General features: G+C 39.3%; 5 protein-coding genes across 8 annotated transcripts; 2 read left to right on the forward strand and 3 right to left on the reverse strand.

The window, feature by feature from the left end:
- The first annotated feature begins 275 nt into the window (after nt 1–275).
- On the forward strand, nt 276–5224 carry LOC146570800 (uncharacterized). Its single transcript, XM_085279471.1, has 2 exons — nt 276–419; nt 930–5224. Exon 2 carries the CDS (start codon nt 934–936, stop codon nt 2302–2304), a length of 1371 nt encoding a protein of 456 aa, XP_085135597.1. The 5' UTR covers nt 276–419; nt 930–933; the 3' UTR covers nt 2305–5224.
- Nucleotides 5225–5422: 198 nt separating this feature from the next.
- On the reverse strand, nt 5423–6589 carry LOC146570801 (uncharacterized). The gene is made up of 2 exons (XM_085279473.1): nt 6457–6589; nt 5423–5946 (listed from the first exon to the last, which is right to left on the reverse strand). Exon 2 carries the CDS (start codon nt 5934–5936, stop codon nt 5478–5480), a length of 459 nt encoding a protein of 152 aa, XP_085135599.1. The 5' UTR covers nt 5937–5946; nt 6457–6589; the 3' UTR covers nt 5423–5477.
- Nucleotides 6590–8054: 1465 nt separating this feature from the next.
- Nucleotides 8055–26396, reverse strand: LOC146570802 (calsenilin-like). 2 transcript variants are annotated; one of them, XM_085279475.1, is made up of 9 exons: nt 26129–26396; nt 22036–22210; nt 14237–14361; nt 10169–10238; nt 9837–9907; nt 9646–9753; nt 9467–9571; nt 8673–8735; nt 8055–8579 (listed from the first exon to the last, which is right to left on the reverse strand). In XM_085279475.1, exons 1-9 carry the CDS (start codon nt 26132–26134, stop codon nt 8532–8534), a joined length of 771 nt encoding a protein of 256 aa, XP_085135601.1. In that variant the 5' UTR covers nt 26135–26396; the 3' UTR covers nt 8055–8531. The 2 variants fall into 2 exon arrangements, with proteins under 2 accessions (XP_085135601.1, XP_085135600.1); XM_085279474.1 differs by having other exon boundaries at nt 22036–22234.
- Nucleotides 26397–34845: 8449 nt separating this feature from the next.
- Nucleotides 34846–38858, forward strand: trim69 (tripartite motif containing 69). The gene is made up of 6 exons (XM_085279481.1): nt 34846–35614; nt 36250–36345; nt 36549–36782; nt 37468–37490; nt 37582–37697; nt 37825–38858. The coding sequence occupies exons 1-6, from the start codon at nt 34979–34981 to the stop codon at nt 38367–38369; spliced, it is 1650 nt and encodes a 549-aa protein (XP_085135607.1). The 5' UTR covers nt 34846–34978; the 3' UTR covers nt 38370–38858.
- A 51-nt stretch (nt 38859–38909) lies between these two features.
- On the reverse strand, nt 38910–60131 carry LOC146570804 (bone morphogenetic protein 1-like). 3 transcript variants are annotated; one of them, XM_085279478.1, is made up of 20 exons: nt 59686–60131; nt 55442–55543; nt 55180–55329; nt 54738–54855; nt 54210–54388; nt 53992–54097; nt 52976–53100; nt 51133–51248; nt 48465–48567; nt 48269–48385; nt 48004–48149; nt 47422–47617; nt 47194–47319; nt 44851–45011; nt 44486–44666; nt 42778–42903; nt 42273–42400; nt 41983–42196; nt 40956–41206; nt 38910–40865 (listed from the first exon to the last, which is right to left on the reverse strand). In XM_085279478.1, exons 1-20 carry the CDS (start codon nt 59810–59812, stop codon nt 40731–40733), a joined length of 2907 nt encoding a protein of 968 aa, XP_085135604.1. In that variant the 5' UTR covers nt 59813–60131; the 3' UTR covers nt 38910–40730. The 3 variants fall into 3 exon arrangements, with proteins under 3 accessions (XP_085135604.1, XP_085135603.1, XP_085135605.1); XM_085279477.1 differs by having other exon boundaries at nt 44851–45014; XM_085279479.1 differs by lacking the exons at nt 55442–55543; nt 59686–60131 and having other exon boundaries at nt 44851–45014; nt 54738–54851; nt 55180–55236.
- Between the last annotated feature and the right edge of the window lie 817 nt (nt 60132–60948).

A 60948-nucleotide genomic window follows, 5' to 3' on the forward strand; every position in this document is an offset into this window, starting at 1 on the left:
ACTGTTATCAGGCTGTTGGTAAAGAGGCCTGACCGGAAATACATTCTATGTAGGGTACATATGTGCGCTTGTCGTGAATAACGGGACGTAGCTGACAGTCGTAACGGACGGTGCGGATATATAATTAATACTGTTTAGCCTCCCTTATAGGACACTTTCTGATATGGTCGCCATTAGTTTTACACTAAAAACTGGTATTCTAAGTAAGAATACCAGTTCTGCAGTTAAAAATAGTTTTAGTATACATGCTGTTGTTTCGCATCGTTGGAACATTTAATCCGGTGCTTCGTATGATAGAAACGAGCGCACCGCATTTGGAAGAAACCACCCTGGTCCCTTTAGGGAGCGGAGAGAAGACGGAGAGAGAACAACAAACGCACTCTAATTATCGACGCTTACACACAAAACACCAATTCCTGGTAAGATATTAGCCTTCATCACATTTCATTTAATTGTGATGCTATTATAAAACGCTTTGCTGATTGGTTCGGCGAGATAAAAAGACGACACACACATCCGTTATAATATGGCTCCGTTATGTTTTTCTAATGGAAGGGGAAGGATGATGCAGTGATAACAGCCTCACGTTTATGAGCCCTAAATTTGTTCATTAATTATTATTATCATTATCATTATTATTGTTATCATCAAATGATAAGATAATAATGCGATTGACACCATTTCTAAATTTTAAATAGGACAAGGATTCAATGAGGGTGTTCTAGCTATACGCGTTATATAAATATATAAATAGATGTAGCCAGAATGATACATTGTTTCTTATTGATCGTTATCGAAAAAAAGTGCAGCTGACTCTTTTTAATCTTATGCCTATACAACACACTTAAAATGAAGAGATGTTTGTTTATTATATATATATATATATGTATATATATACGGGTGTTTACAACCATGACTTTTCCTTTTAGGGCCATGATGGGGAGGTTGTGTGAGATGGTTCTTGTGTCTCTTCTTATCATGTCGCTTTTGACCACTGAGCTGGCATGTGCTAAAAGAGGTGGCAGCAGCAGCAGCAGGGGAAAATCTTCATCCAGCAGCAACAAGGGTTGGACCAATTCAAAGACATCCAACTCTCAACCAGGAAACTACCCACGTCAGCCACAGAGTCCTAATCGAAACACCAATCCTTATCCTCCTGGTGGAAGTTACCCTTATCCCAAACAGAACCAGCCAAGTTATCCAGGTGCCGGTAACAACCCAAATCAGTACCCTGGCAGAGGCAATCCTGCAGGTTATCCGAACCAGAACCCTGCAGGTGGATACCCAGCAGGAGGGTATCCTAATCAAAACCCAGCTCGAGGAAATTATCCAAATCAAAATCCAGCTGCCGGAGGCTACCCCAACCAATATCCAGGCAGAGCTGGTAGCAACCCCGGAGGTTATCCTAATCAGTACCCTGCTGGAGGTTATCCAAACCAGAATTATCCTAATCAGCATCCAGGTGGGGGTTTCCCAGCAGCGGGTGGTTATCCACAAAACCCAGGAAGGTATCCTTACCAGTATCCAGGTGGTTACCCCGTCCAAACTGGAAACACACGACCAGGTTGGAATGTGCCTGGTTCAAATCCAGGAGGTTATCCAGGAGGTTACCCTGGTGGAGCAGTTGGTGGCTACTCCAACTGGAACCCAAATAATAAGATTCTGAGTCCCCGCTTTGGTGGAGGAGGCTATGGCTATGGGATGGCAGGGTCACCTTTTTCTCGTTCTGTGCAGAACATGGGGTATGCGCCCAAGTCACCAAGTTTTGCCAAAAAAGCCATGGTGGCTGCAGGCGTCGGTGCTTTGGCTGGAATGGCAGTTGGATATGGATTAGGACGCTTCCCCCGACCACATTTCACTTTCCGTAACCCTGAAGAAGAGTACTACTACAATAATTACATGCAGCGTCGTTATGGCACCCAGTCAACAGATCAAAAAGACTATGGTCGTGATTACGTCTACAGCCCTCCTCCACGTGCTGAGACCTACGAAAGCTTCATGAGTCGCTGCATGAATTCGACTGATATGTTTAAGGATCAAGGCTCTTCCACATCCAAGAGTGCAGCTGAGGACGCAGATGACGACACCGTCAGCATTGAGGAGATTGGATACCCAGCCCTGATTGAGCAAGTGAAGTCGCGGCAGTGTGTAGAGAAGTACATGAAGTACTCTGAGCAATTTCTGAAGGAACGTAAAACTGAACAACAATATCAGCTAAGTCGCTCTAGCCCTCTGAGCCAAGGGCTCATTCATCTTCTCACTTCCTCCGTGATGCTATTGTCCAGCATGCTCCTGCTCCAGTGAGAAAACACCTTCCACTTCACTTCAAATGGCTTTCTACTGCCTCCATCATATGCACACATTCATTTCCTGCTTATATTATAGTAGCTCCACATTGCAAACCACAGCTGCATACTTCCAGAGAGTAGTCTTTTAATATCTATTATATAAAAATATTGACATGTACATACTGACTAAAAATGTCTATTTCAAGTGTGGCACTCAGTTTCAAGTGTTACAGTTAGATCTGTCTTAGATGTTCACTATACTTTATATTAATTTATTTTGGATCCATATTTTGCACTTTTTATCTCCAGATTGTTGGACACTGAATGCAGAGATTCATGATTAAAGAAAGAAAACAGGACAGGACAATTACTTTAGCATTTTTTTCTTAGGAAGACTATCAGGGCAGTTTCTTTCATAGTTTGGATAAGAATGAAAAAATAATGAAAGCTCATAGTCCACATTATGGCTTATGGGGTACAAGTGGGATTTGGCAAGTGGGGTAACTCAGAGATTTGTTTGTATTGGTGCAGCATGGGGACAAGAATTACGTAGAAATAAGTCACATGATGACTTGCAGGCCAGATTTGTGCATACAGGCTGTGATCAGCTGAGCTGTGCTGCTTCTCCTGTATTCAGTATTCACTGCTTTTTTGTGGATTTAACCACGCTGAATTCAACAAGTTATAAGCAGGTCTATCCAAAGCTGCATGGCTGATGCATTGTATAAAAGATAGAATTAGCTTAGTGAATGTAATAATATTTGCTACTCTTGATCTAATCTAACATTGACCATGAACAGCCTGCTCCATACCCCTCCAGCAGAGTGAATCACTGTGAACTTCACCACAGTACTGCAAACATAACCAGTGCAGCCTGCACTAACTTGCCTGGTATTTTCATGCAACCTTTGAAGAATGCAAAATTAATATGCTTCCATTTATTTTGGGATAATTTGGCAACACATCACGTGTAGATCCATTTAAGAGCTCTAAAACGAATGAGGATATTGGAAGTTTTACATTTTCAGCTTATCAAACCTTGCGTGTTGCCATCCTTACCCTTGAAAATAATCTTCTTCTTTGGTTTCCTGTCTTTCATACATCTTTTTCTACATCTCTGATAGTGTTGCACGTCAATGCTTCTTTTCCCCTCTCCCTTCGGCTGGCAGACACATTTGTCAGATGTTTTCTGTTGATTGACAGACTGCACAGACACAGTTTGTGTATTTGGTGATATTTTAATGTCCTCGAGAAGTTGCATTTGAAATTACCGCCACTTAGAAAAAAACTTTGCTGCCTTGATGCTCACTCTTCCTCTGTTATGTTCTAGATGCTGAAGTACAGTAACCAGGATTATTTACCTTTACACCATGAACACATCACAGGGATGAGAAGGAAAAAGTTCACTTCAGGTTATAAGTGGGCTGTGGGATGTCATTTTTTTTTTGGCTTATTACCGGGCAAATATTTGCATGTAATAACTGGCAGCAGGATTGTGGCACATGAAAAATAAAGGCATTCAGCGATAATACTGATCAGTAATAATAAATCCAGCTCACTTTAACCCCTGTTTATTATCTGGGGTAATGTTAGGAGAAATCTCTTTGGAGGATTTAAGTTTTATGTGTGTGTTTTGGATTCCACTCAGTCTCACTCCACAGAGCACATGCACAGACTGAAGCAAACCCTGGTCACTAATAGTTTTTACAGATTGCTTGATGGTGATAAAGGATTCCTTGTAAATAATTCAGCCAAACTTCCCACATGAACTTTAAGCCATCGAGGTTTGCTGAACAGCAGAGACGGAAATAAAAATAAAAGTAGAAAGAATCGCCCTGGTTCATATTTAATAATTGCTACTTATGTTATTGCATGTAATAGCTTTTCACAGAGAGTAGACAGTAATCATGATGGGTTCATAAATGAGCAGTGAAGTTGCACAAATAGCACTTGTTGCTTTAATCTGTGCAGTCTGTTGAACGGATGCGGTCTTTTATCTGTATTTCCTTGTAGTATGTAAACTGTCCTTAGTTAAAATGGGTGTGGTAGCACTCAAACTGCATTCCTTTATCCCGTTGAACTCTGCCATTATGTGTGTGAGTCATTAGAACATTTATTCCCATAAAAGCCTTGGTTTTACATCCATATCCCCAGGCACATTTTAACTTTCCATAGCCACTTATTTTCCAGTCGTCTGCCCTGAAGTTGGTCATCGTTTCCGTGCGTCTTCCTCTAATCTCCTACATGTTATTGTAGCGTGGGGAAACAGTCTCATAGGACAGTTTTTCTCAGATATGTAAATACTACTGTTTATTTTCTTGCGCCGGTTGTCATGGTACAGTCTCTGCGATTATGACTACTAAAATCTGTTCTCCTCTTTTTTTCTTCAAGAGTAGGTGTTGTTATTATTTTTATTTTTGTGGGTGTTTCATGTGATCATTTCACTTTTCTTTTTACCGTACTTTTTATGATCCTGTTTTATTTTTTCTCCATGCCTGAGTTTTGTAAAGGATTCTGGAAAAATGCTGTGTAAGTTAGGTGTGAAAATCTCAAAGTGATGGAATTCTCCTTCCCATACTGATGTTGTTCTTTGTGACCAGGCTTTCAAATTTCTTTTATTCTCTCCTGTTAATAAGCTTTTATATTCGACTGTTCCTGTTTTGCTTTTTTGGTTGATTCTGGCAAAACGACTTAATTTGATGGGAAATTCCACCTAAATCAAGGATGTGGAATATCTGTAAAGTGCACTTATTTCTCCTCAGTTGTGGATATTCTGTAACTTTGTAATTGAGGTCATGTTACCATTAGAGACATCGCTTGTTTTTGACTCAGAATTGCAAACATTTCGTGATACTCCTCAGATGTTATGACTAACACGGTGTAATATAGTTTGTCTTGGATGTTCATGTGTTAAATAAAATAAATCATGAAATCTTTTCTGTGGCCTGTGACATCTTCACGTCTAAAATGTTGCTGTATCTCTTCAAGGGATATCAAGAGAGGGGTTATTAGAAAAATGCACAAGTGCACAACTTGTGTATTTTTTTAACCAAACTCTCAGAAAAATCCTCCATGAGGATGACATGATGACATTTAATTCCAATAAAATGACACAGTAGAGATCATTTGTTCAAAAAAGCTTTAATTTACTTTGATAAATGACAGCTTTTTCATTAATTAGATGGTGGATCACACGTCTCTTATCCAAGCTGCTGTAAGAAAAGGCACCACATGTCCCAGCCTGAGAAAGAGGTGAGTCGCAGGAGCAGGGGCAGCGCCTTTAACGAAGGCTCTCCAGAGAGACTGGTTGCAGCATCTTTGGTCTTGCTGGTAGTAAAGCTGTCGATCTTGCTCAGAGGCGACTGCTTTGTGGCCATAGTTATTTCCGGACCCATGCTTTGGCTTTCCAAGGAACCCCAGCCCGTACCCGGTGCCTGTGCCTCCCAGCATCCCCGCTGCTGCTGCACCTGCCCACTTTACACCCTGCTTGGAGAGGCCTCGATTCTGAGAGGGAGGCGCTTTGTTACCAGTACCGCGACCTCTGAAGCTGCCTGCTCGCTTGCTGTATGCATACTGTGCACCTGGGCACAAAGCTGCAATAAGCAGCATCCAAACCCACAGTGAGGGAAGCTTTTGCTGGCCCGCCATCAGAGCAGAGCTGCAAAAACAGATTAGGTTGAGTTGAACTTTAGAAAGAAAAAAATGTTATTAAAATGATACTGCGCTTCATTAATTGTCATTTAGGACACGTGCAGAGGAGTTTTTTGAAAGTCTGTCAGCAGTCAGTTCAGCTGGCGATAAAGCTTTTGATTTCCTGCGGCTCAGTAACAAAAGCTACATGCTCCCTAACCCTGACACAACAGACATCTAGAATGACCGATATGCTCTGTAAACACGAGGATTAGCTGGGCATTATGTGGCACATTTGTTCTTCCATTCACTAGGCATTTGCTTCTTTTATCTCTCATAAACAGTGCATATCATATCAATTGTTAAAAAACATATCAGTGATGTATTTGGAACAGTAACCACATGTACATTATTGCAAAATATTTGGTAAGGGGCCTTTTAAAAAAAAAGTTAGAAAGTTGTTAAATAAAACTGATTAAATGTGTACATTATCTATAAAAAATAAATTTTTTAAGGAAACAAAATGGAATTTATTTACCTTTCTTAGGAGTTACTTAAAGAGGCTGTGATCCTGGAGCGGTTGTTTATCAAACCACAACACAGCAGGGCTGCGAGGTGGTTTTCATCTTCATTTACAGACTATCAACCCAACCAACACAGTCAGCACCAAGACCCCTCCCCCCCCCACCCCAACACACATGCCCACCCACCCACAAAAAAAAAAAAAAAAAAAAAATCCTGCTTTGCTATTGGTTCTACATCAATAATACAGAACAGGTTCAATGTTTTTGCTGACAGTGGATTTTCACACATGCAGTGTGAGTTTCTCTCATTACTCAGCAAATGGACATGAGTGCAAACAAATCAAAACATTACTGTCTCAACTAACATTTCATTTAGTATTTATTTATGTTTATGTCTACATAAAGTGTCTGACCACTAAAAAATGTTCTGGGCTTATAACATTTTTCAGAATCCTGAGAAAAAAAATGTTCAGAAATAAAATTGTAGTCAAATTCTAGGAAAAAGTTTGTAATGAATATTGTAATTAAAATCAGAAAAAACAAACAAACAAACAAAAAAAACACCAACAAAAACAAAAAGTAAGAAAAGAGTCAGATTTCAATTTAAGAAGTCATACCTTCTGAGTTGAAAAGTCAGAATTTGGAAATGAGAATTTTGAGAATAAAATCTGAATGTTTGTATGTGGAATAAGAAATCTAAATTAAATTCAGACTTCTGCCCCAAAAAAGTAAAATTTAAAAAGTCAGAATTCATTAAGTAATATAAGAACTGTGCAAAATACTTTTTTCAGTAACTCCAATCGTCTTTCATGGCGATTCTAATGTTCAGCCAATGTTTGTGCACAGACATGGCGCATGCGCACAACACCAATGCTAAATTAACTTCTTTTTCTCTCACCCATCCGGAATATTTCTTAAGGTTATGGTTATGGTTAGGTTTAGTCGCAAGTCACCGTCAAATTATAATACGGTTAGGACGTTTTGTCAGAGTAGGATGGTTTCTCAGAACACCGGCCCTTTGGATGGAAGCATGGCCTGCAGAATAAGGGGGCAGTCGAGCCAGTGACTGATTGTGTATGCATTTTTCTTTTTTAGTATTATTTTTTTAAGATTATAATTTAATGTCAGAACTCGAAAATGAAATTTCATTGTCAGACTTAGAGAATAAAACTATTTTTGCATGGAACAAAGAACAAACCAGTAATGGAGAGGATAAAGAGAACTCTGAGGATGTAGAGCATGAGAGATGACTGTCTGCCAAAGGCTAAAAGATCAGGAATAATCCCTCTTGGGACCATGACCATGAAGCACTGGTTTGGATCAGGAATTTAAAGAAGCCCCCCGAGGCTTCATCTTGCACAACTGCAGTATTGTTTGTCTGACCTTATACAGTGACTTAAGACTGTGAATGACTTGTTTTATAGCATTTTAAGAGCTTTACTATTACAAAATGCCAGATTCAGTGCAACAAATTTGATACAATCACTTACTCTATACTCTATTTTCTATAAGGACTGTTAAACATATGGAAACTGATAAAATGCACATGTGGAATTTCTTTTGCCTGTTGCATTTTTTTTTTTTTTTATAAAAAGAAGGGATTCAGCAGGAGTATCAGTATGTGAGAGCAAATATTTATTTCAACTGGATTCTGGTAAGCACAACAATGTCTGGGTTTCATTTCTGCACAGTTGAATATAGTAACAGAGAATTCTCATTTGCACGTTTGTGGCAAAAAAATACAATAAAATGAATCATTTGTGTTTGAGGTGGTTTGCAGTACATGCTCTCTAATGTCAGGCGAACACTCATGCTCGTCTGGTAATCACAGCACGTTGTTTCATGTGCAGAAATGAAAGTTGAAATATCATGCAAAGAAACATTGTTTTCTCAGGTGATTTTGGTGAATCCTGTACATTTCTCTGCATGAAACAGCTTGACTGGAAACTCAATAGTGTCCATCAGTTAGCAGTAGAAAGTGTCAAAACACCCAGTTTTTCCTTTTTAGGATAAATGAAATTGTTCAGGGACAGACGTTTGTAGTGGGAAGCTCTATACAGCATTATTGGTCCACCTTTCTCTGCAGAAACTAGATGACGTTCTCAAACAGCTGCATAGAAGCCATTATATTTTCATCCTGTTATGGAAACAATAGTTATACAAGTAATATAGTGTATAAATTTGGCCAATCATCATGTGGCAAAATCTTTAGATTTACATAAGGATTTACCTTTTGGCAGGTTTCTATGAATTCATCTATTGTCACCACTCCATCTCTGTTACGGTCCATTTTCTGATCCATATTAAAGAAACAAAGTGGATAACATGAGGTAAAATAACAGGTTCTTTCTTTCTTTCAGTTTATTTATCATTCATTTCTTTCATGAATGAGTAACTGAAAAAAAGTGTACACCCCTGTAGCCTGTCACAGTAACAAATAAAATGTGGCACTGGGTAGTAATTGGTAAATGGACTGGTTCTTATAGTACTTTTCTACTCTACTTGAGCACTCAGTGCTTCAATACAATATCTGGATGTACTAATGTACATTCACCGCATACTTTATTAGGTCCTCTGTTAAACTGCACACTAACACAAGGATCTGATCAGCCAGTTAAATGTCACAAACTCAATATAATTAAGTGACTTTGAGCATGGCAACTTTGTCGGTGCCAAATTTTAAAAACGGCTGATCAAACTGGGATTTTGCCCACACACTGATTTTTAGGGTTTACAGATAATGGTTGAAAAAAGTGAAACTATCCAGTGAGCAGCAGTTCTCTGGGAAAAAAGGACTTGTTGCTTTCAGAGGTCAGAAGAGAGTGGTTAGATACAAGGAAACAGCAACTGAAATAACTACTTATTACAACCAAGGTATGCAGAACAGCATCTCTGAATGGGCTGATGAGGCCTGATTTCTTCTCTAGGGTGAAAATTGACTGAAGTAAACAACATGAGAGCATGGATCCCCCATCCTCCTGTGAGCAGTGGCGGTGGGAGTGTGGGGGTTTCTGGATTAAGTACCTGGAAGAACTTCTCCACATGTTCACCTGGGGAATCGTCTCGTACGCTGGGTAAAGTATACCTGCCCATCATGTCATAAATGGAGGTCATGATAGCCATCATTTCCTGCAGGAAAAAAGACAGACATCATAAAAGTGCAACAGATTTGGATTTTATTTATTTATTTTTTATCATTGTACCTCTTTTGTAATGTAGCCATCCTTGTTGATGTCATATAGATTAAATGCCCAGCGAAGTTTCTCCGTAACTGAGCCTCGAAGTAACACAGACAGACCTAGAACAAAGTCCTGTAAATGCAATCCATTGTTTAATTTCTTTTAAGCTTTTTATAAATGAAAACCTTTAAAATTGCAGCCCCTGCTGTACTCACCTCAAACCGGATGGAGCCATTTCTGTCCATGTCAAAAGCATTAAACAAGAAATGTGCATATGTAGTTGCATCTGAGAGAAAATAATGAAAAGCAAGAAATGACCATTGTTAATTGCAATGCATGTTTAGCACGGAATATTAACTGTAATCAACTGTGGTCTTTTTAAAAAAATGAATCTAGAGGGAGTGAGAAAAATTTACTTAATTACTTAATGTTGCTATGGCAACTTTACAAAGAAACAGCATCTAGCAAATATAAACTGCACCTTTAAAATATCCAGTATCAAGTATCATGCTTATTATAATTTTTATTATCAAGTTGCATAATGTACCTCCTTGAGGGAAGAACTGTGAGTAAATGCTCTTGAATGTTTCTTCATCCACTAGCCCACTGGGACACTCCTATTGAAAGGTAAACAATAGAAAAACAAGTCAGTGAAAGAAAAGAGTGTTTAACTCTGCTAATGAACAGTTAGGAGTCATTAACACATATGGACTTAGTGTATACCAGTTAAGAAGTACAGAATATTAACAACATTAAAGGTGAGACACTAAAAGTGAATCAGGAAATTGCTGGGACATCCAATCCTGGAAAGATTGGGACTTGTCTTGAATACTTCCCACTTATAGAAAATAGTTCTTACAGCTGAATAATCGACTTCAAATTGACTGTAATTAGTGATACAAGCCTTCACAGATTGATGGGCAGCAACACGGTTGTTGTAGAGACCCACCCTTTGGCACATCCCAGCACACCCACTCACTTCACCAGATGCACCTTGTTTAGTTCTCTCACCTTTGATTGGGTGTGGTGCTTGTCCTCGATTGCAATCACCTGTCACACATTATATGTCACACATTATATAAGGACTGCATTCACTTTTGGCTCACTCTTTCTTCACTTCCACACGGGGCGGCAGCTGAGGTGAGGTTCTATTTGGGTTTTATTTTTATGTATTGTTTAAGGGAATGAGTAACTTAAATCTGTTTCCCTGTTTTCTTTCAGCTGTGGCAGTCCATGTGTGTCTTTGTTTCCTTCCTTCTTTGCCTTATTTATTTGAGAATAAAAGGAGAACCCTGAGAATAATTCTGAATTAGATGGCTGCTTTTTCTTATTCTAACCGGATGAGCCCATGATGCTGATTGCTTCAGCCCTGAACCTTCCTTCCTTCAAAACAATGGTCCTTGGTCTAAGGAGCTTGGAAAGAACTGAAGAAACTTCTTCACTTCTAGAACTGAAGAAGTTTCTTGGTGAAACGTCTTTAAGCAACTTAAAGAAGTCCAGACGCTTTTTTTCCAAGCTCCTTAGACTATGATGACCTGGATAACAGAAAAACCTTCACAGACAACATGGCCCTTGCTTCTCTAAGATGATGATGTCGCTTCTCTAAGATGATGATGTCATTCCTCATCGGCTTTGTGTCCCCTGTTGCATTGTCTTAAGGAAAAAACTTAAGGAAATCTTATTTGAGACCTTATAAGATCATCGTTTACTCAAAGAATTGATTTGTCATAAAACAACGCAACAATTGTAGTAACACTGATACATGTGTGGAGAATACCTTGCTTGTGCTGGGAAAAGAGAGTGCAATAAACTACACAGGAATGAAGCAAAAACTTTGATTTCATTTGGCAAAAAAAGTGTGGAAACCGGTTTTAGTGCGAAATGTAATAAAGCTGCAAAAACAACTAAAAAACTCAGATCGAACGATTAACTTTGGTGATTGCTCTGCTCGTTTAGTGTTACCTGGAATTCCAAAGCAAAGTGGAATACAGCACCGGGTATCAACTAATACTCTTGTACTTAATACTACTGTACTTATCCTGCTATGACAAGTCAGAACGTCTGCTGTGAAAACAAATCTGCTTGGTTAGTTAAAATCATCTTCTTGATATCATCATTAAAGATTTGTTTATGCTGGACATTTCTCTGCGCAACTCTTTATGTATCATTAATGCCTCTGAAGACTCTTAAAACATTTTCAGGCTTCTTTTTTTTCTAAGTTTAAAGCTTCTTTGTTTACATCAGCTTGTGGTCTTCTCCTTCCCCTCTTTAATGGAGCTTTGCTTCCTATTACAACCACTTACTGTCGATATCTATTACCCCGTCCTGCAGTGGGTAAAAATATGTGTTAAGTCACTCCCAAGTTTATGTGTGCATGCCGTGGTTGACCAATACGATTTGAGCAATACATGCAGCGGCTCATAAAAAGAAAGAAATTTGCCATCAAAATAAAGATTTCTGCCCTTAGGCACTTGCATGCACACTTATTGTTTACACACACACACACTCATTTTCAATAATCTTCTTGTTCAATTGTACATTTGGAGAGAAACTATTTTACATGATTACACATTTTTTTGTTTGAAAAAAGGGGAAAAATGGTAGTATCTGACTAGGATGCTTCCTGCATTCCTCATAGGTGAGTTGCTTTATAGCTGTCCTGCAGAGAGGAAACCCTACGCACACCCAGGAATCACTGGAGAGATTATGTTACTGGGCTGGGTTTCCCCCGTGAAGAGCCTGGGCGAGGGAGGTCTGAGCTTCTCTGCTTAGACAACCCAATAAGATGCAACAAATAGAATTAGGGCTGCCACGATTTGTCGACTAGTCACGATTACGTCGACTATCAAAATCGTCGACGACTGATTTAATAGTCGACGCGTCGTTTGAAGCTTTGTAAGATCACAAAAGACGCAGGAATAAGTGGCAGGATTTAAGAGTGTAATAACGGACTGAAACAGAAGATGGCAGCACTGCATGTACAAGGATGCCAGCTACCGCTAAACCCCGAAGAAGAAGAAGAAGAAGCAGCTGTGTCCCAGAATTCATAGCGCGGCCCAGCGCAGTTGTCAACAATGGCGGCAGCTAGTTAGTTTTAATGTTACTCTTATTATTCTTTCTGGGTCACAAAATAAACGTTTAACATATTTTCAGGCGAGAATGTAGCTGTGTAAACCTCAAATATCGGCTCAGTTTATCAGGACACCACATATTTTCAAAAGCGCTCCGACGTTTTCGGAGACATCTGTTACCCACTAGCTCGTTAGCGAGCCGGGGGCAAGGTCACTAGCGCTGTGAGAACACCGGACTCCCCGCAAATCGTTTTCAAACCCACCGCCGTCTTTCGCTACTCAGGTTAAATATATATGAGTCACTTAGATAACTTAAAATGTTATTGTTTGGCTTTTTTTTTAGTATTTTATTTGTTCCTGAGTAAATCAGTTTGTCTGAGATTAAAGTTATAGTTTTTACACAGCTGAATAAACGTCAAGCAGACAGCTGATTATCAGAAGTGTGAGATGCTCCAGAATATACTCCAGTGTCCTGTTATATTTTAGATAGCAAGGAGTTTATTAAACTTCACCGAAACAATCTGCAAATTTCATTAAAACTTAATAAACTATCATCTTGTCTTTATTTTTAGTTAGCACAGACCTTAAACACTTAAAGCTGTAAGCTAATGATAGTTATATAAGAGCAGATGCTGCTGGTGCAATAAGCTGTAGTTTTACGTCCAATGGATGATGATCTGATTAGTCGACTAATCGCAAAAATAATCGGTGACTAGTCGACTATCAAAATAATCGTTTGTGGCAGCCCTAGATAGAATATAAAAGTAATTTCCTGTAAGCCTGGGATTTTTAAAGTATCAAATGCGCACATAAAACACTATAATTCCAATCATATGTTTACAGTAGGCTACCTGAAAAGTGGCCTGAGCAACACAGGAGAACTTCTTAAATCACAACTTCTTAAAATGACGCAGTAGTCCCATAACGTGTTAAAAATAGATTCAGTATTCAGTCAGTCTGTGAAGTTTTATGGTTTTATTTGGTTTATTAGTGATTGTCATATCTCTGTTTAAAAGATGCCGGTTTATATTGTAACGGTCATTTTTGTGCCAGTTTCGAGTGCTCTTGTGGTCCAATCCTTGAAGCCAGGATTCAAAACTTTCTGGAAGTCCATGTTGTTGACATTTGATGATTAATAATTACACACAGTTTAGACATAAAAACCTGGTTGTCTATATATGTTTACATGAACTTTTCTTGTACTTTTCATTGTATTGAATATTTTTTTGTAGCATTTATATTCATTTTAATAGAAGGAATGGTTAGAGAGTGCTCCACAGGAAATTAAGTTAAATGGTGTCACTGATGCTTCTTTTTATACAAAGTACATTGAGTTTATGTGTAATGAAGTGTGCTTATATTTTATAATTAAGTAATTACTCTATAATTAATCAATCAAACTGCAACTCGCAATGTCACAAATACATAAAGGATAATAGCAAAACACGTGGTTAGGGAAAGATGCTCCTTTGTGCTAAAATACTGCCAAATAATAAAGAGTAAAACTGATGAATTGCTTCTAAGTATGCTGAGTGTTTTCTTACATTCTTAAAGCCTCTGTAAAGCGACTGCAGCTCCTTCCTGGTGAACTGCGTCTGGGCTTGGAGCTGTTCGAGACCCTCAGGTTGGTGACGCACCATGGAGAGTTCAAGGTCACTGTCACTGCTGTCTGTCACACGAAAAGAGACAAAAAGGGGAAACGAGAGGGTGGAAGGAAAGGGGGAAGAAACAGCAGTAAGACTAGAAAGACAGAAAAAGGAAATCATAGAGGCAAAACATTTACATTTACATCCTATAACTCAAAATGCTCACCATCTTCACAGAAACAGCACAAACATGGAGAGGTTTAAGAGGGAGAGGGACGACAAATAAATGGGTGGAAGCAACGGCGTAAGAAGAATGTTCAACATCGTACAAGTAAAAAAATAAGAAGATGAAACAGAAAGAAAGACGTGGGAGTTGTTTTGAGAGAAAGAGAGAAACTTGTAGCATTGAAGTATTATGCTAAAGTAACACAGCGAGCTCTTCCAGTTCTAGTTGAGCTATTTGGTGCAGTGCTACATTTTTATGAACATTGCATGAAGGAATATTTTTTGCTAAAGGCGTAACAGAAATAATCTTGATAGAAAAAGCTTTTTCTTCTTCATAATTTTGTTTATGAAGAATAACCAGGCAGAAAGTACATGCTGCCATGCTTTTTTTGGGGCATTTTCAAGGTCGCTGTTGGCATCCTGACGCTTAAATGAAAAGATATTAGACAAGGGTGATTTAAAGCACATTTTTAGGGTTGCAAAAGCAAAAGGAGTTGCACATTTTTAGACAGCCACTGGCATTTAATGCAGTTACACCTGTGTTTGACAAGCTTAAATGCCAACTGTGAGAAAAAAAGCTTGCTTCGTCAGCCTTAAGGACCAAAAAATGTACATACTGCGATTACCAAAAACCAAGAATTTCCAAGAACAGCTGGAATGCAATTACAGTCACATGTAATAATGTGCAGAGGAATACCATTGTAGGTACTCACCATCTTCATGAGAATGCCACAGATATAGCAAGTTGAAGAGGTTGAGAAACAGGGAAGGAGAAATTGATATGACTGTTAAAAAATATTTAGATAGACCAAAATTTTTACCGATACAGAAAATTAAAAGGTAGGTTCAGGGTCGCTGTAAAAACAACACTGTAAGAATTTGTTCATGAAGAGGCCTCATGGTGTCTTTCAAAGTTACTCTTTTTTCATGGATGGACTTCGAGTTTTGTTCAAAAGTCCATGAATTTGTCCCAATAAACACAACAAGTTTTGTCATGAAAAGAGTTACAAGGGGATTAATTAACTGTCAGTACAGGAAAATTCAACTTACTGCATGTGCATGACTATTGTTAACTTTTCCATTTCTATTACGTATATAAAGAAAACCCTGTGAGATATTAAAGGCTATCCTACAAAGATCAATGTTTAATTTCTCTCTTTCTCTGTCTTACCTTCCAGTGACAAAGGGTCGCAAATCCCAAACTGTTTGAGGACAACAATACATAGTCCAATAACAACAATGATAGCAATTATTTCCATGCCCTCCAAAGCCATCGTTGCAATTCATTAGATATAGCTTCTGCAAAAGCCCTTTAAAAAAAAACCCTTTAAAATAACAACTGACATATAACACTTGCTATGGTGCAAGCTCCGCTAGTTGTTAGTTTTCATATGCAAATGGCCAGTGAATGGGGGAAAGAAATAAAAGTGACTGCAGAGCCTTCTTCATTAAAGAAACGGGTTCAAAGTCCATTTTTGCTCCTGCAGGTAGATAAAAAATTCACTGAATCTGAGTTCCCCCAAATTATCCAAAGTTATCCCCAGTTGCAGATGATTCAGTTCTGCTGCGGCTCAGCAGCGTTTCGCATCCTGCTGGATCTTTCCAACTGTCCCATCAACTCAGGGCTCCACCTCCACTTACACTGTCTTGAGCTGTGTGTTTGAGGTTGTGGGCGGATGGGTGGATCACTGTTACTGAAGGGATTCCTCTGCTAATAGTTTCTGATTGGCAATCTGCAATGTCTAAATATGCCCGGTCATGATAAAGATGCAAAATGATATACCAAGCATTGATTCACATCTTCTGATGTTTGGGATATTAACAGCACTCATAAAGAAAACTATTGTGTCCTGTGTGGTGCTGCCTGTGTCTACAGGACTGCTCAGCGATGCACGCACTCAATAATACAGATGAATTCACTCTGATCTCAAAAGCAGTTAGACCACTGTGATTGTAAAAACTGTCTTTTATGACATTGCAAAAAACAAAACAAAAGCTGAAATGAACTATTGCTATCCTGCAAAGCTAAACTGACAACACAGATATATATATTTTATAAATAATGTATGTAACAGTATTTATATATACTTTTTGAGTTTTTTATGATTATGCTCTATTGTAAAGATCATTGGGATAGTTCACAACTGATGAGTCTGCACAACATAATGGACTCAATGTAAGTAGGAAAGAGGGGTGGAAAGCAAATCAATTGTGCAGAGGAACAATATTGGTCTGTGAGCAGGCAGAGGATGTATGCCAGATATGCATTTCGATGGTCAGGGAGGGTTTATGTAAGTTAGAGAGTTTAAATGGACCTAATGAACGGGGATAGTTCCCTGCCAAAAATACAAGAAATATCAATAGTAGAGCTGCCGAGCTCCTCAAATGTACATTTGGAGGATGTAATTTAGACTGAGACCTGATGTCGTTGTGCATTATGAAAATGTATGGGTTTTTTGTAAAAAGGTGTCTATCAGCTCATTTTCTGAAAAAAAAGGCTTCTGTTTATTTGATTAGGACATTATATATGGCATAATCAAATACATTGTATTCATTTATTTTAGTAAATTTAGACCTACTTCATAATATGTGTCTACACTGAAACAAATTGCTGTAAAAATACAATATATTTTGTACAGCAATACACCACTTTTTGTAAATACAGCCATATACTGCAAATGCTGATGTAGAAAATATTAACAGCAGTCATTTCTATTATTGTAGCAGCTCAAGAAGATGGTCTATGAAGGCAAACTTTTATGAGTTCAAACTCTGATTCCAAATTGAGTTCACACATGATGATTCCTATATTGGTCACCAGCATGACCTGTATTTTTTCCATAATTTTTTGGCTTTTTGCAGTGAAGAGTAACTAGGAAAGTGGGTAAACATGCCCATCAAAGGGCCTCAGGTCAGAGTCAAACCTGCGCTGTTGCATTTAGCTTTGAAGCATATGGTTGCCTGCTTAAACTATTAGCTAGGTTTTGCATCTTTTTTTGTTTACATTATTATCATCAAAAATAATATCTATGTTTAGCACAACAGCTCATTAAAACTTTAATTCTGATTGCCAATTGGGGTCTGTGTGATCCTTGCTGTTATTATTTTTTATTTCATAATAAAAGTCTCATGGTTGTGACACCCTGACATTTGAGAAGATACAAATTTCTGGACATTGACAAAAAAATAGTACTTTAAAATACTCTGCAGTATACTAAAAAGTGTATATTTTATACATTATAGCACTGTTATAGTTACTGTTACTGTTTTTCACAGTAAGAAACTGTTATTGTAGAGTACAGATGTAAAATGACCGTTTAATCCTGTAAAATCTCAGTGATTGTAGTTTCCTGTCATTTAACAATGAAATTTACTACATTGTGAGCTCAACTTGGGCTTTTAGTCAGCACTGTAAACTGTAACGTAGAGCAGATGTACTGCCCAGCTAACAAAATGCAGGAACTTGTTATTTCTTTCATGTGGATTTTTTGCAACCTGTCTTTTTTGTGAGATGGACTCAGCCATTATATAAAACATGCAAGATGCATGAGCTCATGAGGGAACCTTCCATAAAAATAATGCATCATTACATTGTTTAATGCACCTTAAGTGCTGATGTATTCCTGTTCTTCTATTAAATACAGACAAGAGTGAGGTGGCTTAAGCTCGCAGAGATGCCGACAGTGCAGCCATCAGTCCCATCATCAGGCTTTAATGACTACACTGAAAGCTACATTACAGCCTGGAGTCTAAGCCATCAATCAAAACTTCTTGTCAAACAATTAAATTAGCTAGCTAGGACATTTTTCCTTGATGCAGGCATGGAGGTCTGGTTTAAGGCACAGGTCTTAATATCTACGCATTCAAATGGTACATTTGGGCTTTCCATTCAGGTTACAGTTGTGTTGCTTTTGAAACTTGAGAGGTCACTTCTATGAATCAGCGGTTCCCAACCCCCGGGCCATGGGCCGGTACCGGTCCGTGAGTCGTTTGGTACTGGGCCGTGAGAGTTGAGGCTTGGGTGTGAAATTGATGGTTTTCAGGGTTTTAATCGGTTGTTAACGTTAATTTTTTTAAAATCGTTTTTAGCGTTAACTCGGTTTCCCTGGGTCTTTTCTAGCGTGTTATGAATGAATCTTCTTTTTCTGGTACCGGTACTGGTTTTATTTTGTTGTATTTATCCATGACACCTTAAAGGCCAGTCTGTGAAAATATTGTGGGACATAAACCGGTCTGTGGTGCAAAAAAGGTTGGAGACCGCTGCTATGAATCACCAAAGAAAACATGAACTATAAAGCTATCATTGTTAGTTCTGTATTTCCATAGTAGGGTATTTTAAGATGTCCTTACCTCATCCTTTTAGAGATGCTATGATTTGGAAAAAGAATAAATGCGTTCACTATTTATCGAGTTATAATGAAATTTGCTAGTTGCCCAATTTAGTTATTAAGCAGAAACAGGGCCAGCAACAGCAACAACGTGAACTATTTTAACTGTATTTTAAGAGTTTCTTCAGATCTTGTGTTTTCATTTTCTTTATTAACATCAAATACAGCAACAAGGAAAGAAAACTCTATACAGATACAGAATATCTGTATTATAAAGTAATGATTTCCAAGATATAATTGAGGGCATTTTTTATTTTAGACTAACAGATTTGTCCCCTCTGGATGGGTGTGATGTACAAGCTGGCCAAGAGCAGGAACAGTGAGCTTGCTGTAGAGTCTTTTCTAAAGGAACTTTCAGCTACTCCCTTATTCTGCAAGTGGATCTACGTGTTTGATTTGGCACAGATCCGCTTCCTGACACAATCCTCCCATTTATCAGGGATTTACACCACTACTAGGCGTACACTAGCTTGGCTGTCGTTTGTATTTCCTCCCAGAATTGAACTGAGGATCTTTCACATGTTGGGGCAGGTGTGTAAAGCTTTATACCATGGAGCCACTAAACTGAGCCTTGTCTAAATGTGACAAGTTATGATTTCATATAGATTTTACCCTGAGCATCATCAAAGTGGAAGACCTTCCAAGTCAGTGTTGCATTTGAAGTGCTCCCACTATAGCACAACAACAACAACAAGACAAACAAAGTCACAATCTCCAGGTTTTTAGTTGCTTTGGAGTTTTTTTTGAATTCTTATTTTGAGTTTTCTTTTCATTTCCAATGTTATCCTAACACATTGAACCCTTAAGTGTATCATTTTTGATTTATTTTGACATTTTTTCTGGCTGTTATTTCATTGTTTAGGCTTTAAAGAGTTAAGTCTTTAATTACTGTTGAGATTTTGAGTCCTGTTTAGAGTTGATTATCATATATAGTAATTACTGGTTTTTATATACCTTCAGTTTCTATTGTGAGTTTCTTTCTAATGTGTTTAGTTCCCAAAGGCTTTCCTAGTTGTTCCTTTGTCTGTCTCGCCTTCTGTGTTTTCCCTTGAGTAAGCTAATTTGTGTTTCATTGTTTTCAGTACATTCCCCGTTTTATTCCTATAGTTAGCTTCGTGAGGTGGGTTTTACTTCCTGAATGTCTGCACTGATGTCTCATTCCAACTTTTGTCTAATCAGCCCTTTAATATGTGCAAAAACAGTCCAGTCTTCCCTGTGTCCTTTGTTAAGAGGTCTGCTATCCTCTGTACTTGTCCTCTTTCCTTGTATCCATTTAGATTTTGTTTTTGTTTTTTTCCTTCTGTTGATGTTTCACTATTTGTTTTATCATCAACCTAAAGAAAGTGTCTCCCCTTTTGTAAGTCAGCTTGCCTCCCGTGTTTGGGTCCTAACTTTACACAATATGACAAACAGACAAATTATAGATAATGCAAACATTAATTAAACATTAATTTAATGAAATACTTAATGACAGAATGATATCGATAAGTCTGTTAACTCACAGTTTGCATTTTTTCCAGCTTTCTTTCCGGTCTTCAAATAGGCTCAGTTTCATTAATATAGCAGCTCTGTTCCAGTCTTACAGGAAAATGTTTAAAGTGGACACACTTTATACTAAAAGGGTTGTTGAAGTGTGCACACTGCTTTTCCTCTCACACATGCTGCTTTGTCAGCAGTAGCTGTATTGCTTTCAGTCTGTATAATGTTTTCAACCGCTTCATATTTTCCCGGTGCTCAGTTCTATTATCTTTTGTGAAATCAACCACACTGCTGCCAGTTCACTTATCCTTAACTGTGATTCATTGGATGCTGCCAGGGACACTCCTTTCATGTAAGCATGCAGGGAAAACCCTGGAATAGGCTGATAACCAGTGTCCTGTTACTGCTTATCCTGATCGTCAGTCTTAAGGTAAGTGAGTCCAGATTACAGAAAGATTCCCTGGGTGGTGAATTGGCTGTGTAGTACAGACCTACATCGCATCTGTTTTTTAGTTCATTTTAATGCATTTCATTTGATGCAGATGAATCTCCTCGTTCATAGACTCTTCCATTCACTGTACAACCGCACAGTATGAATGTCAGTGCAGCCCATCAGCTACTGTAGACAGAGAGTGGTGTGTGTGAAATTCAGGTGCTGTAATCTCCACACGCCAGTAGATGGTGATAGTGTTGTAATAAAGTGCAGAGATTGTGGAGGAGCTTTAACAAACCTTTAAATTTCTCTGTATAACCGTTCAAAAAGCTAAAAATAATCTAATTCTAATTTTTGCTGTTCTCTGCTTTAGGTGCAAAATAGTGCTACCAGAAATATACTGGATGAGTTAAGATTAGCACACACATTCCCTTTCTGGTGTTAAACATGAGATGGAATGCATTATTATAGATAAAAACAATGTTTACACAATAATGGTACTCTTATAAGTGCAAAATATTGTGTTTGCCAAAAAGTATTTGCCCTCTTGTCTTCCTGTCCAAGACATATTGCCATCTGTCTGCTGGCAGAGAGACAAGTCAGCAGAAAATGAGTCTGGATGACAGGAGCGGGTCGTTTCTAGAAACGCAGAGGACAATTTCCATTAACCTCATTCTATATTTCTTCCGCTAAAACAAGTGAAATGTGAGAAATGGAAAGAAAATCAAGACAGAATGTGAAATTGTTCGGATGGATTGGGAAAAAAAATGTCTGCACTGAAGGTATATGTCAATAATTTACATAAACCAAGAAAAGAGGGCAGATGCTGGAAGACTCTGTGGCATTCATTTTTAAAAACGTGCCACTTTTCACTTCTCAGGGAGTCAGACAAAGAATGGCAACAGTCTGTCTGTGTGTGTTTGAGAGAGAACGAATGACAAAGGAGGGTAAAAATATAAAAACTCAAGAGTGAAAGCCTCCACAATGCACTCATTGACTGGTTTTTAGCTGAAAAAAGGTTTACATAATAAAGAATGTAATACTTATAAGGTAAATCTATACTGCACATATGAATATGTTTAAAATCAATGTATTGTGTAATACATGACAGCGGACATGCACTCTTCCTATATTAATCCTGCGTTTCTCTTCCTCCACCCTGCTGTCACAGACAATCAACAATTTCCACTGAGGGTATTAGCGTGGTGCTGCAGCCTTCTTTGTGCTTCTACCTGGGCCCTGCTGTGTGGTGCTGGCAATTATCCACTTCACAAGGCAGCACTTCATCAGAGATTTACGCGAGAGCCGTGGTCTCTGCCACTTTGAGCCCTCCGTCTGACCACCCGGGTTTGGCTCTTTCCCATTGGCATCCGGCAGCAGACCGCCATCGACCGCCTTCTCATCTGCCTGAAGACAGAAAGAAACTGTCCTCTGAGAGAGAAAAGAGAAGCAGACACACCTGATTTTAAAGAACTAGCCACGCTTTAAATCAGGGGAATAAAACAAAAGCCCCTCTCTGTAAGTGGATGTAAATATACCAGGTGTAATTATTTCAGGCTGTAAAACAGAGTCACTGCTAACTGTGGCGTGTCTCTTTACACTGAATTAATTCTTTAATATTTTGGTATTTTAGTCACAAATTAGATTTTAGAGAAGGCATTTCTCATTGTTAATAAAATTACAGTTCTGCAGATCTTTTTTTTTTTTTGATGTTGCATGGTTTAGCTCAGTAAGGCTGATTTAGTTCTCTTCAATGCCATTAACAGCTGAAAATGACTAAATCCATACAAACACAGTCAGCAATTAGCCAGTGAGAAATAGCTGAACATTTACCAGCTAACAAACCAGATTTTCCCCGTGGAGATGAACACCAAAGATTTTAAACAAAAATCAATATCTGACCCACATTTATCAAGTGGACACAAATGAATGTTAATGTGTTGCTTAAAGCAGGTTTAATGATTTTATCCACTTCACCAGAGCCTAAAAAAACCTCACCAATATACTCAGAGCTCTTCTCTTTTGGAGTGTATTGTCTCGATGTCTAGGATGTTGTCTACAATGGTTAATATAGAAGCTGTAACCTAGAGAAATAACAAGCTGGGACTGGCACGTGGCTGAACAGACTTTGGCACACATAAGCAAAGAACTGCGCTGCAGAGAGTGAACAGTGTTAACGAGGAGTAGAACTGATGTGGATGTTTAATAGAATAATGGTGTAGAAATCACAAGCTGCATCCATATTTATATTGTGAAATGAGTCAAAGCAACATTTAGACATTGATTTAATTTGTAATTGATGATCATTTAGTCATTTTAGTCATCAATTAAAAAGACTATTAAAAAGTATTTCTTTATTTATCTGTCCTGTTGTGTGACCCATTTTCGGCCAAGCTTTAGCTATCAGACAGATTACCTCATTTGACTCTACAATGCTTTGGTATACAAAGGAGTTAATGGTCCACTCAATGTCTGCAAGGCGCCGAAATTCTTGTGGGTGCAAAGCAAGCCTGAATCATCATCCCTCCACCATCGTGCTTATAGCTGGTACGAGGTGTTTGTGCTGATGTGCATTATGGCCAAACATCGCCACTTGTTTCAGAAGTCTGGGGATTTGTTTTCAACTTCTCCTGGGAACCCTCTCAAACAAGCAAGACTTGTTCAGTCTTTTCCAAACTGTCAAGGTTAATATAGTAAGCAAAACTAAAACTAAATGTGAAAAAAAAAAACTTTTGGTTAACTAAAATAAAAACTAGACTTTGAAAAAAAAACTATTTTGTGAACTTGGAAAACCAACTAAAATAAAAATAGAGTGGAAATGCCCTCACTTTTAGTACCTGCTAATTTGACCAAAATGTTATTATAACTTGCCTGATGAGGCTTTAATGGACGTGGTTATTGAGATTTTGGTTATTGAGATGTCTTTAAAAGTGTTTTTATTCTAATACCTGCACTGATTTTTCCTAAATCTGACCTCTGACATGTGCCCGCCATACAATAATAATTAAAATGTAACACAGAAACCAATAAAAACTGAACTGAACTGAAAACAAAAAGTCAAAAAGAAATAAAAAAAGAACAATTATATAGAAATTATAACATTATAATAACTCTGTTATCTGCACTCTCATGAACTTTTCACATGCTAAGTCCTGTAGAATCTGGGCGTCATGTCCAGATTTGATTCTTTTTTGCAGTTTCTTTGAGCATTGCACAGTCTGACCTGTCATCTTGAATGTTTTTCACTTGTGAATAATCTTTTTCACTGTATAAAGTTGGAATTCTGTGTTAATGGCCCCATAAGTCTTCCCAGATTGATGAGCAGTGACAGTTGCTTCTCCAAGGTCATAGCTGATGCACTGACATTAACACACCTGAATGCTTCAGGCCAGCAAACTGCAGACAATTTCTATGTTTTTAGAAGTGACCTTAACTTTTTTTCACATGATGGATTTAGAAATGTGCTTTCTGAAAGAAATGAAAAAGGTCTCCGGTGACAGGAGCGCTTCTGGGAACAATAGCACAAAAGCTCTCATGTTACCACCACATTATATCATCACGACTCACATATTCAGTGTTTCTGTATCAGCAATGTAATTCACATCTCTGATTTTAAGCAGCACAAATGATGTACTGTGAAACAATATAAGAGTAGTGCTTTTTTTTGGCTTTGTCTCTTTTGTTGCTTTTTATTCTGAATGAGGTCTTTGGGCACAATCTCCCAACCTATCAGTGCTACTGTACCACGTGATGTTTAGAAGTTTCTTCTCCTTTCCTTTTAACTCTCTGCACACTGCATGAATAATGCAGCCATTAGATCTTATTGTTTAGAGGATATTTAGATGAAAGTATTAAGAGTGTTGTAGGAAACAACTGTCTGGGAAGTTCCTCTGTCCCCTATTTGAATATGGAAGGATGCTAAATCATCTTAGCATCAATGCTGTTGCTCAATAATTCACACTGCTTAAAACTTCATCAATAAAAGATCAGAGTGGACAGCCGTGGTGAGGTGAAGGATGACTAAGAATATAAGGAGTGATAGTAGAATACACACATAGCCTACATACACACAGACATGTTGTATGCATCTGTGCCAGTCACACGCTCACATTTAAAAATGCATGACTACACATTTAGCAGTCTCATACATAAATGCAGCGTATAGCCTTCAGGCGCGTCGAAAACGGTCTCCTCTGACCTGAAATCTGATTTTACTTCACCCGAATCAAAATAAATTCAACAATCAAATAGATGTCATTGGAATTTATACATTTATTTACCTTTAAAGGGTAAATAAAACAAAATTAGACAAAATGATGTGTAAAGAACTCACATGCTGCTCTAGCAGATCCAAAAGGAGGTTATTTTGGGTCTTCACATGCGGGGAGCTGCATTATTAAAAGAGAGATGCTCCGTGCGATCTACCTCGTCGTGAACTCTCTGGGCACCCGACCCCCACTGAGCGTCACATATGTTACCTTTTTGCATGCACACACACCTGCATGCAGGCATGAGCTCACACATAGTGTTGTGTCGTGTTTTTGGTATCTTCAAGACTGCCTTGCAGTTCTGCTGCATGCATATGTTTTTGCCCTGTGTTTGAGCTCAGTCATGAACAACAAAGGAGTATTCCTGTTAGCATTCTCCTTGAGGGCAGGATAGTAAGCTTCTAAGTTTTAAATAGCCAGTTGGTGGAAGGAAACAAATCTCATTTAGAATGTACTTAAATAATGAAAGGTACTCTTTTCTAGTAAATTTACAATTCTAGGTGAACTACTTCGGGTTTTGCTCCACCAGAGTACTCCAAATCTCTAGATATAAAAATGATTAATAAATAAACAATAAGGAGCAAAAAAATAACATATAATCAGCTGCAACATGTTTGAGGAAACATAAAACATCTATAACTGAAGAAAAAACTTACATCTGCATAGTCTTATAATGCAGATGTGTTATAAGTTATGGTCGGTTACAGTTTCAAAGGGCTTATTTCACCTTTAATACTTCATGTGTGGTTTTCAGATAATACCAAGGTATTAGTTACTCCATAAGTTGGAATATTGATTTTGGAGTACTGTAAAAGGAGCATTGATGGATCTCTGTATCATTAAAATATCACAAAATCATATGGTCCAGTCCTCTTTCTTTCAAATGTTCAGTTGTGAGACTTTTTAGCGCTGATAAATAACCAGAAGGTCAGAGCATGTGCGCTAGGGCAGGTAAGACACTGCAGGAGCGTTATTGTGATTAATCGTCTGTATTCTGGGTAAATCGTATTCAGCAATGACAGAAAGTAACAGTCAAAGTGATAAATGCTCATCCTACCTGCATTGCGTCTGGATTTCACTTGCTGTTTTGAGGAAAAAAAATCGCTGCAACCTTCGTCTGCGCTCCTCAGATGAGACCCCGGGCGAGCTGCAGCCGCTTGCAGACACAGACAGACATCAGCTATTTAGAGGAGGAGGAGCAGAGCTGCTCAGAGTCCTGCGCTCACAAGCTGAACATAAACACTATACAGTTGTGATCATCACATCCAGCGTCGCAGGACAACACCTCTGAAGAAAAATGACAGAGTCATTGATCTAAGGGAAGAGTCGTGATCTTCAGCAGATACTGAAAAGTGCCAGTGCTCGTCTCAACAAGTGAACAATTTATAGAGCTGCAGAGGCAGGGAGGTGTGGATGAGCTGTTTACATTGTGACAAATGTTATTAGAAGTACCAGACACATTATAACCTGCAGCACCGGCGTGCGAGTCCCGGCCCAGTCTGCGTGCCTCTCTGAGGAAATTAAAAAAATATTGCTGTGTTGTCTGTAAGCTCCTGCTCAGATATCATAATGAAAAGATTATTATATACAGACATTCATCTATAAGGGCTTCTAAGGATTTCTCACTTGTAATTAGAGTTTGGTTTTGGGGGAAATGTCTGCTGTATGAGGAAAAATATTTCACATTCAGTTTCAGAGGATGAAAGGAATCATAATGCACTATGTAGAAAAGAGCATCTACATCTGACATTGAATAATTATAATTTTAGTTACTTGGAGGGATCATTTTGATCATTCTAGACCTGTAAATAGAAATATTATGATATTTGAGTGCTCATTGATTACATTTCTTCTTGTCAAATGATGTCAGGTCATAGAAAAAAAGGCTGCAGACATTAATGCTCAGTGTGCAGGTTTCTAGCTGAAAACACATTATGGTAAAACATTCCTTAATTTTGACATTGAAATGTAAAATGATAGCTCCGTTCCCTGCACGAGTTTCTATCTATGGCATGGTATGAACTTGAAAGGTAAATGAATACAAGTACAGGAAGCTTCCTAAAATATACTCTGATACCGCATCTGTTAAAGTACTTCATCTGAAATTCTCTGAAAGTCAGACTGATGAACACACACACACACACACACACACACACACACACACACACACACACACACACACACACACACGCACGCACACATCTGCTGTTGTTTTTGGGGATTGCCTTATGCGCACCACCTTAAATTTTAAACTGAACAATTATTATGTGATTTAACTATGCGTGGAAATATATCATTGTCAAGGTCTACTATCAAGAAATGCCTTACATTTGCACAATGACGGGAACTAGCCCACTGAATCAATGAGCTTTGATTAGTGATTGTTGATCAGTGGTCATGACAATTTGCATGTTAATGATCAAGGAACTGACCTCCCAGCCCATTGTTCACTGGGCTTCATTGGACACATATGGCTGCCAGTGGAACTCGGTCACTAGTGTTTATTGATGACACAATTGCTGATAGAAGTAACAGGATGAAGTCTGAAGTGTACTCTGCTATAAGCGGCTCAGATTCAACCAAATGTTGCAACAGCGACCCAAAGCAACCCAAGAGTTTCTCAAGGCAATGATCAGGTGGCAACCACCTGATCTCAACATGGTTTAACCTACCTTTTAGTTACTGAAGACAAAACTGAGGGCAGCAAGACCCGCAAAGAAGCAGCGACTGAAAGTGGCCTGGCAGAAGGTGACAAGGCCAGAAACACGGCAGTTGGTGATGTCCATGAGTTCTGGGTAGAATTCTGGTATTCCCTACACCCTGGAGATAAAGGAAGGGAAAGGCGGAGAGAGCAAGAGCAAAAAAGAGAAGACAATGACAGATTAGCCGGTTAGCTTTACAAATAACTGTTCATTCAGAACTGGAAGGTATGTTGATTTTAATGACACATGTCTTTGTTGTTGCAATTGAAGATAGAGCTGGTCAGTAATATTACAAACTGGAAACCACTAGCATTTAGTGGCGAGTGGGCAGGCGGGTGAGGGAAGGGCCTTTTGTCTTACAGGAAAACATCCCAGCCTGCATCCACACAGTTCATCACTCTGCAGGTAAGGAAAGGGGGAGAGACAGTGAGAGTGGAGAGAGACAGAAAGACAAGGCTAAAAGACAAGGCGTCTGGCAGCACCATAACATTTTTATACAGAGAATTAATGTTTTTAGAAGTCGGAGATTGTTCTCATGGTATCCAAAAACAATAAAAAAGTAAGTATACACCATGCGTCAAAGAAACACAGTTTATCAACGCACAGTGGGAAAACTATCTCATAAATCGTTTTGAACGCAGTGATTCTGTGGCTGCTGTTTCACGTTTTACATGCACACGTAGTGATACGTCCAGTGAAGTAAACCCTGCAAAGAAAAACCCAGGTCGCATATGCTGCATGTGCTGCATTAGTTATGATGTTCAATGGCTGGAAAGAGAAGAAAGCCAGTATGATATGAAACTTTTATCTGCTCTATTCCACATTCATGATGAGGCTTTGGTGGAAAAAATAATAAAATGATGGCACTGAGTGTAATTAACCTTCAGGAGTCACTAATAAAAAAAATGTCCATGACAACATCTTTCAAGCTGCTCGGGGATGCCGGCACATAATTAGCACAGGGGAGGGGTTAAGGGTTGTTGAGTTAATTAAGATGTTGAAATGCCTCAACGTTACGGTTCCTGGAAGACTCGTGGGTCAAAAAATTTGAGTGGGGTGAATGAAGAAGTTCTATACGGTGGCCCCTAGAGACAAAGCACGTACAAACTCCAAAACACTTGCAAACTCCAAAACACATGCAAATTCCAAAACACATGCAAACTCCAAAACACTTGCAAACTAAAGAACACATGCAAACTCCAAAACACTTGCAAACTAAAAAACACATGCAAATTCCAAAACACGTACAAACTGCAAAACACGTACAAAACCCAAAACACTTGCAAACTAAAAAACACATGCAAATTCCAAAACACGTACAAATTCCAAAACACTTGCAAACTTGAAAACACATGCAAATTCCAAAACACAACGGACGCTAGGGGCAGTGTTGAGCTCGATTTGCAAAATAAACGGCAAGTTTGTCTGTATGGGACGGTCTAGTCTCCGTCGCCCTTCCCAGGTTGCCTAGCAACCATGATACTAACCGCTGGAAACGTGTCATACAACTTGGTTTGACAGAAATGAGGGAGAACATATTTTGTTCATTTGTTTGTTTGTTTCTACAAGAGCTTTGTGTGATTTGATAAGTATCTGAGGCTGAGACCACAGGACAGTAAAACATGATTTTTGGGCTTCATTTCTGTACTGAACAGTCATTTAAGATTAGTTAGTAAATAAGAATTAGCTGATGTTGTTCATGAGACTAAAGTCATATCACTTTGGTAATGTAAATATAATATGGCCAATATTATAGTTATTATATTAATCATTATTAGCTATTACAGCAGTGAACATGAACTCTGTGTCAAATACTGAGCTTCAGTACAGATTCAGTTATTTATATGTCTTATCACCTTAAATCTTCACTCAAAGACAAGTATCTTTGACAGTGCATATATAGGTGTATCATATATAAGAGACAAATGTTGTTCCTTCAGTATGTTGGCATTACTAAATTTGGCTCATTGCTTACATATATTTATAAAAAGAAAATGTACAAGCTGTGATAACTGTTTCTGATAAAATGAAGAGTAGACTGATATATGAAATATTCCTTTATTGGGTGAGAAAATCAGACCATGTCATAACTGCTTTCAGTCATACAGAATAGATATCAGAGCCTTAAACAGGCTGGCTTCTGCTAAATGGGTCAAACTGGGCAGAAAGTATACAAACACATAACATCCTTATAGAATATGATGTAACACTATAGATCAACTTACCTCAGAATATATAAAGCATATAAACAATTACAGCAATATGATGCAACAAACACAGCAGTGCTACTGATCCAAAATACTCAAAGCTTCATAGAACTGGAACAAACATTTATTTTTAGGTCCATTCTGCTGCTGATACATACTTTAGGTTTCTGAACATTAAACTTGTTGCTGCCTTTCATAGTGTGTAACTTGAAGGCCCTGAGTACTTTCTTCCACACTGAAAACACTGGAATGATAAAATTATTTGAACATTACCTAATAAGACTGATTCAGGACAGACAATTAGTTATTTTAAACTTTTCTAGCAGTCCTTCACAAACAGGGAACGGTCTGTCTATTCTCTCCATCTGTCAGCTGCTGCTGGCTCTTCCTCCTCCTCTTCCTCACACACTGCTGAGTTTGTCCTGGTGGATCATCAGATGATGTGCAGCAGTGGGTCCCTCAGTCTGTCCTCACTCTGGACACTTGCAGTTGTCACACATGGAAATCAAATGTGTGATAAGCTGCAGGATTCAAACACAAGTGTGACTTATAAACACATGTTCATACTTTTATTCCACAATCAGAGAGAAAGAAACAGAGAGCGAGTGCAGGACAGACAGACAGGTTAAAGTCTCAGGTGTATACCTGCTACAAAACAGCACAAAAGAAGGAGGTTTTAGTGTTTGTGTTATTACGAAACAAGAGGAGTTCCCAGATGGTACAGTGGACACATGTGTGACTCCTGTGATTAAAGCATCTTTCTTTCAGCTTCACGAGTGAACCGTCAGCTGTTCAAACACACGTTAAAGTCCGTTTGGCTCGACACCACCGAACAGAGGCAGCAATATAACATAGCTAACATTAACAGTGCAGTGAATCCTCCTTGTGCTGTGATATTCAGGACTGCAAACCGAGCAGCATCACTGACTTTCAGCTTGTTGTGTTTGTGGATATATGACTGACTTTAATTATCCATAAAATCATCACATTCTCTGTAAGATTAAGGTCGACTATATATATATTTTTTAAAGTAAAGGCTTTAAAACCAAGTTAATTCTGAAAGTACAGACATCACTAATGTCACATAACTTTCCCGACATGTGGCCAACAATAATGGTTTAATGTTCTTCATTAAAAAAATATTTGCGCATAAATAAGTGACATAATATTCAGTACTTACTTCTGAAAGTTTACTCTTCCTCCGCTCCGCTTCCACCGTTTTTTTTCGGCAAAATTATCCACACCACCACCGCACTATGAAGTCTGGGATGTGTTGGGCCATGAAGGCTACACCGACCCATCCTTAAAATTCAGGGAAATTATGGACGCATTTGAGGGCCGCATTTCGAGCAGCCTTTGAATTGGGACAGCCTTCTCTTGTCGCTGTGACGTAATCGGCCTTAAAATGCGGCCTTTAAGGCTGCAGACCCCAAATCCGGTCATTGGTACTTCCTGGCTTGTGTAGTTACTAGGTAACAAAAGCTCAACACTGCCCCTAGCGTCCTGGAGCACTTCCGTTGTGTTTTGGAATTTGCATGTGTTTTTGAGTTTGCAAGTGTTTTGGATTTTGCAAGTGTTTTGGAGTTTGTACGTGTTTTGGAGTTTGTACGTGTTTTTTAGTTTGTATGTGTTTTGGATTTTGCAAGTGTTTTGGAGTTTGTGCGTGTTTTGGATTTTGCAAGTGTTTTGGAGTTTGTACGTGTTTTGGAGTTTGTACGTGTTTTGGAGTTTGCATGTGTTTTTTAGTTTGCAAGTGTTTTGGATTTTGCACGTGTTTTGGAGTTTGCATGTGTTTTGGAATTTGCAAGTGTTTTGGAGATTGTACGTGCTTTGTCTCTAGGGGCCACCGTAGGTTCTAGTCTGACACGTCGCACTTGTTAAAAGCCATACAGCCATGCTGCAAAACTCCAGCGGCAATTTTGGTATTTCACTTAATAAAAGACAAATCAACAGAGAGGCTGTGGAAGTAAAAGGCAGAGGGGAAGAGGACAAAGACATCGTGGTGGAAGAAATCTTTGTATTCCTGGAAATGTTCCTCCTGCTGCTTAAAAAAACCCAAAAAAACACAGTGCAGCGTCCAACATGGCCAAGATCCTGTGTCTAAACAGACACTGAAGAAAAACATGCCTGCAGCTTTTTAATAATAATGATAATAATAGCTTTTACAGGTTTTTTTGAACAGAATACTTGTGATTTATAAGTTGTTTATTATATGTATTAGCGCAAAAGACAGTATAAAGCAAGTCTTCAAAGGACAAGTATAATTTTTCTTTCAAAGGCTGTGATGATTTTAATATTGGTTCCTCTGTATCCTGTTGAACCTTTGGGGAGAGTGTTTGAATGTGCTCATTCCTATGAGGCTGTAAACCTTATGCGCATCATGTGCACGTGTTTATCCTTTGATAGTCCATCTAAAGCTTTGGATATATGGTGTTGGCCAGAGGGGCCGATGGCAGCCTCACTTCTGTCAGTCTGCCCCAGGGCAGCTGTGGCTACAACTGCAGTTTGCCTCCACCAGTGTGTGAATGTGAGAGTGAATGAATAGTGGAATTGTAAAGCGCTATAAGGGTCTCGAAAAGCGCTATATAAATGCAATCCATTATTATTATATATTTTAATAATATTGCAGAAACAGGTAGGCTTGCCTCTTATGATATTTACAGACGAGTATCAGCAGATATTTGTGGCAGAGCTTGAGAACAAAAGGGCGGATATGTGCATAAATGCGTGCAGCCATGCATGTGAGTGTTTGTGGCAAATTTAGAGGGGACAAAAAATGCAACATTCATGTGGCGAGATAGAAAATAAAAGAAACTCCCACACGCACACATGAAGCACGTCCGCACTGAGCACACACCCTCAATTAAACTCGGAGCTCATGTGTAAGGCACCAGGGAAACTGGAGGCTCTCTGGAACTTGTGCTGCTAAAAATAACTTAAGTGTCTGCAGCAGTGAGGCAAACCTGTAGGAAGATAAGAGGCGCAAGGACAGCCGGTGTAAAAATACAGAGGAGAAGAAAGATGTGATATCATTTTACTTTAATTGGGATTCCTGACAATTACCTGACAACATTCATAAGGAAATGAAATATAACAAATTCATAAATAAATATTCGTAGCCTAGTATGACCTTGCTCGTACTAGGCTGGACTCTTTTTGGCTTCAGAGCTGCCTTAATTCTTTATGGTAAAGACGAAGTCTCTCTGGTTCCACCAGTAGTCATAAAGGGATGGACATGGTCAGCAACAACACCAACAATACTCAGGTAGATTGTAGCTTTTAACTTCTGTTCAGATGCTACTAATGGGCCCAGTGTGCCAAGAAAATATCCTGCACACCATCACTTCACCCCCATCTTCTGCTGCTTTAGCACATTTGCTTGAAAATCTAGTGTGTTCACAGATGCTCTTCTGCACACCTTGGTTGTAATTAGTGGTTATTTGTGTCACTGTTCCTATCAACTCGAAGCAGCCTGGCCATTCTCAACAAGGCGTTTTCACCAGAGAACTGAAGCTCACTGGGTATTTTCTCTTTTTTGGATGATTCTCTGGAAACCCTACAGATGGCTTTGTGGGAAAATCCCAGAATATCACTTAAGTCACCCTTTTCCATTCTGATGGTCAGTTTGAAGTCCAGCGGGTTTTCTTGATGTCTACATGATTAAGTGCATGTGATGCTGATACGAGCAGTGAAATAGATGTACTTAATAAGTTTCCATGAGTGTATTGCGATGCCTTTAATTTGCAGCACACTGATTTTACACTGTAATATTCCTACTTTGCAAGCACTTTGTTCACCTGTAAAACTCTGATTCAATGCAAAACAATTTTCTGAAATCCTTTAGGTGTTGGTTCCGGCTTTCCACCCTCAACTGGTACTACATTAAAAAAATGGGTTTACTTAATCATAGCTGTTGTTTACCCAGTTATATTATCAATTTGATGTTCATCATATTGATCTGTAATAAGTTTAGTTCTAGTTAAAGTTTCACTTTGGACACCAGATGTCCCTATTGCTCATAACACAGAGTACAGGCAGAGAAAAGGCAGAGAAACTGACTGAAAGGTTTTCTAAAAGAAAACAAGAACGTCTTCAGGTATATTCATGTCATTCATCATAGGAAAACACAGTTCTAAGTGTTATTTACAGAGAGTGCAGCAATCAGAATATTGGCACACACAAGACAGGCTGATTAAAACAAACAAACAGGCAAACAAATAAAACCTCTCACTCAGTATAAACATTTATGCAGTACTGCTGTGCTTTTACTCACCCGACCTGTGATTATGCACTAAATAATCACAGCATGCCTAAATTTACAGTGTCATCAGCCTGATGTAACATCCTGTAATATTTAGTCGGCCCATGTGGTGCTGCTGATAGTCTTGGCAAGTGAAACACAAATTTCTCACTCAGCTTGGATTTTTAAATAAGCTTTACTGGACGTTATGTCTGGATAAAGAGTACTCTGTCTGTTGTGGAGCTTTCTATGCATACAGTTTTGAATGATACCCTTCTACCTTTTACTTACTTGGCAGAGATCGTGGCCATAATTAGAATGATGAAATCGCTATCTACTACTCACAGATGTTTTCCTGCTTTCTCCCTCTAACACACACTCACGGCAAGAGCTCACACAGTCACATCCACTGGATTTACATTTTTCTTTAATTATTCTTAGAGCAGATTAAGAGTTTAGTGAAGTCGGACTTTACTTGCGCAGACTTTACTAAACAAACATGCAAAGGAAAGAATATCCATGGTCCGCCTCAATTTCCTGACTGACGTCAGTCTAAGGGGGAAAGGGGGGCCTCTGAGATCCCCTCACTATCTGATCTGCATGTGAGAGGCTCATGCTGCCTCTGCACCACCCCCTTGTTTTCCCCACAGCAACAGGAAAACTGGAGGCCAAAGAGAGCGGCCACACTCTGTAGGAGAGGAAGGACTCAGAAGTCCAGCAGTACAGTAAGAACAAAGAAGGACACTAAAGGCAAAGGAATGAGCAAGAATCAGAAAGAAGTGAAGAAAATCCAGTCAGTCTATCTGCAGAACCTGGAGAAAGTGAACCAGGGGATAAAGCCGGACAAAAAAAGTTGGAAACCTAAAGAAGGAGACTTTGCTGTGCAAACAGCAATGGAAAAGCCGCGGCAGCCTCCCATAGCTGGAAAAGTGGCTAAAAGCTCGGCTCACAGAATCAGCAGAGACCTGACTTGCTCCATCTGTTTGGATCTTTTCAAGCAGCCGGTATCCTTGCCCTGTGATCACACCTTTTGCCAGGGTTGCATTGAGGGTTACTGGGCAGGGCCACGGGGCACCGGGCAAGGTGGAGCCGGCTCCTGCCCTCAGTGCAGGAAGGTGTATCCCGGACCGAGCTACAGACCCAACCGTATAGTGGCCAACATAGTGGAGAGTTACTGTCAGGGTCTGGAGGAGAGCGGGACTGGACCCTGCCTGCCAGATGCCGGGGTGCCAGAGAGGGCTCCTGCACCGGTTGCACGCTGTAGCCGACACAGGGAGGAGCTGAAACTGTACTGTGAGGAGGACCAGGAGCTGGTGTGTCTGGTGTGTGGCATCTCCCAGGAGCACAGAAGTCACACCATGGTGTGTGTCCAGGAGGCAGAACAGAAGTATAGGGTGAGTTAAGCTTTAATGAAGTGCCTGTCAGCAGTTAAACGTTCAGCAGGGAAGTCAATATCACTGTTAATGGGGTTTAAACTGTTTTTGCTTTTATAGTTTTAGACTTGGCTGCATATTTTCCAAAAACAACTTCTTCTGGTATTGCAAACATGGATCCTCTTGTGTTGTTCATCAGTGTGGAGTCTCCCAGGTTAGGCTTAAAGCAAAAGTAAGCTCAAATTTATCACGCTTCCCATTGTGTTTTCAACAAATCACCCTGGACAAGACATTGACTTTGAGGGAGTCAGTATGTTTTGACGGGCTGCACAGTGGTGAGGCGGTTAGCACTGGTGCCTCAGAGTGAGAAGGTCTGGGGTTTGAATCCACCATCGTTTGCATGTTCTCCCTTTGAATGCGTGAATTCTCTCAAAGTACTGCCTTCCTGCCACAGTCCAAAGACATAGACAGGTGTGAATGTGAGTGTGAATGGTTGTCTCTGTGTTAGCTCTGCAGCAGATTGGCCATCTGTCCAGGGTGTACCCCGCCTCTCGCAGCTGGGATAGGCTAAAGCCCCCTGTGACCCTGAATTGGCTAAGCAGAAGAGAATGGATGGTTAAACAAAATGCTTTGATTTTGTGTTTCTGCCCTGACAGGCATCTCTGCACAGCTCAATGGACTCTTTAAAAGCTGAGCTCAACATAGCGCTGCAGTGTGACAGAGAAGCTGAAGACGAGGTCAAGAAGCTGAAGGTGAGAGGAAACACATCGGAATCAAAACCTCGCCACTGCGCATGCTACAATCACTATAAATATCCAGACTGACCCACTCGACCCACAGTTTCCTGTCTCATTCCCCTCATGGATTTCTAATGCTTTTGTGTATGTGCGCACAGACTGTTGTGCTTTTTGAAATAGACCGTCGCTCCCAGTAACAATGTGCATCTCCCACTCAGGAGCACACCGCTGATCTGAAGCAGCGCATCGAAGCCCAGTTCAGCGACCTGCACCAGTTCCTCTACCAGGAGGAGAAACTGCTGCAGGTGAAGCTGAAGACGGAGGAGCGAAGAGAGCTGATTCGCCTGGACGAGCACAAGGCCCTGCTGTGCGTGGAGATCTCGCGTCTGCAGAGGGCCGTCCATGAGATAGAGGACAAACTAAAAGAGCAGGACCCATTCACTCTGCTCCGGGTACGCTTAGCCTGTTTGTACATACAGCACAGTTCATCTGGAAGTTATTACCAGGATGATGAGTCAGCTCTGGGGATGATTAAGCCAAAAAATGCTGAACTCTTGATTTTAAATATGTTTTCAAAACATTTGTATCACTGTTTTAAAAGAAATGGAATCAGAAGCACAATATTTGGGAAGAAAATGAGGTGTTTTTCAATCTATTATGTAGCAGACATACATTTTTGTGCCAACAGGTTAAACAGGGTCCAACGTCAACATTCAAGATATAACTGAGCTGGGTGTGACCGCCTCGGCTTTCCTGTTAAGTCTGCAGAGTGGTCTTAGCAAGACGGTCGATTTGATTACATCATTATGAAAAAACTTCAAGGGTAAAGCGTGATAAATAACAACAACACTGTTGTAGTTTTTTGCCCAAACAAATATTTATGAGCTTAGACAGGATTCATGCCAACGACCTCAGTCGCTGAGCTCTAGAAAAATTAGTTCAGTTCAGGCACCGGGCCATACTCAGGCCAAGGCAGTGGGAATTTCCCCCGGCCACAGGGAGATCCCGCAGGGTGGGATAATGTGAGGTCAGACACTGATGTAATGTGGAAAAAGCTCTCTCTTCTTTCAAATACAGCAAAACTAATTACAGTCTTTTTGTCTCTTTTCCTGTGTTTATTCCCATGTCTCATTTCAGAGCATCAAAGCACTTCTCCAGAGGTGAGCGTGGGAAAGAGGCCGAATATTTTGTCCTTGAAAGGCTCTGTTTTTGTTCTTTGGTTTCATTGTTTGACTTTGCTTTCGTTGACAGGCCTCCACTTAAGTTTGAGAAACCCGTGTTTACACCGCCCAGTCTGTGTGAGGGCCGGTTTGCAGGGCCCCTACAGTACAGAGTGTGGAAATCTATGAAAGGAAGCATCTATCCAGGTACTTAAAAGTGACACTCAGACTCCTGAATCACTGCACTGCTCAGAAACCATCATCAAAATATCCAGCAAAGAAACATCTTTAGCCTTAAACTTCCTCTCTTGCCTTTGCTTTCTCCTCTTTTTAGTTCCAGCTTCCATTACATTTAACTCCAGCACGGCCAACCCCTGGCTCAGTCTGACTTCCTCCCTCACCTGCGTTCGATACCAGAACTTTAACCACACTGTGGAGGACAATCCCAACAGGTTTAATGCCGCCCTGTCACTGCTGGGTAGCCAGGGCTTCACCCATGGGCGTCACTACTGGGAGATTGAGGTCTACAGCAGCACAGTCTGGACTGTGGGGGTAGCCCGGGAGTCGGTACCCAGAAAGGGAGTCATCAAAGCCCTTCCAGCTAACGGCTTCTGGACTATCTCTCTCTCTTATGGGATTCAGTACATGGCAGGTACGTCCCCTCCAACTGTCCTGTCACTGGAGGAGCCACTGGCCAGGATCGGTGTGTACGTGGACTACAAGAGGGGCCTGGTGTCCTTCTACAATGCAGAGAGCATGACACACCTGTACACCTTCAGGGAGACCTTCACTGAAACACTGTATCCTTATTTCAACTTGGGCTTCCTGGACAAAGTGCATGAAAATGAGCCTCTCAAAGTTTTCTTGCCAAAGATTTAACTGCTGTGAAAAAAAAAGAAGACAAAGGGTCAAACAGTTACCGAAAATGACTAGATATGCAAAAAAACACATGTGAATAAAAATGGTTCCTACTGTACAGATTTGAAACTGTGCAAATGCACTGTGCAGTTTATCTCATCAGAAATCAGAAACACGTGCATCTAAGCTTTGCTGAGTTTGCAGACTATGAATCTACTGTCAACCATTTCATTTCAGAGAAGCTGTGCTTCGGTGAAGAATGTGAAACTGTCTGGTTATCTGACTGTAGTGACATTATTGTAATGTGCTGTTATGTAATCTTCTTTATGCATGATTCATTAATTCATTCAGTACTTTGTTTTTTACTCTGTAAATAACTGACATCCTGAATTATACTGGAGTCACAAGACTTGATGATGTGATGCATTCAAGGACCATGGAGAAACTTTTTATTTCATCATAGCAAACATTAGGTTTGCACATACTTAAATAAAAATCAATTTAAATCGCCTTTTTGTATGTGTGCACATTTTTGTAACTGAGAAATCTTTGCACATATTGATCAAAAGCCTGCTACACTAAATGTGTGGTACCAAAGACGTAAAAAGATGTCCGTAATTATATGCACAAGTGTGTTATTTCCAGTATTAAAATGAACAGAACACCTCCATGATCAAACTCCTTAATTCTGCTTTCTATGACTACCTTATGGTACCCTTAAGAGTTCATTAATTAATTTATTCAACCACTTGCAGCGCTATGAATAAATGTTTTACACTAGGGGGTCACAAGCAAAGAACTGAAATGAACACGTTTGCAGCCTGGAACAAAAAACTGTCCCTTTAATGATGATTGATTGTGCAGGGGGGACAAAATGAAAATAAATAAATAAATAAATAAACAAATAACTAAAACATGGCCATTGTCACTGCCAGGTTACCCATTTGCTTTAGGCTTCATTTTGAAACCATAATGTTAGCATTATGTTAATGGCCATGTTGCTGTTTTGGAGCAAGAATGTCATATTTGGATTAGTAGGTGGATGCTTGGTTAACAAACTGGATTCATAGATTGTACATGTGCAATCCACACATATATTTGCTAATTAGTTCTAAGTAACTTCAGCACCAATTTGGCCTCTGTGCTGTAAACATGATTCTTGCTTTTGGATGCAGCTTCAAGTGGCTGGTCGAAGAACTGCAGTGTCTTGCTCTTTCAAGTAGGTTTAATTTTATGTGACTGTGTGTCTCTGCAATACACTCAGTTCACCCAATTAGCGAGATTAGATCTGGCTCAGAAAACAAAAGGGGGGCATTAAGTCCCAAATAATCAGAGCAAAGCAGAGAAAGATTGTAGCCAAGAGAAAAATATGTGAAATCGATTTTGATTTAAAAGATGTCAGGCATGGCACAGGTGTGCAGAGGGTTTTTCGTACTAAACTACAAACAAAGCTGGATGCTACTTGTGAAAACATCTTTGCAGTCATAGATGGGAAACCATGAAAAGGCTCATCAAGGTGCAGACGTACACACATCTCTCAGTAATTTGAAATTGGGAAAGAAAGTTAGTTGGTTGATTCACCATCAGCTTTCATAAACGGAACTTTGTTCACAACAAAAATCAAACATTTGTCCAAGACATTAGCGTCCTCTCCGCACGCTCAGCATCAGTGATGATGCAGCTGTAACCACACGCAGCAGGTGATAATTTGCATGCATTTATGCCAAGTTCAGCAAAGGAAAAACTTCCCGATTAACAAGTAGTCCAGGAGTTTAAGGAATTGTTTTTGATCGGGTGAAAAAAACCTTAACTGCTGTGAAGCAACAACAAGAAGCTGTAGAGGATGGCTGACATACAAACTCAAAAACTAAACTAATTTAAAGCAAAGCCAGATAAGAATATAATCTTAAATAAGAGATTAGGTATGATTCAAGAATACAGTTTTGCTGATTTCCATACATATTAAGTTAATTTATCAAGTAATATAATACACGAAACTGCACTACATCCAACAGAAGTGATGAAGGTTTCAACCTCAGAGAGAAAAAAGTGACACAGTGGAAATTATGATTAAAATAAAAAGGCAAACTATTATCACAATATATACATTTTACATTTTAAAACAGCGCTCCAATCAGCTCATTACAAGTGGTGCGATTATGAAATCATTCAAACTGTTACGGTACAGGGCTATATGATGATGAAGAGTGAAGATGTAATGTCTCTGCATGGCTTCAGTCTGTCTAACAGAAGTCAATGTAAAGCGTTTGGGCTGTTGTTTGTGGTATCAACCCGTGCATTCACTCCTCGCCAGGAAATGGGTGTGACCAACCAAATGCTAGGGGTGAAGTCTCCATTTAGGTTTGGGGAAGGTTTGGAAAGTCACTTGCTTACGTGTAATGTGTCCTGGAACTTTGTGCTTATGTAGCGTACATGAAAGCCTTTTTTATTGATGCTGTCATCCGAGTGAAATTTTAGAACAATGGAGTCTCCAGCTGAGTACACGTCCTCTGGGGCCTGAGGAAAAGCAACCGATACAGACAAGTAAATAAACAAATAAATAAAAAATAGAAATTAGTGAGCGAGACTGATTTTATTCAGCCCTACCCCAGATCCGCAGTATCGTCCCAGCCTGGGAGACTTGGTGTCAGCGCCGTCATATAGCTCCACATAATCGTACCCGCAGTCAGCCTCCTCTTCAATTTCAAACACTTGGAAGATGATCTCGACACCGTAACCCTTCTCAGCAGTTACCACCCACAAACAGTCAGAGCCTCCAGGGTAGTTGTTATCTCCAAACTGGGCATGGGAGTACAGATCTTTTGTCTTGACCTCTGCTTTAAAGCTTCCTCCACATTCTGAGAATCCACAACCACAAAATTAGAGGGTCAAAAAGAGGAACTCATAAAAGTTAGGAAGGAATGCAGCTGAATTGTGACATTTTTGAGCTTTTATTCTGTCTTCAAAACACCATTTTACTCTATTTTTGCTTGGGGTTTTTTCTTCTTTTTCAGCAGAGCAGTATTTTATAGTCTGTTTACTACAGTGGCCCTGAGATGCAAAACAACTTAAGAAAACACAGACAAACAGAAAACACTGTAAAAGCAATCAAAACACAAAATAAGTTGAAGAAAATCTTACAAAACATAAGGTGAATTGAATAAAATACAAAGGAAACTGAACAAAGCAAAATAGAAGCTGAATAAAACACAATAGAAGTTGACTAGAACACAAAGACAACTGAAAAAAACAAAATCTCTCAAAACACAATGGAAGTTGGAAATGGAAACTGAATCCAACACAAAGGATTCAAAGATTCAAGTGTTTTTGAGGAGACATTAACAGCTGTGGAGCTGATGGAGACCAAAACATGGGAAGGCTTTCACTGAGACGTGTTCAAAGGATTCATGGAGTGTTATGATTCATATAACACCGTACACACATGTTTGCTGTTAGCAAAGCAACTGTTAGCTTGTCACTTCTGCAGCTGTTCACTCACATTGGTGTTTTTCCAAAAACGCGTTTGTGTTTGTTATCGTGTTTTTTCTGTTGTCCTTTATTTAACCTTTGTTGTGTTTTCAGTGCTTTTGTAGCATTTTTCTATTTGCGTTTTGTGCCACTGTAGTTTGCTCACCTGCTCTGTACGAAGCCTCAAACCCTCTCTTCTGCACAGAGTTGTCGGAGAAGAAACGCAGGAACATTTTGTTGGCGCTGGAGATGACCGGAGAAGGTTTTTTGGTGCCACAAAAGCGTCCCAGAGTCGCGGCGCGATTGTCTCTTCCGTCATAAATCTCCAGATGATCATAAGCGCACTCCAGATGAGCCTCCATGTCGACCTCATTAAAAATCTGGAAATTGTTTCGAGTTAAACTTAAAACGATATAAATGGTTTTGAACAGTTTTAATTTTGGCATCGTGACATACGAGTTTGATTCGATGGCCCGGGGTTGTAGAAAGAAACCAGGTGCAAGCCTTCTTGCTGGGATATTTGTCAGGCCAGTTGGGGCTGGCGATGGTGCCGGACACACTGTTTATCACATGATCACATCCCGCTGTAAAAAAAATAAACAAAAACAAAGCAGGATGCAAAACAATGACAGCTGCACATCATTTCCTTTTCTCCAGCACAAGCATCCTCTGAGGTCATGCTGTGGAAAACAGGCCGAACATATTAACTGTCAAAATGAAAGCAAAACTAAAGCTGCCCTTAAGCAATCCTACTTTCCCACTCAGGCTATTAATAAATAGTCCTAAGGTCAAACTTTTGTCTGTAAATATGCAGCAGCTGGTAAAGGGTGTGTTCCCTCTAGGAGACTACTTCATCTTTAGATAGTAAGTGAATCACAAACGATAGCTTCATGTGTCCACTAGAGAAAAGTAAGGATATATAAGGCATCACACTGATGAGTGAACAGTGGACATACTGCACCTTCCTTGCAGTCATGCCTGTTGTCGTGCAGCATGAAGCCCCTGCGGCACTGACAGCTGTAGCTCCCGAAGGTGTTTACACATTCATGCTGGCAGCCTCCATTACCTTTGGAGCACTCATCTATATCTGCGGACATAGAATAGAGTAGAATAGAATACAATAGAAACTTTATTGTCACTAGCAACAAATTCCAGTGACAAACAGTAACATTGAGAAGTAATTTGTAATTTTGCTTTTTATTTTGACACTACTACACATAGTATATATCATTTATAAGGATTTGACTGATGTAAAAATAATTCCCAAAAGTTATATAGAGCTTGCTGATCCTGGTACTCTAGGCAGTTTACATAATACATTTCAGAATAATCTGAAATAATCAGAATAGAATTTTTCCCACACTCTAATGTGTGAAAGCAGGCATCAGAACTTATTGGGTCAGACTGAGATTAAGCCTTTCCTCAAGAAGGAAATGTCTGCTACATTAGGCACAGGATTTTAGGATTACATGGCTGCTAGAAATCATACATTGTCGTACTGTACAGAGTTTTAACGTGCTTTTTAGTGTTGCTGAGGAAAAGTAAATAACTTCAGGTAGCTGTTTATCTGATGATATTGCATAAAAACATGTAATCTGATCATTAGCCAGACTTTAAAAGGGGAACTATTATGATCATTTTCAGTTCCATATTCTGGAAAATCTTTAGATTTTGATTGTATTATGATTTAAGCCGTACAGTCCAATGGTGAGTAAATGCACCAAATGTTTTTTTCTAATGTGCACAAACTTGTCTGTGTTCTGAATCACAATAAAGTAGCTATTCTATTCTGTTCTATTGAAATTTTGTGCTTTGATTTTATTGTTATATTATTTGACTAGCTTGATTAAAGGGGCAAAAATAAAGAACTGTAAAAGAAGAGAAAATCCTCAGATTTTGATGTGAATAATAAAAATACACAAGAGGAAGAATGTGTTTACACACGAAGACTAAGCATTCTGGGTAAGGTTGTGTAAGATTATATCTCTGTGATACATTATATCTCATTGTGAAGTCAGCGGACTGCATCTTTCTGGTTTTGCCGTTTTCCCTGCACCATACTGTTATTGTCACCGTCCAGCAGATCCGCCTGAGAAATTCTGTGTTGTTTTCTCTTTTTTCTCTCTCCCTCTGTCGCCTGGGCAGAGTTCATTGTGGGCTCCCGCCTTTGGCCTACATACCTGTGAGATGAACACCTGCGTCTCATTAACTGGCCTCTACTAAAGAGAAGAAGCAAGACTGCTCTTCGCTGGCTCGATGCTTGACCTGTGTTAGCGAAATCCTGGCTAGGACACTGCAGTCTAGTTCCTGTGGTTTTGCTTCTTGCATTAACGCATTGTTTCCTGTGTACAGACACCGTGGACCTGCCCTTGTTGCCTACAGAGATTCTGGTGCGAGAGAGGAGTGAGAGACTGGTGAGACACCAAGAGAGACTGAAGAGGAGTGAGAGTGTTCCCCTGCTTTTCCCTGTGGATTCCCTGGAGCCCTGATCCCCGCACCCTTGTATATAGCACTTTGTCACTGTTGCACATTTCACCTGGTGTTTGTGAATAAACCCTCTGTTCTTCCTTTGAGCCAAGGAGTCCTGTGTTTGAGTCCCTCCAGTTACCATAACAGATACATTTACTCTGCAGTTCCTTCTATGCTTCCTAAATCATCAGTCAACTCACCAGAGAAGAAATGAGCCTTGAAGCCTCTCTTGGAGACGGTGTTATCAGACTTAAACTCAATTCTCATGTTGTTCTGCTGGGAGGTGATGACCTCTGGTTTCTCTGCTCCACAGAATTTGCCGTGAAGCTTTGAGTCTGAGCTCAACCCACTGCGCACTTCCACAAAGTCATATTTACACACCTGATGGGAAACACACAGAAATGATCCCTGTTAATAAATGTATTGATGTACATCATTCACTTGATGTATTTTTTACAGATATATTTTAGCACGAGAGATTTTTATCAGGTATTTATTCCTGCTGAATGCTCTTTAACCATGTGTACAAGCACTTTCCTAGCAAATCACAAAAACCCCCACTAACATCATTTCCTTCGGTTTCAAACACATCAAACACCAGGGTGATGCGATACTGAATGGGTGCCACTAGCTGCCAGACACAGTTCTTGTTGGGTGGGTATTCTTTGGGCCAGCCGGGGGTGATGATGGAGCCATTCAGCATGGTGATGAATCCACCACAGGCAGCTGCTGGTGGGGCAAAAACACAGATTTAAGTGGTAAAAGTAAAAAAAACAAAAAACAAAACAAAACCCCAAATTCCCAGAAACAACAAAAGAAAACAAAAACAAAATTTGAAACTGAATGTTATTTTAAAAATAATCTAAATAATTAAACTGATGGATTTGAAATTGTGGTACTGGAAATAGAAAAAGACATCCTTAAATTTAACACCATTAGTTAGATTATTTGTTATTTTTTTAAAATGAGAGTAAACGTCAGCTCCTACTGCTATTTGTGTCTGCAAACACTTTTAAAACGATGAATCAAGATCTAAGTTCTTTGTGAAGATACAACAGGGGAGCGCTGCCCTCATGTGGTAGAAACAGGAAGCTTCCTTGGAATCAAGACTCAACAAGGTAAAAATCTCATTCTAGTAACACCTGCGAGTCCCAAATACTCAGGATTATTATCAGAAATCATATATATATGGCCTATATAACTTTAGGTTTACATCTATCTATTTATAGCACAGGGAAAAAGCTGTGGGATTTAACTGTAGGCATAATAGAGCTGACAGCTTAGGCGCACTACTGTAAAATTAAGCATGACATGGCAGAAATTCTAAACTACAGAATTTACAAACAGATTTGTCAGCTGCACAATAACAATGTGAATCTGCCGTTTCACCACATCTGAAAGGTGGTGTATTGGACCGGTCACTGTGAAGGCCATTTGAGTACAGTGAAGTCACTGTCCTGGCCAAGAAGCCGTTCTGAGATCATCTGAGCTTTGTGACATTATACTGTTGGAAGCAGTCATCACACACTGGACTCATTTGTTAACCAGAGACTGTTTTACGAGGTGGTTAAAATATCTTTTATTTTGAAAATCTGAAACCTTACCTAAACTCAACTTTATTATGTGTCTTGATTCTCCCTCTAAAGTCAGTACCTGCAGGGATTATGGAATTATTATTGTGCACATGTGTGTTTCCCATAGTGAGTGGGGCCTCTCTAAACATCAGTATCCAAGAAAATATGACATGAGGTAGCTTCATAAATAATGAATTTCTCATATAAACTATTAGAATTATTATTATTATGCTGTGGGGCTTTAGGTTTTACAAAATACAAAAAGGTCTCAGCCGCTGAGCTCTTTAAAGGGCCACTTTATCCAAAAGACCAGAGCTACATATACAAGAGATGCTGTCAGGCTTCAAATTTATGCATCATTCCCCTCCAAAGCTAACGACCCAGTGTTTTAACCCCTAAGACACCTCATCAACCTCATCAGTGCAGGTTGGAATTTCCATCTTTCTTTTCTGAATCATCAGTCACCATTTGTATTAATTTTTCACAGCAGTGAACTAGGGAAGCTATAGCCTAGTATATTTATATACATATTAATATACTACACTATAATAATAAATAAAGTATAGAATAGTGTAGTGTAAAATAAATAAATAGTGTTTAGTTTACAACATGAAACTTGCATGAAGTGTTTCCATGGTGACCTGCAGAGACATACAGCAACAACACTTCAGCAGAGTCACTGATGGAGGCAGAGGAATCTGCAAAGTTTTTGTTTTTTCTATAGTTTAAGGATTTAAAGAAGTTGGTGTATTTTAAAAGCTTAGAAACTGAGAGTCAAGTTAGTCAAGAGTAAATTCTTATTTCTTCGACAAGTGTCGGGCAACTACACGGCCATGCACATCTGCTACCATCTTCAAGGCTACAAGACTCAGATAAGACCCACTATTCATCCAAGCCAAAGCTAACATTAAATATCTGGTAAATTCTGATAAACCGAGAGTGGTCATGCTTAAATGTTAAATGCTTGCTGCTTGCTGGTTATTTTTACTTATTTGGACCATTCTCTGTAAATACTAAAGATGGATGTGTGGGAAAATCACAGAAAATCACTAGGAACAGTCCGTCTGATAAGTTCAGCGTCACATTTCTTCCCAATTCTGATGCTCAAGTTTGAACTTCAGCAGATCATTTGACCATTTCTTCATGCCTAAATATACTGTCTTGCTGACATGTTTCGATGATTTGATATTTGGTTAATGAGCAGTTAAAGGTGTACATAGTGAGTATATATCATGTAGAGGGAATATACTCGTCAGAGTGTACTTCATATCGTGAAGCAGTGGCATTCTGAAGTTGACAGTAATTTAATATGAGCAGTCAGGCTGTAAACTCACTCTCACAGGTGTGTTTGTCAGCTGCCAGCTCATACCCCGGGTCACAAGCACATCTGTAGCTACCCAGTGTGTTCAGACAGCGCTGCTTGCAATTACCATTGTCAGGTCTGGAGCACTCATCCATCTCTAACAAAAGGAAATGGCAATTACTAGTTTTCTGTGCCAGACAAATGCATCAAACAGGTCTCACTGCCGCCAGATTGTTTGCTGTTAAAATGACCTTCTGACCTTCAAAAAAGTTGGCCGCAAACCCAGCTTTGTTGACCGATCCGTCAGATGCAAACTTGAGCCAGAGCTGGTTGGAGGTGCTTTTGATGTCGTCTGGTTTGTCGTACCCGCAGAAACGTCCGAGCAGCGGGCTGCTCTCTGAAGCGCCGTCTCTCACTTCCACGTAGTCGTAGGTACAACTGTCGTGTTTCTCAATCTGCACAGCGCGGACACAAAAGTCTGCTAATAGACATTACAGCAGAGGATTGTGAAGTCTGTCCAAAGCGTCATCCTCGCCATCCACAAACAATAAAAGTGAGATGTTTTTTTTCTGCTGACACTCTGTAGACTTTTCAAAGTTTAAAAAAGTTGCTATAGTACTATAGTATAGTAGGTAATTATTTAACAAGTTTAATAAAACAAGTTCCAACATAGCAGCACATTAAAATCTTTGCAAATTAGCTAAGACTGTTTTAAATCTTTCCAGGTTGGCCATTCCTCTCTATATGCCAACTGCACCATTCACTGCAGGGACCACCTTTTAATTTTATTTGCTAGCACGTTGCCAGAATGCAGGAATAACAACAAAAGAGGTAATTTTACCTCAAATGACTGAAAGGAGAGGCCAACATTAAACCCCTCTGCCACTGTGATTTTCCACACACACTCTTTGTTGGACTGGTATTCATCAGGATAATTAGGCGACTGGATCTGGCCGCTCTCCCGCTTCACCTCTCCTCCACAGATGGCTGCACAGGAGGTGAGAAGTGACATAAGCACCAGTTGATTACAGTCACAGACTTGCTTTCATATGGCCAAATTCACATCTGTACCAAAAGGAGATGCATGGGAAAACTGAGCATTGTACCTTCATAAACAGCTGAAAATCCTTTGCCCACCCAGCTGCTGCTGCTCCTGAATTCAATCCACAGTCGGCTGTCGGTCGAGATAATCTGAGCTGGAAGTGTGTCTCCACAAAAGCGCCCTGCAAAAGTGCAAAAAAACCCCAAACTGTCATTTCTTCTCGGTAAGAACTTCACATTAGAGACGCAAGTAAAACAGACCTTTTAGAGGAGCCTTCCTCCAGAAGCCGTCCCGGACTTCGACATGGTCGTACCAGCACAAGTGACTCCTGAAGAGGTCCATGGACGTAAAATTGAGAACAATCTAAGATGCAGAGGAGACAGAAGGACACCAGGGTGTTAGCAAATGATCTGGCATCAAGATTCGACATCTGTGTCGTCCCAAAAGAGGTAAAAAAGGTGGAAGGTGATACAAATTCATTTGGGTTGTGCTAGAAAAAATCTGCCAAATCAAAATGTGTAATCCGATTACTTTTTTCAGGTAACAAGTAAAGTAAAGGATTACTATTGCAAAAAGGTCATTAGATTACTGTTACTAAAGCACGCTGCATTACTGTGTTACTAAAACCGTGATTTTTTTGCGAGAGTGTCTCATGACAATGATGTAAGTGAGTGCAGATCAACAATGGATAATATATCGAGTGCGGGAGAGAGTATGAGCGTGTAGGGTTTAAAGCGTGGAAGTACTGACCTTACTTTGAGTTTGATTCCGTAAAAAGTGACAAAAACATTAGCGTCTGCTGCACACTACATGGGAAGAAAACTTATTTTTAGAGCAAAAAAACCCCTAAACTTCAGAGTAAGCACCGAGTGCGCTACGACGGGAATGTGAAACTCCCAGATCCTTCCACTGACCGCTACGACACACCTGCACCAGGGCAAACCTCCGCCTGCCCCACTCCTGCTTTACGGTGAAAATAGAGCAACAGGACCGCTGAGTCTTTGATTTTATTTATTTTCTGCTGTCTTATACGTGCATCTATTTGAAAGACTGAGTGTAAACACAACAAACTTTTAATTTATGTGCTGGAATGTGCAGAAAATAGGTTTAAATGTTAAACAATTTTCTTCCAGTCAGAGAATGTTGCATATAATTTAATTTTTGCTTCATGCGTAAAGTTAAAATATTAAAACTAAAAAAACTACTTTCAAAAAATGACTTTTTCATTTGATTACATTTTATATGATGGATTATGCAGAAACAATAGAACTGGGCTGAAAGATCTCTCGCTTTATCACCTATTCAGGTTGTAAATCATCTTTTAAAAAAGTAACTAAGTTACTAATTACTTTTGAAAATAAGTAACCAGTAAAGTAAACTAGCAAGATTACTTTTGGGGGGAAGTAATCAGTAACTAATTACTGATTACTTTTTTCAAGTAACTTGACTAACACTGGTGTTGGCCCTGAGAGGCCAAACGGACTGCAGCTTAAGAAAACACCAGCAATAAGAAAAACGCTGCAAAAGTACACAAAACACAACGTATATATGAAAAATGACAACAGAAATAGGAAAAAACAAAACAGAAATGGAGAAAAACAGATTTCCAAAAGCACAAGGGAAGTGTTTCTGGGGAGACAATAACCCGACGGACCAGTTGCAGGAGCCCAAAACATGGTAGGCATATTTTATCATGATTCATTTAATACTGATGACGGATTTTCAGGCTAATAGTTAGGCTAACACACTTAACTCTCATCTTTTCCTTTCTCACAAAACCGATAGATCCTCCACTTCTTTTAAGTGTCTCCCAGCAAAATTCTTAGCATATTTTGGTTGCAACTGGTCCGTCGGGTTATTGTCCCCCCAGAAACACTTCCCTTGTGCTTTTGGAAATCTGTTTCTTCCTGTTTCTGTTTTTGTTTTTCCTATTTCTGTTTCGTTTTTTCCTATTTCCGTTGTTGTTTTTCCTATTTCCGTTGTGTTTCGTGTGCTTTTGCAGCATTTTTCTTATTGCTGGTGTTTTCTTAAGTTGCAGTACGTTTGGCCTCTCAGGGCCACCGTAGTACGACTCATTGTGGTGACGCCTTGTGAATAAGAGCAACCAAAAGTAGCTATTATATGAATGAAATAACTAGACTGACTTAGCCATATTCACCTCCGCATCCATGTGGCTAAATTAGAAACACCAATCAGCCCAAACAAATGAGAAAAAAACAAAAACATATGTCTTGGTCACTAATTTATTTGAGAAAATTCTTTCAATATTATACATCTGCGATTGGGAAACTTGTTAACTTAGCAGAAGAAGTAAAGATGATGGTTGCAGTCCATGTGCTGTGAATGCTTGCTAACTAATATGGAGCATTAATACAACACTTAATGGACCTCATTTGAACTTTACTCAAGTCCTCCTTGCAGAACAGCTTCGACTGTAATGCGTGCGTTATAGTTTCTGCATCTGCTGAAGTTCAAGTGGCATGAATTTCTTCTTCAGATGGCGAGGCTCCGCGCAGATGTCTGCATGCCTGCCAAGTTTTCCCACGCTAAGTTTTTCCTTATGACTTGAGGAGTCACTTGAAGAAACTACATAACAATCCACTAACTACTCATGGGCTCTTATGCATAAATAAGCATAAATAAGAATGACTGCTCGTTTGTGGTATCTGCAGCTATCTGTGTCTGTATTCCCTGGAAAGATGTTAGTGGATTTCCTCACATTAACTGCTAACATCAGGGCTTTGAATTGGCAGTTTGAAAAATAAATTATGATTCTATGATGTGTTTAAGATCATTATCTTGTTGCACTACCACTTTATCTTTTGATTTAGCTCATGATCACTATGGATAAAGACTTTATAAATTCATTAGGTGAGTAACCATGCTGATCATGCCCTTATGGAGCTAATGCATCCACATATTGAGTACCTTTTCTCCAGGAGTGACAGAAATCCTCCAGACACAGTGGGTGTATGCCGAGTATCCGTTAGGGAAACCAGGGGAAGAGAAGTTTCCACAACTGTCCTGCAGACTTTCCCCACATTCTGTCACAATAGGAGATTATTTAAAATATATTTAACTAAGAACTGAAAACAGAAAGATGTGAGGAAAGAAACATTGCAAAGCCTTGACTGATCATCTGATTGGTGTTCAGGTAAAAAAAAAACAGTTCACAAAGGACTTCATTTTAGGGAGAACTAATATCATTTTTTAATCAATTTATTTAAACCAGTGATGATTAACTCTCAGTCATGAGTGCCTCACAAGCACAGAATTAGTAGAAATGATAAGTGAGTTCCATGTCTTGCTTCAAATAGGGTGTACAATGGGGATAAAAACATATAGTCTCCTCTGATTTTTAACACATCTTGAATCTATGCAAGACGATTAGGGCCACTGATGAAAAAAGTGGACACACCTTTTTTTTTCTTTTCCAGAATTCTGAGAAAAAAAGTCAGAATTCTGACTGTAACTGCAATCGAGAAATGGAAAGCTGCTCACTCGTCAGGGGAAAAAAGTCGGAATTCTGACTTTTTTTCCTGAGATTAAAGTCTGAATTCTGGAAAAGAAAAAAAAAAGATGTGCCCACTTTTTGTTCCAGTGACTCTAATCATCTTCTGTATGAAACAGTCCATGGTGCATATAATAATAAAAGCACTTTTACTTTTAACCTGTGACAGTAGAGATGAGACTTTTCATTATGCTGCCATCAGGTTGAAACTGCTGTTTCAACTTGAAAACTACCACTAACTAAATAAAACAGAAATGAAAAGGATCCAGGAGTGTTAGAGTTTTTAGGAGTCTTAAACCACATGCCTTACCTATATCAGAATTGCCTAAAGAGTGAGCAGCTTTTCATTTCTCGATTGCAGTTACAGTACGCAACACAGTTGCTGTCTGCACTGTCCTGCAGTTAGAAACCATCAGTGTGAAGAGCGTCTCTAAACAAAACATAAAAGCTACTCTCCAGACTATCCAGCTACGTGGATAGTCTGTTGGCTTTGCAAGTAGCAGCTGCTATAATTGGTTTGATAGAGACGAGGAGCGACACTCCTGTGTGTCTAAAGATCAACCTTAACCTGACCATCGTTCACTGCGTCATTCTCGGCTAGAACATGAGGCCCACGAGTCTGTGAAACATATTAGTGAGCCGAGTAATTTTCACATATTCATTGACGCAGGAACTCCAAAGGTCTGCTGTTGATCTCAGTAAATGGATCAACAGCAGACGTCTGCCTGGAAATGTGGGTAAATGAGTGTGACGCACTCCAGAAGACACTCTGCAAGAAAGCAGATAAAATACGACATCAAGACTGTTTTCTTAGAAATGTACTGCAGTGAAATATTTATTTATTCTTTCTTTAAACTGACAGCATTTGGTGTTGCTGTATTTTGACAAGATTTCATATTAGATATTGAAGTCGGCACAGCTGTCCAAATAGCATGAAGCGAACGGGGGATTTAATTTTGGCATCTTAAACCGTTTGTGTTGTTGTGTTTGATCGTAGAAGAATTTTATCAAAGAGTAAAATTTTATTATTTCTCCTGAATATGGAGGTTTTTGTTCCATGGTTTTCTGCTCTATTTAATATCAAGCAAGAATTCCTGAACCTTTTTTGTTAACCCTTTGTTTTGTTTGACAAGGGTAGAGGAGTTTTATCTTCAGTTAGACCAGTTACTTTTAAATTAATGAATAATAAAAGTATAAAGGCCACATGGGATTTCATTATATAGTTTGGTGAGTAGCCTCTCTACATCAAATGTAGCTTACTTGCGCATTTGTAGAGTTTGCAGGCCTGTGCAATGTCTCCTTTACTGAGCTTGGTCCTCTGCCCAATAGACGGCCTGACTCCATTGACATCATAACGGGGCAAGATTGTGTCTAAGAAGATGCCTCTGTTTCAAAAAAACCACAGCAAAGAATCCAGTGACAACACTTAAAGCCTGAAGAGAAAAAAAACATCTTCTAACTTCTAACTTTTACTGATGTGCAAGAAGATCTGAGTTTCAGAGGTTTTAAACTGAAGGATCGATGAAATCTACATGATTTTTCTGATGTACCTCCTGTTCAGGACCTTGATTTATTGATTGTGATAATCTTTCACTGAGTTCGGAGCTCCCACCCTGCAGTTCCCATGGTGATGCACCCATGAATGACAAGCATGTGCAAACAGAGCGCTCTGAATGGGGCCTTTCGCCGGTGCCAGCCGGCTCAGTGGAGCCCGCTCCTGAATGCCAGAGTAAAAGGCCACTCCACCCCAAATTGTTTGACAAAGACTGAACTGCCGGGCCTTTTTTTAGCTTGGCATGCCTCCATGACCCAGACCTGCAATGTGGTTATGGGGGTAAAAAACCAAAACACCGAGAAACTGAAAGGGGCAACGACATGCATGGGAGAGAAACAAAAAAGGAGACTAGTGTGGAATCGCTTCTGTAACAATACAGGACAAATCCCCCAGAGGTTTCCTGTGAGGCATGCTAAGCAGAGCTGACTCAAGGGACAAACACCAGGTCAGGGTATAGCCCTGTTAGATAATCAGAAACAAGCTTGGTAACGATGACACGTGGGGCTAGTCAGGCTAGTGTGTTCGCAGTTTGGAGGTAGGCAGAGAAAATCATGAATTTAAGAGATATTTAACTGCCGTAAGAAAGGTTTTTAATTGCCTGTTAATGTAAATATGGTAAAGCTAAAAGTGTAAATGTTCAGAAAAAAACACAAAAACAAAAGAAAAAAACCTTACATTTCTGTTGAGAATATACTAACATGAAGCAAAAAAAGATGCCAACCTGGAAAATGTATTCCTTGCATAATGCATGATGCTGCCAAAGTCGTATACCTCTCCCAGTGAGTCGACCTCCCCTGGTTCCATCTTCAGGAAGTTATACTCCTGCCCTTTTGATGGACAAACAGACAAAGAACTAAATGCAGAGACAAACATCTGCAGCATCAGTATCCATTCCCACATATTTATTTCATCCTCAACGCACGCATGCAGTAAGAGTACCTTGTTGAATGTTGTCTCTGATGATGCTTACATGCTCATCACGGTCCGGACGTGTGTGTTCATGCCAGAAGCCAATCACGTGGCCGAGTTCATGCACAACGATGCCAAACTTATCACAGTTTTTTCCTATAGAGATGGCCTGAGGGCCGCCACCTCTCCTCCCCACATAGGAGCAACACCTGCCGGTCAGCGACACTATTCAGGTCCACATCCTGCTTTTATTCCCCCCCCCCCCCCCCCCCCCCCCATGTTTTTAACAGGTTAACTATAAAGAGAGGTATATGCCCACTTTTAAAGAAAATATTCAGTCTGAGCTTTCCATCTTTTATATACAGTCTATGGTTTCTGAATAGAAAACAGTGGAAACAATAAATCTGGTCAAATAAATAAATAAATGAATGAATAAGAGCTCCAATAATTTTAGTTTAGATCATTGTGCGGTTTTTTTTCTAAGCCAATAAGCTGAGACAAACACTTCTGTTAAAAAACCGATGACATCATAAAAATGTTGACATGCTCCCAACTTACCCACAAGGTCTGTAAGTGAAAACAATGTAGCTTTCTTCAGTCGCCCTCTCTGTGAACGTTACACAAATGTGTTTCTCCCAGTGACGCATCGCCTGACGGAAAATGGCTCGCTGACTGCCTGAAAGGAAACTCTGAATTAGACGTTGACAGTTTCAGGATGTCCAAGCTGCACATGGCAACAAAGACTCCTTAAAGCAGTGGTTTTTAAATGTTTTTGTGCCCAATGCACACTACAGGGCAAGCCGAAGAGTTCGAGGCCCAGCAAGTCTGCAGAAAATAACCTCTATGCCGTCTGGTATGTTGTCAGTTCTTTTTGGTTGAATTGTCAGGTGGATGCACTGTTAAGCATTACACCTAAAATTCATTTGCTTTTTGATATCCTGCAACCATCCTATCATGGTGAAATCAGATGTAAGACTTATTGTTGTCCACCAAAGCTCACCACTGAAATTTCCGCTGATCACGTAGGGGATGATACCATCAGGCCATACTCGCTCAGGTCTGGCGGTGGCTGCTCTCCTCTGTCGACGGAGGCTGTGTCTGTCAGCAGCCCTCTCACTCCTTCTGTTTTCACTGGAAGTGGAACTGTTAGCTGTAAAAGATAGATAGGACGTTCAGGGGAGTTTGTTTTGATTATGATCCCCTTATTTGCACATTCAGTTTGAATTCCTAACATATTAGTTGGGTTTTCTCTGTTTTGACACCTGAGTTTGTGTGGTTGCTCTGGACAGCGTGCTGTGCATCATCAGCTCCTTTGAATAAGCGGAGGTCGTCTTCATCCAGTGCGATGTCTCCCAAAAAGGCAGCTATGAGGATAAAAGTTCTCCGATAAATTGAAGATATATAACTTTGTGTTAAAGTGACAGGGAGGAGAATTTTAGAAAGCACCTCTTAAAGAGCAGTCGCACAACAACATGAGCATAAAGTCGCTGATATCAAAAGTCTCTGTGTTTTTGTCCTCATTCGATTACATGTTTTTTTAGAGCTGCTATTTCTTCTTGTGGTTTGCTCATGTTCACCTCTTCCTGCTGCCTTATTTTGTCTTTTATGTTTTGACTCTTCTTATTAGTTTGTCCTTCAGTGGGACTTTTATTGGATTGTCTCATCTACTTTAACAAGCTTATTAAAGTCATCTCTTTTTGCAACCTGCCCTTGGCTCACAAACTAAAACATATCTGAGGACTGTTTGTGTCCTTTTAAAGGAAGGAAGGAAGATGTGAACTGAATACATTACAGGACTGTGACCGTGCTGATGCACCATGTCTAACTAAACTAAGTAAACTGCACAAGTGGAAGAAAAACAAAGAGTGGAAGGCCAAAAACCTATCTACAACAGATGAACAGCAACTGAAAGTCATGTCCTTAAGAAATAGGAAAAAACGTCTAGAAAGGCCCTGACAGAGGATCTGAGAGACGCATCTGGCTCATCTACTGTTCACTGAAGCTTCATCAGAAATGGTCTCAGTGGAAGGACGGCTGTCAATAAGCCATTATTAGGAAAGAGAAACAGAAAGGAAAAACTGAGGTATACCAAATTACACAAGAACTAGACTGATGGAGTGATGAATCCAAATTGTTGATTTAAATCATTATCAAGATATATGGAGGAGGTCAGAAGGCGAGGGAACGGTGTGTCCACAGCTGTCTGTAAAACACAGTGGACGCTCTGTCATGGTTTGGAGTTGCATTTTAGTCAGTGGTGATGGAGATCTTGTCAAAATTTGTGGAATTATGAACATAGAAAAATACCACTAGATTCTGATCCGCTATGCAGTATCACCTGTAAAGTGTTTGATAAATTTTTATTAAGGAGACCAATCCACGAGTCTCATGGATTGGTCTCCCCAAAGCCTGGACCTCAACATTACTGATGCAGTGTGGGATCATATTTGATAGAACAGAACAAAGAGCAGCCAAAGAAGAGCTTTGAATGTCCTTCAAGAAGCCTCTAGAACTATTCCTGAAGACTACATAAAGACATTACAAAAAACCTGACTCAGACTCAGACTGTGTTAAAGAATAAAGATGGTCAGAGCAAATATTGAAATTCAAACTTATTAAAATTGCACTCATTTTTTTTTTACCTTATATACTGGCTCTCCATGTATTCTTGCTTCAATAAACCACTACACATATTTTCTATACCACAACATAAAGAAATGAGCATTGGCTCTTTCATCCAGGTCTGTATATAAAATGCTAACAGCAGATAAAATGGACTGAATTTGCACTTTGACACAGAAAACGAGTAAACTCCACAAATTCACAGAGGTAAATGCCCCAGAGGTAGATTTGTAAAGGTCTCATCAACTTTTCTGCAATACCTTAAAAAAAAACAAAAAAGAAAAAAACAAGTTGCGTCACTACAGGATTTCTTACAAAGTCAGCAGTGCAGCAAACACAGTAGAAGACAAAAGTGGTGAAACAGCTTCAAGATATGGCATAGCTCAGTGTCAGCTGCAGAGAACTGTTAAAGAAGAGTCTGACAGAAAACTGGGCTCTAATAGGCCGTGGGGAAGTGAACAAAGAAACCATAAACTTCTATGCTGAACTACAAGATTAGCTACACAACATCTTCCAGTGGCCAACAAAGGTGAGAGTGAGGAACACAATTAAGGGTTGTAGATAACTTTCAAAACTCAAGGATGACATGAAACGCTCTTTGAAAAATAATATCCGTCATATTGGCCAAGCAGAGCTGCTCACTTGAGTCTTTCCCTCTAAATACCTCATTTAACAGTGTGTGTAACAACCGTTGAAAGTACAAACGAAAAGAGGTAGTGGGCCCTGTGTCAGCCTTTGAAGTAAACTCACTCAAGCAAAGGGTGACTGTAAATGACTGTCACCCCTGCAGTGTGCACCCCATGCTCTGGAGCTTGAGGGATTTCACCACAGTCCAGCTGAGGGTTGTGCTGGCACGGCCTCAGTGACCTCAAGTCTCCAGGCAACTCCCTCAGAGTGGAAGAGTGGTCTGTTTTGAAAGCTTCAGAAGTCACAAGTGAAAAAGGAACCCCAACCTGCTGGAGGCCCAGGATAACCGCAGTGAACTGTTTGTTTATATATATATATATATATATATATATATATATATATATATATATATATATATATATATATATATATATATATATATACTGCCTGGATGTCCTTTACCAATATAGTATAATATGACATATTATGCTATATTGGTAAAGGACATTAAACATTTCTTGTTTTAATGGGATTTTCCCCCTCTCAATAAATGTTAAACGTGAGGAACATGCTCTTCTTGATGACTTCTGCAGTCCTCCGTGGCAGACTGGATGTCGGCTTCTGTGGTAAATCCTGATTGATGACCAACCATTCCTGGCTTGTCAGTGCACCAAGTTGATCACAACGATGATCATAATCACATTCATGCATGATGGAGCGCCATGTCACAAGCCAAAAGCGAGTCGAAAGTGCCTCGATAATCATCAAATTAACATTTTCGATCCAATACCAGGAAACTCTCCAGACCAAGAGTTTATGCCTTAGCGAGACCTTAAAAAAGTGGATGGACAAGCAGAAGCTCATATACTGGGGACATCGTGGAGTTTGGATCACCATCAAACAGGATTTTGAGGCTGATATCCAACACGTCGTGGAGAATTGCAGAAGTTATGAAGAAGGGTCAGCATTGTAAATACAGACTCTTTGTAAAAATGTATTTTGTTTAACAATAAAAGTCTTTGAAATTCATAAAATGCTTATGATTGTTCTTCATCATCAAAAGAAGTAAAAATGTAACAAAAAAAACTGAAACGCAAAATCTGTGCCATTGCCTAAACTTTTAGTTATGACAGTACAACCTATTTATATTAAAAACACAGACATGTACCATGTACCACTGCACTTATGTTAATTGAAAGTTATGGTATTGTCTTGACTGCAGGTATTTAAAGTTACTCTTCATTGCATTTAAAAAACAACTACTGTACTTTAACACATTAATTTCAACAGATGCAGTTTCTTGCATCTTGCTCACAATACTCTGTCATTATATTAAGGAAATATGACATTACTTTATTTTGGAGCATGTATTTATTTTAACTCTACCAGAGTGCTAATGTTAATATTACTGTTATTTTACATGACAGACCTTTGAAGTGTAACAAAATTTACACTGTTAAACACTAAAATTGAAAAAATTGAAAATACAGTAATAGTTTTTTTTAAAGTATAACATGATTAAAAGAACAATTATTTCACTAAATAAATTAATTTGGGGTACATACTGTGCTGTGTCTATAGCATCACTGTCACCTCTACATCTCTTTCTTACAACTGAGTAAAGATAAAAACATGCTTGCTTTACTTTGAAAAACCCCCCCACATATTAATAAGTGTAAACAAAAAAATAATTGGTTGAACTTTTTCAGTACAGAAAGTCTACATTTGACTTTAAAAGTAGTCCTTTTTGTAAATACCACTGCAGTTTGCAATGGCACAATCGTTTTGTTTGTCTTTTAAAACTGCATTTACACCATTTTCATGTCGTTTAACAGTTTTTTTTCTTCTTATTAAACTTGATTTAATAGCTTTAGGTTAAAAAAAATCACTTTTAGTTCCAGAGGATGTGAAACATTTACACTTTTTGTATTTAAACATATTGTGTAACATCCTCACAATCGATTAGCTGCTATTCTACATATTTTCAAACAACAATAAAATGTAAAAAATAAAAATATGTAAATATTATTTTTGGACTGAAAATATTTTCCCTGGTTTAAAGTTTATTTACATCCAGTCTTCACACCTATTAAGCTGAGAGCATCATTTTTTCTTCTTTTAAAGGGTTATCCTTTAATAAACATCTAGCTCTTCTCACAGGGATTGGAGCCTTCAAGACTTCGAGCTGTTAGCCAAAAATACACCAATAACACACAACAAGAGAAGGAGGTATCATGTACAGTAATATGGACAGTACCTGCTTTACATGGATCCTTGTAGTCGATTTCGTCCCCGAGGTCAGTAAAAGTTGCGTCCACAGTCTCCCAATCAGCCGCCAGAGGAACGCAAAGACAAACAAACAAAAATCTAGGGACGACTTCCATTGCTTTTGATCAAATATGCAGAGGAGGTAAAGTTTGTAATTGTGCTGCAGTAAGAGAAAAAGGCGCTGAAAAGACTCTCCTGCCCAGCGGCGCTGTTTCCTCACGTCTCCATGCTGCTGCAGTGATTTCGCTGGCATCCAGCCCCGAGCGCACAGCAACGCACACACCCATGCCTCTGAAGCCAGAGAGGTGCTTCACCTGCTGTCAGGTGACTTAGGGGGCTTTACATCGGACGTAAGCGCGGGTAAAATCCGTGTCATTTCTTTCTGTGTTAATAAACATGTTAGAAAGATTTAAAATTAAAGGGCAAAAACACCTATAGCAGGAACACAAAGCTGACATGTAGCCCATCCTGTATTTGTGCACTACAACTGTTTCTCGACAACCTACATCTGTTAAATAAGAGAGACTGGGTCTTGTTTGTGTAACAGAATCCCGATACTGTTTATGCCTCAGAGACTATCACAGGGTGCTGATTCCTGACCCGCTACACCACCTGCAGGCTACAAGGTCCACTCACACGTTAGCTCTGAAATGCGGGAATACTGACTCAGCAGTTAAGAGAGGAGCTGACTCATAACTGAAGCTAAGGGAAATAAAAAAAATAAAAAAAAGAAAGAAAGAAAAAAGAAAAAGAAAAAAACGTTTATTTAATTATTTTTTGCCAAAAGACTTACTATCCGTCTTATCTAATTTCCAAAAACAAACGAAAGAACTGTTTATTTATCTATATTTATTTACATAACGTACAGTAAGATTTCCCATCAAAAGAAATTATGAAAGTAATGTGTGATGAGGTTTTGAAACTTTCTGAAAGGTTTACTGTAGTGATACTGATAGAAGGGGACTTCTATCGTGAGTGATTTAACATAAAATAATAATAATAATAATAATAATAATAATAATAATAATAATAATAATAATAATAATAATAATAATAATAGTAATAATAGTAATAATAATAATCTGGCACATTAATCCTGTAAGACACTTAGGAGCAGCTGGAAAAGGCATCCACCTGCTCCAGAAGACTGAGGGATGAGACTGGAAATCAGACCAAGGGCACCTGGTGGAAAGGTGGGAGATGAAATACACTCAAGAAAGCATGTGAAATGATATAAACCAGAGCTTACTAA

The sequence above is a fragment of the Mchenga conophoros genome, linkage group LG7 (assembly GCF_057382185.1).
Source record: "Mchenga conophoros isolate Kocher_MC1m ecotype Shallow Benthic linkage group LG7, M_conophoros_male_GT1.1, whole genome shotgun sequence".
NCBI classification, from domain to species: domain Eukaryota; kingdom Metazoa; phylum Chordata; class Actinopteri; order Cichliformes; family Cichlidae; genus Mchenga; species Mchenga conophoros.

Coding starts and splice junctions, on each gene's coding strand:
- LOC146570804 (XM_085279477.1), bottom strand. CDS start 59,812: ATGGAAGTCGTCCCTAGATTTTTGTTTGTTTGTCTTTGCGTTCCTCTG. Junction 53,101..53,991: donor GCAAGGAATACATTTTCCAG/GTTGGCATCTTT, acceptor TTTTTGAAACAG/AGGCATCTTCTTAGACACAA. Junction 47,320..47,421: donor TGCGGCCAACTTTTTTGAAG/GTCAGAAGGTCA, acceptor TCCTTTTGTTAG/AGATGGATGAGTGCTCCAGA.
- LOC146570801 (XM_085279473.1), bottom strand. CDS start 5,936: ATGGCGGGCCAGCAAAAGCTTCCCTCACTGTGGGTTTGGATGCTGCTT.
- LOC146570802 (XM_085279474.1), bottom strand. Junction 10,239..14,236: donor TTTACAGAGGCTTTAAGAAT/GTAAGAAAACAC, acceptor ACCTTTCAATAG/GAGTGTCCCAGTGGGCTAGT. Junction 9,908..10,168: donor ACAGTTCTTCCCTCAAGGAG/GTACATTATGCA, acceptor ATTTTCTCTCAG/ATGCAACTACATATGCACAT.
- trim69 (XM_085279481.1), top strand. CDS start 34,979: ATGAGCAAGAATCAGAAAGAAGTGAAGAAAATCCAGTCAGTCTATCTG. Junction 35,615..36,249: donor AGGCAGAACAGAAGTATAGG/GTGAGTTAAGCT, acceptor CTGCCCTGACAG/GCATCTCTGCACAGCTCAAT. Junction 37,698..37,824: donor GAAAGGAAGCATCTATCCAG/GTACTTAAAAGT, acceptor TCCTCTTTTTAG/TTCCAGCTTCCATTACATTT.
- LOC146570800 (XM_085279471.1), top strand. CDS start 934: ATGATGGGGAGGTTGTGTGAGATGGTTCTTGTGTCTCTTCTTATCATG.